The 72,089-nt window shown below is 35.3% G+C and overlaps 1 protein-coding gene across 1 annotated transcript; it reads right to left on the reverse strand.

Annotated features, from left to right (window-relative positions):
- Positions 1-1,014: 1,014 nt before the first annotated feature.
- C2H14orf132 (chromosome 2 C14orf132 homolog) lies at positions 1,015-45,926 on the reverse strand. The gene is made up of 2 exons (XM_074291367.1): positions 45,553-45,926; positions 1,015-2,867 (listed from the first exon to the last, which is right to left on the reverse strand). The coding sequence occupies exons 1-2, from the start codon at positions 45,577-45,579 to the stop codon at positions 2,643-2,645; spliced, it is 252 nt and encodes an 83-aa protein (XP_074147468.1). The 5' UTR covers positions 45,580-45,926; the 3' UTR covers positions 1,015-2,642.
- Between the last annotated feature and the right edge of the window lie 26,163 nt (positions 45,927-72,089).

Consider the following 72,089-nt stretch of genomic DNA (forward strand, 5'->3'; position numbering starts at 1 on the left):
AATGACAGAACCAGTTTTAGTTTGGGACAAGATCCACAAACTATTTTTTAAATTATCTAAAGTCAGGGCTGCATGGGCCTAATGGTTTTGAAGTCCATCTGCTCATCACTTGGGAGGGGCATTTGAACTAGTGATTTATTTTCTCTAGCTGAAGCAGGTGATGTTTTATCAGCCTTTCCAAAAAGTGACATATTAAACCAGTGGAACCACCTGACTTCCAATAGCCTTATCCTAACTCACTTTGGTTAAATGTACTGAAAATTACAGCTTCCTTTTCTCATTAATTGGTCACTGATGATGATAATAATAGCACCTACCTCACAGAACTGCTGTGAGTATCAAGTGAGATACAAATAAAGTTCTTTGTAAATCTTAAAATTTCATATAAATATTAGTTATAATTATTACTATTAGTATTATACAACTACCATCTTTTTTTTTTCTGTCTACTTGAGGAATTAGAAGGAGTTAAATGTGAATTTGAAAATAGTAGGAACATATTGTGGAATTAAATTTCATTGATATCTGTTCCCCAAATCCTAGGGATTCTCAATACCTAGCAGAGACTAAGAAAATAGAAAACCATAATTAAGGGAATGTTGTTGAATTGTCAAGTTATTTTCCAAAGTTTGTAAGTTACATATTGCTTCCTTCTCTCTTTTTTCTTCCTCCTTACCTAATTCCCCTTTCTCCCACCCAGTTTGCACTGCAAGAGACCTTCAGGCCTGATGGAATTCTAGCAGATTGTTCTGCTTGCTCACTGGAAAATCACTTGTAATTTATGTAAATGATAATGTAAATGTGATTCATGTCTTGTATGGGAGTTGAGTTAGATAGGCTCTGCAACTCTTTCCAGCTCTAAGATTCTATGATCTTAGGGGATAGGAAACCAAGCTAATGACAAACATTTACAGAGCCCAAAGAGGTTTCACATAAGACACTGTTTCACCTAGACATTAGCAATTTGTACTCTCTCTCTGGGGCTGCAGAGATCAAGGTTTTTAAAAAAGGAGATTTTTTTTTTTGTCTTTGCATTCAAAGTATCTAGTATAATGCCCAATATATAGGAGATATTTAATATCTAATCAATTAAATGATCTTTGAAAAAAAAGGCTTCAGTAGTCAGGAAAGCTTTTCACTATAGAAATGGACAGTCCCAAAATAATCTTTAAAAAAAATAAGAAAATATTGTCAAATCACAAATCCAGAGAACATTGCACAGCCATAACTGTATAAAGCTGGTGTCCCAACTGGCCTACCAAATCTTCTTTCTTCATACAATATGAGTCATGTTTCAGAGATGTCCATTTGAACATTCACAGTCCTGAATGTCCAACTGTTAGAAAGAGATATAGCCAATTTCCTTTTGGAGTTAATCTGTAGGTACAGTCAGAAGTCAGACTGATAATTTTGTTGTCATAGTTTCTCAGCAGCAATGTCTTAATGGTGTCATTCAGAAATTCCCCTAGATGATGGACTAGGAAAATTAAACTTTCTGTAATAATAATTGCCAGCCCAAAAGGTAGAATACCCACATAGTAGACATATTGTAGCCCCTCCCTACAAGAGAAAGAACTCTTAAATTCTTGGAAAGAGATTCACTTCCCCTTTCATTCTTCATTTCCCATAATAAGGCTGTTGGGGCAGCAACATTTCTATGGAAGGAAAAGGACTCCTTAATTTAAATATCAATCAGAGAAATTCTGCCCTCAACAATTTTTAACCTGCTCTTTTATTCAGGAGTGTCCTTATCAAGCATGATTGCAAAGAGAAGATGGTAATAAAATAAGATGGGCAAAAGTGTATTCAAGATATATCAAATCATATCATGATCATTTTAAACTTTGAAATGTAACCAGTGGGTCTGTCTATTCTTTTATATTTTTAAAACTCATCAAGGATAGTTTCTCTTTTCCTAAAAAAAGAAACTAGATAATAGAAAGACCAGTGACTGAGGAACCAAGAAACCTGGATGCTGGTCTCTGTTTTACTGCTGATTAGCTATGAGACCACAGGCAATACCCATATGAGTTTCACTTTTCTAATTTGGAAAATGAAGAATCTATACCATGGCAAATCTAATGTAATATGTGGTTACAACAATCTCTAAATTTCAGAGGGAGATTATTTCTATAATAAAAATATTAGCACGTGAATCATTGTATAGCTTTAGTTTTCTTGGTTGGCAGATGTCATTTCTTAATTACCTTCTCTTCTGCACCCATAAAAATAATAGAAAATCCAGCTGGAAAGGGTAGGAAAAATAAAAGTTAATTAGTTTTCCCTAGTTTTTCAAATGAACCTTGAAATTCTAGAAGGCATAGTAGTTGTCTGTCAAAACCAAACAATACTCATTTTGATCTCCTGAATTTCTACTATCAGGCTTTGAAAGGATTATGTAAAAAACTGGAGCCTGGTCTTATGTGTTGACTTTCATTTCCAGATCTCGATAAGAACTAAAAGATGAAACAATCAATATCTTGGCACAGCATGGCCTAATTCTATCGATGAGAATAAGGTCAAGAAGCACACATAGTTACTGGCTGTCCATGCCAGCAAGATTCTGCTACACATGACAACCAGCACTCTTTCCATTTAGCAGGGTCAGGACTCATGCTCACCAGATGCTTAATTTGTTTTGCTCAGAAGGTGAAGGCATAGACAACACCCACCACCACAATGTTCCCAATGGTGGCTATTATGGCAATCCATAATAAGATGGCATCATTGGAAGAACGAGGTGGCTCTTCCAGTTGGTTTGGTCCTGAAGTGGCTGTGTGGACATTGGCTGATGAATTAAACAAGGAGTATTCAGTACTGAAGTCTTCATTTGGTGAATCCATAAAAGCCCCTCCCATAACAGGAATCTGTGGAGAAAGATGGGAAGGTGGTCAACAGAGTCTAAACATTCTGAGCAAGTCACTTTTCCTTTGCATGTCTAATCTTATCATCCTAAAATGCTGAGGACACTGGAACATAATTTGGACTTGGGAATTAGAGGTACGGGTTTGAGTCCCATACTTGGCACACATTTATTAGACATATTATGATCACTGGCAAGTTCTTCAATTTTTCTGAGTCTCAATTTCCTTTTCCATAAAATAAAGATAACAATACATGTCATATCCACCCCCCCCACAGGACTATTATGAGGCTCAAATGACATAAATGATGTTCTCTGTACCATTTTAGTTAACTTAAAGCATTGTAGTCAACTGATATTGCATTATCCACCACTTAGAATTTCTATTAAAAAAGCATTTTGGAGTCTAAGAATACTCTTAATATGAGTTATTATCCTTTTATTTAAAAAAGACTCTTTCCTTTATGAAACAAGCATCTTATAGGCATTCACTCCTATGTGGAAAAATGAGATTTTGATTCAGAGTGAACACATGAAGGAGAGTGCAGGAGCTGAATCATGAGAACCAATTGTTAAATTTTCAGTTTGAGCTTCAGAAATCAATAATCCTTATAAACCAGACCATGATTTATTACTTTGTTGATTGTCTAGATTTTCAAAAGTGATGGGGCAAGTGCTAATAAAGCCAATTAAATTTTCCTAGACAGCTGATTGTTAAACACTTAACCAATATACCACTGAACACTGGTACATATTTTTCACTATTAATAACTTTACATTTTGGAGAGCACTGGAATTAAAGAATTGGACACAGTACTAAAGTTGGGCCTTGATAATATTGGGAACAGTAATTCCATGACAGCTTGGTTTAGTCAAAAGCTGTAAGAAAAGCTGTGAACTGTAACTAGGAATCTGAGGTGTGGAGAATGCTGGTATATAATCATTCCTTTTCAAGGAAAATGAAAACTGAACTATGGAAATTTTTAACACAGAAAAGCTGGGAGGCCAGGTAGTTCATAAAGAGCTTAAGAAGAGGTGAATATTCAAATTATTGGAGAAGAAGAGAAATTGGGGAGAAGAGTAATTAGGAGGTTCATTTAGGGTCAAGATGGGATGATGAGAATTTTAAAAGAGAGATGGTATCAGAGGAAGAATTCAAAAATATCAGAGAAGGAGAAGGGAAAGGAGCATGAGAAAAAAGAGATGACATCAAGAGATGTGGTATTTTGACTTAGGCTTAATCATCAATAAAATGAAGATGATGGATTATTACAATTGCAATTGTGATAACTAATATTCATTAACACTTTGAGTTTTGCAAGGTGCTGTACACATATTATCTCATTTGAGCCTTACAATAATCCTGTGAGATAACTGCTATTGTTATCTTCATTTTATAGATGAGAAAACTGAAATGACCTATACAAAGTCACACAGGTAACAGGTTATCTGAGGCAGGATTTGAACTTAGGTTTTAATTCCAGATTCAGTATTACTTATTATGGCACTTACATTTCTCAAAAATAGTTATCTCAAAATAGATATGAACTTCTCAACGTGTTTTAATAGGAGGGAAAGATATAGAAATATTTGGTATGCTTTCCAAAGAGAGTGGAACTCCTGGGCAACCAGAAGTATGAACACCTGGGATATTGAAGGGGATAGTACTGAATATGAAATGTGTCTGCTTCATAATTCTTCCCAGAGTCAACCACACACATGAAATCAATATATTTTAGAGTGGGAAGGAAACTTAGAAGTCATCCCGTCTAATTTCATTTGTGAGATGAAAACACTTCATTGATGTCCCAAAACTCTGTTCTCTAAAAGGTAACATTTATTTTGATAACTTATTTTTTGCTAAGGTATGAGAACTCTGTTTAGTAAGATTAGTGAATAAAATATGGAACTTTGGATTCAGGAAGACCTGAGTTAGAATATTTACTCAAATGCTTACTAATAGTATGACCCTGAGGAAATTACTTAAATATTCAGTCTCAGTTCTCTCATCCAAAAACTTGGGATAATTGTCCCTACTTTATAGATGAACCCTTTATGGAAAGGATTGTTATATAAGCATCAAATGAGGCAATCTATAATAAAGCACTTCACAAACCTTAAAATGCCATATGAATTCTAGTCATTATCATCATCATTATCATCATCATTATCATCATCATCATCATCATCATCATCATCATCATCATCATCATCATCATTATATTTGAGGAGTTGTCATGAGAAAAGAATGATTAGATCAGATATTTTTAGCTTTTTGGGTGTTCTGGACTCCTTTGGTGGTCTGTGAAGTTAATGGGATCATACTCAGAATATTGGTTTAAAGTTCATAAAATAAAAACATGGAATAGAAAGGAAACCAGAGGTTATTAAAACTAAATATCTATTTTCCTCCCAGTCAAATTCATGGATCCATTGAAATCTATCCACATGATTAAGAATCTGTAATGTTAGACTCAGAGTTCCCCAACTATATAAACTTGACATGGAATGAAAAACTTTCTCCCTTTAATTCTATTTATCTAAAGACATCCCTGAATATTTTAAAAAAGATATTCTATATAATCAGTGATGGAATCATAGCAAGCAAAAGGAGGCACCAAAAGAGCTACCTTGCCACAAGCTTTGAGAATTCACAAGTATAGTGTAAATCAGGTTGGGAGAAAGGAGGAAAAAAATAATGCTATTAGGAATAGTTTATGCTTCTGCACTTTAAGGCTTTCAAAGTACTTTCCATGTAACTTTCCATGAACTTTCTGGGCCTTTGAAGTGCATAAAGTATTATTTTATCCATTTGATAAGGAAATCAAGACCTAAAGTAGTTGAGTGATGCGCACAATGGCACATAGTTAGTGCAAAGCTAGGACTAGAACATGGGTTCCCTATCTTATCATTGAGGACTGTTACACCTTCCCCCAAAATACTGATAGGGAGAAGAAAAGAACCTACTATCAAAGAAAGGGCACTGACTTTGGATCTTCCTCCTTCTCTTTTTCCCTCTCCCCAAAAATGTGTATTTGTACTTCTCATCAAAGGCTGACTTTAGGCTCTTCTCCATTTTTTTATGCTTTTTATCCTCTTCTTAAGACTCTCGTCCTCTCATCCTATCACAAAGTCACACATTGACAAATCTCAATATTAGATTACTTCTACTATCTGACTAATTTTATCTTTTGAGTCTTATTGAATGCAGCTAAGAAAAAAACTATAGTAACTGGATCTACTACAAATTTATATTATATAATCTCAAATGCCCACTAACTTCACCAGGGAAATAATTTTACAATTTCCTAATTGATTCAATATCCCATTTATCACAGTAACTATTATAAACCTTTTCATTTCTCCTCATGCCTCTCTAGACATTTTAAAATTTATCCTCCTCAGTAAAACTCCTTGCTTCATAGGTCACCTGAAAAAAATTGAGAGCATTTGCAAAAATCTTCCTCTTTAGTCCTCCTCCTCATATACCATTACTCAGTCATTCCCTCTCATTATCTTCTCCTTCACATTTGCCTGACACAATGAGATAGTACTTTTCTTTACCAAGATGCATCTACATGCATCCCTCATCCAATTTCTTCATTTATTTCCCAGCAGGTTGCTCCTGCTATTATCTCTATGCCCTTTCTATCTTTACCCTTTTCTAATCTACTGTTTTTTTGCTGCCTATAAAAATCCTCATGCTTTTTCTATCTTAAAAAAACCTCACCCGATTCACTAATTTCCCTTACCTATCATCTTGTATCATCCCTCCCCTCCTTGGCTGAACATCTTGAGACAACTGTCTGTGATAGGTGCCTCTACTTCCTCTCTTCCCTGTCATTTCTCAACTCCTTGCAATCCATTTTTTCCCTCATCCTCAAATTCAAACTAATCTCTTAATATTACTAGTAGCTCTTAATAAACAAATCTTGATCAACTTTTCTTAGACTTCCCTATCTGCCTTATTTAATACTCATGATCACTCTCCAGTTCTGGAGATTCTCTCTTCTATGGATTATTGACATTGTTTTCCTGATTCTTACCAATCTGAGTTAGTCTGCTTTTGCTGGAACCTTATACCATGTCATGTCTCATTACTCTCAATGCGCCTTTCTTCTAAGATTATTTCCATCAAATACTGTATCTGTTATATGAATACAGTTTTTTTCATGTTGTCTATCCATGTCCCATTAAAATGTAAATTTCCTGAGGACAGGAGCTATGATTTCTCATTTCTTTAAAAAAATTTAGTAATATTTTATTTTTCCAAATACTTTTGTAGTTTTCAACATTCATTTTTGTAAAACTTTTATGCCAAATTTTTCTCCCTCCCTCCCTTATCTCCCCACTCCCCCCAGCGGTAAGCAATCTGACACAGGTTAAATATGTGCAATTAAACAACACATATCCCTATTTGTCATGTTTTGTGAGAAAAATCAGACCAAAAGGGAAAGATGAGAAAGAAACAAACAAACAAACAAAAAAGGTGAACATGCTCTGCATTAATCCACATTCACTCTCCATATTTCTCCCTCTGGATGGAGATGGTATTTTTCATTCCAAGTCTGTTGAATCATTTGAATGCTTGAATTACTGCATTGTTGAGAAGAACCAAGTCTATCACATTTGATTATCGTATAATTTTGTTTTTTACTTTATACACTGTTCTCTTTATTCTGCTCACTTCACTTAGCCTCAGTTTATCTGTCTTTCCAAGCTTTTCTGAAATCAACCTGCAGATCATTTTTTAGAGAACAATATTTCATTACATTCATATGCCATAATTTATTCAGCAATTCCCCCATTGAGGGGCATCCACCTAATTTTTAGTTACTTGCTACTATAAAAAGAACTGCTACAAATATTTTGCACATGTGGATCTTTTCCCCTTTTATTATCTCTTTAGGATGCAGATCCAATAGAGACACTACTGGATCAAAGGATATTTTGCATTTTTTGATATTCTGAGTATTTAACTCAAAGCCTGGTACAGAGTAAGGGCTTAATAAGTTAAATTAAAGGTTCTTCACCATTCTGGTTGTATTGCTATGAATTTTTTTTAAAAATTTATCAGTATCCCATCCTTCCTAACTTTGGTACTTAGAAGTGAATACAAATATTCAAGATATGATTTGATCAGGATGGAGGGGGATCATTGTGATGTCTTCATGGCTTTTTGGTTGCCACATCACACTTTTGACTCCTAAAAAGAGGTTTCAGGATCTATTTCAAAGTGCTCATTATTTAATGCCTCTCCCTACCTTGTACTTGTGAAGCTAATAATTTGAACCTTGGGAAAAACTTAAATTTATTCTTTATTAGGTTTCATGTTATTACATTTAATCTAATATTCTGGCCAGCTTTAGACCTTTAGCATCTTGAGTCTCTCATCCAGGATTTGGCTCCTTTTTTTTACAAACTCTGCATCATCTGTAAATTTAATAAGACTGCCAGATGCCTTTATCTGAGTTACTGATAATGGTAAAAATAGCATTAGATCTTTCAGGTAATCCCAGTTCAATCAATCTAAAAATATTTATTAGCACTATATGATAAGAACTGTGCTGAGCCTTAGGGATAAAAAGATAAAAACAAAGCATCTTCCCCTCCAAACTAGCAATTTAGTATAGGAGACAACATGTACACATATAAGCATATATAGAATAAATATGTGGAGAATTCTTGTATAGGTCGATCAAATATAATAAAGATGACAATACTGCCTAAACTAATCTATTTATTTAGTGCTATACCAATCAAACTCCCAAGAAAGTATTTTACTGACTTAGAAAAAATAACAACAAAATTCATCTGGAAGAACAAAACAGAACTAATAAAAAAATCAAATGAAAGTGCTCTGGCTGTAACTATATTATAAAGGATTGTCATTAAAACCATTTGGCACTGGCTAAAAAATAAACTAGTTGATTAGTGGAATAGGTTAGGTTCACAGGACAAAATAGTCTATAACTATAGCAATCTAGTCTTTGACAAACCCAAAGACCCCCTGCATTTGGGATAAGAATTCACTATTTGACAAAAATTGCTGGGAAAATTGGAAACTAGTATGGCAGAAACTAGACATTGACTCACATTTAACACCATATACCAAGATAAGTTCAAAATGGGTTCATGATCTAGACATAAAGAATGAGATAATAAATAGATTAGAGAAACAGAAAATAGTCTACCTCTCAGACCTGTGGAGGAGGAAGGAATTTGTGACCAAAGAAGAACTTGAGATCATTACTGATCACAAAATAGATAATTTTGATTATATTAAGTTAAAAAGTTTTTGTATAAGCAAAACTAATGCAAACAAGGTTAGAAAGGAAGCAATAAAGTGGGAAAATATTTTTACATTCAAAGGTTCCAATAAAGGCTTCATTTCCATAATATATAAAGAATTGACTCATATTTATAAGAAATCAAGCCATTCTCCAATTGATAAATTGTCAAAGTATTTGAAAAGACAATTTTCAAATGAAGAAATTGAAACTATTTCCACTCATATGAAAGAGCATTCCAAATCATTATTGATCAGAGAAATGCAAATTAAGACAACTCTGAGATACCACTACACATCTCTCAGATTGGCTAAGATGACAGGAACAAATAATGATGAATGTTGGAGGGAATGTGGGAAAACTGGGACACTGATGCATTGTTGGTGGAACTCTGAATGAATCTAACCATTCTGGAGAACAATTTGGAACTATGCTCAAAAAGTTATCAAACTCTGCATGCCCTTTGATCCAGCAGTGTTACTACTGGGCTTATATCCCAAAGAGATCTTGAAGAAGGGAAAGGGACTCGTATGCACAAAAATATTATGGCAGCCCTTTTTGTAGTGGCCAGAAACTGGAAACTGAGTGGATGCCCATCAATTGTAGAATGGCTGAATAAATTATGGTATATGAATGTTATGGAATATTATTGTTCTATAAGAAATGACCAACAGGATGATTTCAGAGAGACTTGGAGAGACTTACATGAATTGATGCTAAGTGAAATGAATAGAAACAGGAGATCATTATACACAGCAACAACACGATTATACAATGATCAATTTTGATGGATGTGGCTCTCTTCAACAATGAGATGATTCAAACCAGTTCTAACTGTTCAATAATGAAGAGAGTCATCTACACCCAGAGTGAGGACTATGGGAAATAGTCCAAAACAAAGCATTTTAACTCTTTCTTTTATTGTTTGCTTGCATTTTTGTTTTCCTCTCAGGGGTTTTTTTTCTTTCGTCTTCCGATTTTTCTTGTGCAGCAAGATAATTGTATAAATATGTATACATGTATTGATTTTAACACATATTTTAAAATATTTAACATGTATTGGATTAGCTGCCATCTGGGGAGGAGGTAAGGGAAGGAGGGGAAAAGTTGAAACAGAAGGTTTTGCAAGGATCAGTGTTGAAAAATTACCCATGCATATGTTTTGTAAATAAAAAGCTATAATAATAAATAAATAAATTTATGGAGAATTAATGCAAAATAGAGTAGAGAAAACATTAGCATTAACATTGGAGATGAAGAAAAGCTTTATGTAGAAAGTGATCTGTGTCCAGAATGAAGTGAGGGATCCTATGAATTAGAGATGGAAGGAATATTTTCCAGATATGGGGATAGGATGGAGTTAACCTGTTCAGAACAAGGGTATATAGAGGGAAGATGGAGAACCATGTATGAGAAATAAAGAAAAGGCCAGTTTTGGCTGGACTACAGAATATATGACTGAGAATAATTCATAATGATGAAGCTGGAGAAATAGATTGATGCCAGATTGGAAATAAGGAGAGAAGATTAAACAGAGGAGTTTACCTTAGATACTAGAAGAAATAATAGGGAGAAACTAGAATTTACTGAATAGTGGAATTACATGATCATGGCTGCATTTAAAATTTTATTTCTTTTTAGATACTGAGTCTCCTAATCTTAAACTAAAAGTGCAATGGACATTAATGGACCCAAACTTAAAATTAATTGTTAAAGAAACTATAATTTGCTCCTTTTTTTCCTAATATAATATAGTTACAGCCAGAGCACTTTCATACCAGGGATCAACATATTAATGAGAATACAAGATTTACTTTAGCTCTGTTTTAGTTGGTGAATATTCACAATTAGAACTAGGAAAGGAAAATGAAAAAGTGGTCAAATAAGGAGACAGTAGCACTAGAAAAAGCAAGAAATTATATAGGAGAAGAAGACATAAATAGCATCAGTGTTGCCAAAAAAAGTCAAGAAGGATGAAGACTGAAAAAATACCATCGCATTTGACAATTAGGAAATTTTTGGTAAATGAAGAGAGCATTTAGTTGATGAGATGAAAAGCCAGACTCCAAAGACTAAAGATAAATCAGCAGAGAGGGAGTGGAGACAAAACATGTATACACATTTTTTTTCCCCCTATGAATTTGGCCAAGAAAGGGAAAAGAGATATAGGATAATATCTTGAGAGGATATTTACTGAAGGGAAACCTTGGGTATATTTTAGCAATTGTTCAGGTATCTTTTAGTTGTATCCAATTTTTTTATGACATTTTCTTGGCAAAGATACTTGAGTGGCTTGCATTTTCTTCTCCAGTTCATTTTACAGATGAGGAAACTGAAATAAATAGAGTTAAGTGACTTCCCAGTGGTCACACATCTGGTAAATGTTTGAGGGTATATTTGAACTGAGTTTGATGAATCCTTCTGACTCTAGGCCTAGTGCTCTATCCACTGTGCCAGCTAGCTGTCCCTTAAACGAGCTGAGTTGTCAGTAAATAGGAAAACATTGGAGTTGGATATAAGCTAGATATTGGGAAATGACAAAAAAGGCAACCTGTTAGAAATTTTAGGGAAAGAAATTAGATGAGTTACATTGGCAAAAAGAAGAGTCACTTTATTATAAGCAACTGGAGGATAGAGGAGAGGGTATTGAAATGAAGAGGAGAGAAATATGGTAAGTAAACTGAATTTTCTTACTAAAATAAAAAGTGAGGTCTTCATCTGAGACAGAGGGGAAAAGAAGTATGGGAGGGCGGAAAAGAGAAGCAAAAGTTTAGAATAGCTTCTGCATGTAATGGGGTTGGAAATCAGTTAGGGAGGAACAAAAAGATTGTTTTGTTGCACTGAAGACTTAGTTAATATTAGTTCACAAATTTGTAGTATATAATCAGCTCAGTTGTATCAACTGAGTTGTATTTCTCCAGCTCTATTTCGTAATACCTGAAAGAAGATATATAATAGAAATGAAATAGAAATGTTGGGGTTTAGCAAAAGACAGGTAGTGATAACAGGGCAAGTTAGGAAGAGTGTGGACTATATAAGATAGTGTTGTGTTGAACTGGTTATTTATAGAGTTGAGAGGAACAATAAACTGAGAAAATACTGAAAGGAAGAGGGATTAGAATCTGTTTCTCTATCATTCATTTATTGCATTCTGCAAATTTCCACCATTTTGTCCCTTGACATTGAAAAGGATTGGCTCAGAAATTCTTTACCAACGTTGACCTAATAAACATATCTCTTAGAGGTGCCTCAGAATATACTTACATTTATTCAAAGGTACAGTTGAATCCAACCCTAGTCATACACAATATGACCTTCAGTTCAATATTGCCTTGTCACAACAAATCTAATGTTTAATTGTTAGGATAGTCAGATCATATCATGGTTAAGATTCTTCACTGTTTGAAACCCACAGCAAAAATAAGCATATATAAAAAATTAAAAAGTAAAAATAAGCATAAATCACAGAGAATCATTAAGTGGAAAGGTAATTTAGTTCAATCAATACTTTTTTTTTTGAGAAGTAGTGTGGTATAATGGGGGGAATATGGATCTGGAATTGATGAATCTGTCTTCAAATATCCCCTCTTTCATTTTTTTAAATTAAAGCTTTTTATTATATATATATGGATAATTTTTGATATTCACTCCTACAAACTCTAATTCTATTTTCCCCTCCTTTTCCTTCCCCCACCCTCTTCCTTATCAGCAAGTGATCCAATATATGTTAAATGTGCAATTTCTCTACACATATTTCCACAAATATGCTGCATAAGAAAAATCAGATCAAAAAAGAAAAAAAATGAGAAGGAAAACAAAATGGAATCAAACAACAAAAAAGAGTAAAAATACTATGTTATGGAACACATTCAGTTCCCATGTCCTCTCTCTGGTTTATCACAAGACCATTGGAACAGTCTGGAGTCACCTCATTGTAAACAAGTGCCATGTCCAGAATAATTGATCATCGTATAAAATTGCTGTTGTCGTGTGTTACGGAAGCAGTCTGCTAGTGGCTGCTGAGTGTTATGGGAATCATCTGATAGTGGTTTCTGGGAATCTAATTCTGACCAGCAGAATAGATCCCTTCATGTGAAAAGATGATAATGATACAAGGAGACTGAGAGGCAGCATGCATTCTCTGACCTCTCTTCTCTTCTCTCTTGCCTACAATTTATTTCATTCCCAATTCACAAGCAACATCTTTGTCAGTAAAGGCTGACTTGCAATTCCTTCAAGTGTTATGATTCATAGCTTTGGGGGCATACTACTTAACAGAATACTACACTATGACCAAGTAGGATTTAAACCAGGAATGCAGTGCTGATTCAATATTAGGAAAATTATTGGCATAATTTACTATATCAATAACCAAATTAACCAAAATCATATTATTATCTAAACAGATGCAGAAAAAGCATTTGACAAAATCCAACACCCATTCTTATTAAGAACATTGAAGAATATAGGAATAAATGGAGTTTTCCTTAAAATGATCAATAGCATCTATTTAAATCCATCAGTAAGCATCAGATGTAGTGGGGATAAACTAGAACTATTTCCAATAAGATCAGGGATGAAACAAGGTGCTCACTATCACCATTACTATTCAATACTGTATTAGAAATATTAGCTTTGGCAATAAGAGAAGAAAAAGAGATTTAAAAAATTAGAATAGGTAAGGAGGAAAGCAAATTATCATTATTTCCAGATGATATGATGGTATACTTACAGAATCCTAGAGAATCAACTAAAGAATAACTAGAAATAATTTACAACTACACAAAGTTGCAGGATACAAAATAAAATCATATAAATCATCAGAATTTTTATATATTACTAACAAAGTTCAGTAGCAAGAGATATAAAGAGAAAATCCATTTAAAATCATTGTAGATGATATAAAATTTTGGCGAGTCTATCTGCCAAGGCAAAGTCAAGAACTATACAAACACAATTACAAAACACTGTCCACACAAATACAGTCAGAATCAATCTCCTGGAAAAAATATAAAGTGCTCCTGGGTTGGTTATTCTAATATAATAAAAATCTATTTATTCAGTGCTATACCAATCAAACTCCCAAGAAATAACTTTACAGAGCCAGGGTTCTGGCCCATAACAACTCCTGCTTTCTTTTGTTTTAGAACATAAGTAATCACGACCTCCCTGTCTTCTCAAGGAAGTGATCACACCCTTCCTGACTTCTCAGAAAAGGGGGTGAAAACACCAAAAAAGAAGGTGATCACACCCGCCATGATGTATCAGGAAGGGAGATGAAAACACTAAAAGAAATGGGGAATCAAACCAGATTAGTGGATTTCTGAAGGGTCTCACTTGAAATAGGTATACATAAATCCATCAACATGGGAGGTATTATACTACAAACAACATGAGGAATTATACATGTCCATAAGTCCTAGAAATAGTTCAAAACCAATCTATTGTCCATTATTTCATGTGTCAGGGAATTTAATGATTCCTGCGGGATTTGAAGTTTTGTAACAGTCTCATTATCAGCCATGCTCTTTCAGTGTCACATGCTTTTTAGGTCTTCTCCTTTGTTTTGAGATTTTTCTCTTTTTCTGTCTCTCTCAAAGTGATCTCCTCTAAAGGAGCATCTTTGTGTAGTCCCCATATAGTTGGCAGTTGGCAACTATCTGATTCCTTCTCCATCTGTAGAGATACAAGCAAACCCTTTTCCCCAAGCAGTTAACCTATCTAGTCCCTTCCATTCACCACTTTCTGGATCTCTCCATATCACCTGGCAATTACATTGGAACTGCTTGCACTGGACACTGCCCTTCTATAGGGTTAAAACACCTATATTCTCCCCACTTGTAATCCCTTTCTCCCATCTGATTGCTTCTTGGCTGATTGATCATATCAGACTATTGAACTTCTAAAGATTCTCTGGGTGTAAACTTGGCTACCATCATGCCCCACCTGCTTTTTGTTTCAAGTCTTGGAGCTAGGCCTAACCTCTCATTTCCCTGGGTCAGTCTGCATTCTGGAGCCTAATGGAAGCTTCTATTACATTTTGGACATGGGGTTTGAGGTCTTATTCTCTCATTCTGTCCTCTCTATATAGGCCTCTAGGCCTACATTGAGCTATCAGATGTCCTACTTTACCACACTGAAAACATTGATTAGTCTCTCTGGAAGTCCCTTGCCATGAGGGACCCTGTCTTCCCATGATCTGCATCATAGCTTGGGTATGAAAGGCATTTGTGCCCACTGTGGCATAGTGTCTTATGATCTCCTTTAAAGGAGCATCTTTGTTCCCCATATAATTCTTCTACAAACCTTATTAGCATTTCCTTTAGCAAATTGCCTTATTTGCATTTTCTCCAATTATTTGTATGACAACTGTTTGCAGACATCCCACAAAATCAACAAAAGGTTCATTTGCACCTTGCTCTATTTTCGTGAAGTCTTCTCTCTATCTTGTCCTGGGAGGGTGGCCCATACTTTGATAGCAGCAGCAGCAATTTGCTCATATGTTATCAAAGGATAATTAATATGTACTGAAGTATTTGCATACTGACCTTTACCTGTTAGTTGGTCAAAGGTGATTTGTATATTAACTCCAGTTTGCCTATTTCATTGGACTTGTACCTTGCATAGTTAACTATACTCCGAAAGCTACAACAGGTTTTGTCCGGTTCTAAACATGTCCTTGCTATAGATTTCCAATCAATAGGGTTTAAAATTTCATAAGCCAAATTCTCTAATATCATCTTAACATAAGATGATGTAGCCCTATAAAGAGTGCAACCCTTTTTCAAATCCTTGATTTTTTTCCAGATCAAAAGGAGTGTATTTTCTCCTTTGTTGACCTGAAGAATCAAATTCTTCAATTGCAGGGTATGCTTCTATTAAATAAGATATATCTTGTCCTTTTTTAGCTTTAGCTAGTGCTTTTTGTAATCTTGTTATAGGCTGCTTCATAGGTGGTGCTGATTATGTTACTGCCCCCCCATTCTCCCTCCACTCATGAAGAGTTAATTGAGGGGGGATGGTCATGATATGGGGAATGACCTAATGGCTCCTGCTGTTAAGCACCATACTCTTTAATTTCATCAGAATTGTACTTAACTCCATTCTTGTCTAATTCTTCATACTTTTCACCTAGTTTGTCAGTGTCCTCCCCCTCCTGCACTTTCTTCTTTTTCCTTATTCTATAACTTATGTAATTTCCTAAAGCCAATTGTATTAAGTTATATGTATAGGGTGTTTCTTTAGGAATTGAATCAGGACCATTATCATTGTAATATTCACTTAGTTGCTCTCCTACTAATTTCCACTCATATGGAGGTAATTATTTTTCCTTAGAGAACCAAGGAGATATGTATTTTAATATTTCAAAGAGTTCAAAGAAGTTGAAGTTACAATAAAACTTGGTATTTTTTTTTTAATCAGTCTAACTATGCTTTCTACATATTTTCCTTGCAGTGGAAAAGGCTCCTTTCTAAACATTTGTCCCATTTCAGCTGAAACACTACTTTAGCCTTTAACAGTTTCCTTTTTGTCTATTTTTGTACTTACACTAATTTCTGGATCACAGAGACTTTTCCACTGAACTCTGGAATTTTGCTGAATCTAGAATTTCCTTTTTCTAATCCTGCCCACTAAAATACTTCTCTTTCTTTAAGGATTCATTTTAAGGATTCACTTTTTTAGGAAGTCTTTCATGATTATCTCAGCTGAAATTGAATCACTCTTTTAACAAAATTTCTTATAGCACTTATACTGGACTTTTAGAGTCACAGAATTTCAGAGTTGGAAGAAGAGTTGGAGGTCATCTAGGACAACCCATCTAAGAACAAGTATTTCTTCCTGTATTCCTGTATTTTTTATTTTTATTATTTTTTATTTCTATATCCCTCAAGTAAGCCTGAAGATTGCAGTGAACTCACTATCTACCAAGCAAGACCATTTTATTTTAAGACAGTTTTAATTGTTAGGAAGTTTTTTCCTTTCAAGTCTAAATTAGTCTTGTGCAATTTTCATCAATTGATTCTAGTCCTCCATCCTTAAAATATTCTAATTCTGTACCACAGAGTACATATATGGATACACAAGTGTGTACATATTATCTCTCCTATTTTGCAATAATATATAAGCTTATCAAGGGCAGAGATGGTCATTTTCCATTTCTGTATCCCTAGTGCTGGGCATAGAGCCCTAATAAATGCTTATTGAACTGAAATATCTTTCTAAAGTCCTTTCAAGCTCTAAAACCTATCATTTTAGGTAGTTAAGTGGTACAGTGGATAAAGTATCAGACCTGAAATAAGGAAGTCTTGAGTTTACATGTGGCCTTACACAGTTCTTAACTGTGTGTGAACAAGTCATTTGCCCTCTGTATGCCTCAGTTTCCTTTTTTTGATTAAATCTATTTATTTTCAAAATATATTCGTAGATAATTTTCAGCATTCACCTTATTTTATACTTATTTTACTTATACTTATAAGCATACTTATTATATTTGAAAATAAGTATACTTTATATAAGTAGCAATTCTGATCTCAGATAAAGCAAAAGTAAAAAATCACAAATTAAATCCAATGTGGAATAGCTGATTGGTAAATTTTCAGAGTAAGCATTTTTACTCTGGAAATCAGCAAATGCTACAAGGGTTTGATTTCTTGCTTTATTGTTTGTGTAGACTTTAAGAAAATGATGGGAAAATGTTAATAATACAGATTAAACTTGAAAGTGTGTTATATGTACATTTCTTCCTCTTCACTCCTTCATATAGCTGCTTGTTAGACATTTACCAGTACATTGCTGAGTGGGATCATATTAGCCAAAGAGAAGTAGGAGGTGACCAAAATAAGCTGCTCTGTTTACAACAGAAGAAAATCATTGACCTAAGAGTTAAAGATAGATTTTCAAATTTATAAAAAAGCAATGATCATTGCTATTCTTAACTACATTTGAGAATCTAAAGAATCAGGGATAAACTTCCTAAAGCCCTATTTCACAAATGCCATTCCTTGAACTCCCATAAATAGAAAAGAAGTCTTCTAAAGACCAGTCTTCATTCTATTTGATGGCATCTGCCTCCCAAGTATTAATTTCATGTAATATGACCCAAGAGGGGAGCCTACTTGCATCTGATCATGTGGATAGTTAATAGTAAAGTTGGGTCTTGAACCTAGAGCCAATTATTCACTATTCCATACTTTTTCTTTTATACCATGCTAGACACAATTAATCCCTTCATGTAAAATTTTCTGATTAAGTAAATGAGAAGGGAACCAAAACAATTCATCAATTAATTAACAATCCATGTGTACACTTAACAGATGGTTTCTTTCCCCACCCCCCCTCCTCCCTTCTGAACTTACTCTGAGATATCTTGCTAAGAAATGACCTAAATTCTGCCAGCACTTGGTCTTGGGCTATTTCAGGATTAGCTTGTTTTTGTTTTTGTTTGTTTGTTTGTTTTTTTCCTCCCTCCTCTCATACCTCTCTTTCCTAGTCCAGTGTCTTACAAAAAATTTTTTTTTAAACTGGATTTCTTTTTCCTTCTTTCTTTAGCATTTCACATAATATCTTGCACAAAATGGTTGCCTTTTGTAGGTTGATTTTAATAAAATCTTCTTTCCATATTTTTTCTTTACTTTTTTTTATTTAATGACTTTCTTTTTTTCACCCTTTCTCATTTTTCTCCTTAATCCTTTTTTTCCCCTAAAGTAGATTAAAATAATTGATTCAAATTAACACAAAATGGAATTTTCCATTTGTGAAAAAGCAGAAACAGGGCCTAGAACTGTAATTATATTAGTATAGGGAATTACTGAATGAGGAACTTGCTCTACCAATGCAAGGTGTCACTGCAATTTATGATTTTGCTCAGTGGTCATGTAGTCAGTATATGTCAGAAATAGGACTCCAAATAATGTCTTCTGGTTTTGTAGCCTTTCTCTATCGACTTTATCACCATGCCTTTTACTTTGTCAAACATAAAATTTTTCAGAGTGAAACCCTCTTCCCATTTAAAGATTTGAAATCTGGACAATTATAACAATGGTCTAGAGCTAATCACAGATAAATGGAGGCATTTCCACATTACAATCTTACTCAACAACAGACTCCTCTCATTCTGAGGTAGCCTTGGCCATATGTTGCCACAGACAAAGGTTGGAGCGAATGCATTAGAAAGGTTTCCTTTGTGGATTGTTAAAGTTTTAAATGCCAAATACCTTTGCAATATTCTATTTCTGGATGAAAACAACCAGGAATTCTAACATCAAGGAGTCATGTAGATGGAGTCACTAACATAAGCCCTACCTGAGAGAGAGAAAGATGAGGTAGGATTATGGATACATTTCACTTTATTAAAGAATGAATTGATACCCTAAGTTAAATAAAGGGATAACAACTTAGCTTTCAAGGCTCTTCCCTCCACCTTTACTATGGTTGTTGAAAAGCCTAGCTTTTGTTCTATAGCTTCTTCTCAGTGAGTAGTAATTCAGTTGCAGGCTGCCAGGGGATTAGGTGTTATCACAAATTTTGGGAGCATTGGTGCTGACCAGAGAAGTGCATATTTTATCCTTTTAGGAAAGACAGTCCCATGTGATTTTCATTCCCTTTTCCATCTATCACGAACTGTTCTGCAGTAGAGACTTTTACATAAATCATCCCTACACTCCTCTGATATTGTTTACAAGCTTCAAAGAGCTGTTGAAAACTGGCTTAGGAAGCATTTTTTAGTATAATGAATGCCTTTCAAAACAGGAAAAAACCCACTAGTCATTCTATTTGCATTTAGAGGCACTTTGACATGAGATTTGTTGAATACACTCCACAAATGTTCCTTGAATAATGATTTATTTAATACTCTACAATGATGCCTCAGTTCATAACTCCTTTGAAAATAATACTCTCTTTTATAAGTATTTTAGGCTTAAGGACAAAGACCAAGACACTGGTCCTTTTAGTGCTGCTTAAATTTAGAGTTTCTTTAGTGCTTAGCAGCAGCTGAGAAAGAATTATCACAGGCATTTTCTGAGGTACAGGTAATGTGTGTTATGAAAAGAGAATCAAATTTGAAGTCACAGAACCCAAGTTTGAATCTTGGTTTTGACATATGATCTTGAAACAAGTTATTCCCTTCCATGTCCCTCCTAAATCTTAATTTATTTATCTATAAACGTAACTTGCAGTGGAAAAACAGTAGGCTAAAGCTTTGTACTATGAGCACTAAAGTGGTCACTGTACTTTCAGGCCAATGACGCATAGAGATCCAATATCCAAAAAGAAAGCTAACATACAACACCATTTCTCTCATAAGATCATTATAAAGACCAAATGAGCTATTAAAAATTAAAGTTCTTTGTAAACCTTAGGTACAAATAAAAATTAATTATTTTCATTGTTGTTATTGTTATTATAGTGTTTCTATTTGAATCAAAGACCTACCTGAGAGAAAAGTGAGAGCTCATATGGATCATTGTCATATTTGGTTTCCTACATTGACGAACCTTCCTAAAAAAGGCCAGAGAACATTTGAATACTGCAAAGTCTAAGAAGCCACAGGCCTTGTGACCATGATGAGGTGCCTTTGCTGCCTTTGGAAAGAAAGAATGCTCAAGGAGGGATGCCCCCATCCTGATAACCCATCCTTTACCCTGCTATAGTGGCTTTACCTCTGGTAACAAAGATCCTCACAACATAGCATGCTTTTACAATGCATTTTTTTAATGCATAGAATTATTTTTTTATATTTTCAATTAGTCCTTTGGGTCTTTTATTCAACAAATATTGAATAATCATTATATATAAATATTCTCTCCTAGATGTTAAAGGAGACACAAAAAATATTTTTGTTTTTTCTTTATTGTGATAAAAACTTTCAGTTGGCAATCAATGCTTTCAATATAGAGACCAAAGTAAATGAGATATAGTTCTAAGTCTTATCTTGGTTAAGTTGATTCAACTTTTCAAATTTCAGATTCCATTTGAAAAGTGAGGCCCTAAAGCTAGATATCATTTAAGACTCTTTCAAGATATGTTTCTACAATTGGACATTTGCTTCAAGTGCTGATATTCTGTGGTTCTAACTTATATTCTATGATTTCATAATTTGATAATAGATACCAGATAAATTAGTAGGGGGGGCATATATGAATGCAAAATATTTTATGATTGGAAAGTTGCATAAAATATGAGACATCAGTCTCAAAAGAGAGAGATGCCAAGGATTGAACTGAGGGCCTCTTAATAATATTTTGCATTTACACATCATGCTATGGTTATGAAATTATATATCTAATCTGCATTTAAAATTTCATTGAAATCTTACAATTCTGCTGAGGCAAGAGATATCAATATCAATATCACCATTTTACAGATGGGAAAATGGAAACTAAGGGAGGAAAGGCAACAGTGTCACAGAGCCAATAAGTGGAAGAATCAGAACTTAAATCTTGGCCCTTCCACTCAAAGTGCAGGGCTCTTTCAATAGATACACAGTGCTTCAAAATTCTACATCCTTATATTTATTTAAACACAAAATTATGTGCTATCCCACTGGGCTATGACTTTAAGGGATCTAGGATATTAAAAATCCAAAAAGTTGATGTCTAAAATCAATACTTTAATCCTTAAATGTAGGATTACTTAGAAGATACCATCAATTTCCCTCCTTTCTCTTCTCTCTCCCCTTGCTTCCACTACCTTTTTTATCCTTTCCTTCCACTTTCATGTTTTGATGAAGGGAGGGGAATTATTTCATGTATGAAAAACTGATAAAATAAAAGTTTTACTGACACATTGTTATAAGGACTAGATAAAGAACTACTTCAACTTGAGCTATTGCCCTTCCCCCCCCCCCCCCATCTAGTCCAATATTGAGAATGAGGAGGAGCAGGTAAGCTTTTTGCTGTGAAAACAGATTTAACAAGTGAACTTAGCACAGTATCTGCATGTAGCATACATTTAAAAATGCTTATTGATTGACCCACTGATTGATTGACTTTATTGTGCAGAACCTGTTCTGTGAAGATCTGACTGAGCTTGTTTGCATTGCCCAAAAAGCCAACCTGGCGAGTTTTATTACAACTTCTATTTTGCTGTAACAAGATTATGAAAGATGATTTTGTGAGGCAAAAAACTGCATTGTCCAGAAGCCTGACTGGAGAACTTTTATAGTTTTCTTACTTAGGGTAACTGTCACTCTAATAACATAACACATTTTCAACATTCTTTAAAAAGAATTTGTCATTGTTTAATCAGTTCGACTCAATTAGCAGTAGAGAAACCAATTTGTTTAGCAAGAACAGACGAGGACCAAAAGTGAAATAGCTAGAAATGAAATAGCTTTGTTCCTGAAGAAAACAATAATTTTAAGGCCTATAGTCCAGAGCTATGAATTTCCCCAGGCACATATATTTCCTTATTCAAGTGCATTCCTTCATGACATTCATGAATGCGCATGTTTATGAGTGTTTCTACCTTCTTCCATGTACATTGTACTGTGTTCTTTGGTGGAAAAGTGTGACCCAAATGCATGGGTGGGTTATGATGTTAAAATTGTTCTTGCTTTTACCTTATCTTTAAGGACATGTTTTATAGGTAGTAGCTACTAATGTCATGGTAACTGATATTGTGTAAATTGGAAGCTGACTTATAAAAACTCTGGAGCTAGAATGTCTAGTAGAAGTACATAGGGTTGACCCCAGAACTGTGAGAGTGTGATGGACATTTTCTGGGAAGTTCAGACATGATGGTGTGAAGGTAGGTTGAGAAAAGTGAGGGAGCCTAAAGGTATCTTCCTAAGGTAGGGTACCTAACTGTAGTCTCTTAAGTGATAGCTACATGTCATGAAGAAGCTTCATATGAATTACAATATTGATATTGGAGCTTTACTTGAGAATTGAGAAGGTACCACCTCATCTTTTACAACCTTGAAATAATCATTGTGAATAGCCGGTAGCTTATGGGTTATTAATGTGTCAATGGATAGAAATTTCTATTTGAAGAACTACCTGATCAAGCAACACTGATTATGCAAGATCATAGGACCATAATAGATTGAAAAAATTAACCAATTTTCCTCTAGTTTTTAAAATGTTTTTTCTGATTCAAGTACTTTGTAAAGAGTTAAACACTTTTTTCAAAAGGACACATTTTGTGTAGTCTCACTTAATGCTACAAATATTCTGGGAGAGAAGTATCCTTCCAGGTTATGTAGTTGACTAGAGATGAAAAAGGATATGTTCTTCCTGCCTCAGTTTTCCAATTTCTAAAATTAAGACGTTCAACTAGATGATCTCTAAGGTTCATTCTAACTTAAATGTTAAGACTTGAAATTTCTTCCAAATACTATGGTTTTATAGGGAACATTTTCAGGAAAATTCAATAGAACTTAGCAACCGACTGTACATGAAGAGCAAAGATGGGATAAGTTACAGATGACAGGGAAAATTGGTGCTACAACTTAGAATCAAATTTTTAAAAAGCAATAAAACTAAGAACTGGTTTAATGAAAAAACCAAGAAAATACATAAACCTTTGGTTAATTTGATTAGAAAAAATAAAGAAGAAAACTAAATTACCAATGTAAAAAATGAAAAGAGGGAACTTACTACTAATGGAGAGGAAATTAAGCAATAATTAGGAGCTATTTTGCTCAGTTGTATGCCAATAAATCTCATTATCTTACTAAAATTGATTAATATTTATAAAAATATAGGTTAACAGAGTTTGAAATAAATTACTTAAACGGTCTCAATTTCTAAAAAGAAATTAAACAATCCAAATGAATTCTACCAAACATTTAAAGAACAATTAATTCCAATACAATATAAACTACCTTAAAATAGGTGAAAAAGAAGTCCTATAACATTTCTTTGATGACACAGATACGGTGCTTAACTAAGAAGGGTCAAAACAGAGAAAAAAATTATGGGCCAATTTCCTTAATGAATATTCATGCAAAAATTTTAAATAAAACCTTGACAAAGAGATTACAGCAAACTATGACCAGGATAATACACTATAACCAAAAAGGATTTATATCAGGAATACAGGACTGGTTCAATATCAGGAAAACTATTAGTATAATTGACTATATCAATAAGTAAACTAATAGAAACCATATGATTATATCAGTAGATACAGAAAAAACACTTTAGTTAAGGACTATGCCTAAGTGAAGAAACAGGTCAATTCTCCACAGAGCCTCCACAGCTGTGGATTATAATATCTGAAGGAGTTGTAAAGCAGCCTTTATTGACATAGGTGTTGCTTGTGGACTGGGAATGAAATAAATTGGAGGCAGAGGGAAGAAGAGAGAGGTCAAATAATGCAACTGCCTCTCAGTAGGGAGATCAGAGAACAGCAATTGCTTCTCAGTCTCCTTGTATCATTATCATCTGCTCACATTCTACAGGTCTGAGTTAGACCTCCAGTAGCCACTGGCAGGTGGCTCCTATATTACAACATATGGACCCCACATTGGGCACCAAAATGTAATATCTGGGCTAACTTTTTGGAGGATCTCTGGATGGGCCTTGGTCTTTAGGTAGAGAAGTGATGAAGGAAGGGGAGTCACCACGAGGCTGGTCAAAGATGGAGTTTAGAGTCTGGGGTCTGCAGTCTGAAGTCTTCTCTGTCTGTGGCTGAGACTTTCCATTCCCAGTACTCTCAGCCCTTAAATACTTCAGTACAATTACTTCACTACAGCAACTGAACATGTGCCAACTGTAGAACCATTACATTATAGTATATGAATGTAATGGAATATTATTGTTCTATAAGAAACAATCAGCAGGCTGATTTCAGAAAGGCCTGGAGAGACTTAACATGAACTCATGCTATCTGAAATGAATAGAACCAAGAGAACATTGTACATAGCAAGTTTATGTGATGATCAACTGTGATGGATTTGGTTCTTTTCAACAGTGAGGTGATTCAGACAAATTCCAATAGACTTATGATGGAGAAACCACCTGCATCCAGAAAGAGGAATGTAGGAACTGAATATGCATTACAGCTTAGTATTTTTACCTTTTTGTTTTTTGTTTGCTTTTTTTCTCTTTCTTTTTTTCCTTTTTGATCTGATTTTTTTTGTGTGTGTGTGTGTGCAGCATGGCAAATGTGGAAATATGTATAGAAGAATTGCACATGTTTAATCTATATTGGATTACTTTCTATCTAGGAGAGGGGAAGAAAGTGAAGAGAAAAATTTGGAACACAGGGTTTTGTAGGGGTGAATGTTGAAAACTATATTTATATATATATTTAAAAATAAAAAGCTATTAGTAAAAAAGAAAGAAAACACAAATCTCCAGGGCCAATTGGATTTCCGAATGAATTCTACCAAACATTTAAAGATCAATTAACTCCAGTGCTACATAAGCTATTTTGAGAAATAGCTGAAGAAGGAATCCTACCAAATCCCTTTTATGACACAGAAATGGTGTTGGTACCTAAACCAGGAAGGACCAAAATAGAGAAAAAAATTACAAACCAATTTCCCTAATGGATATTGATGCAAAAATCTTAAATAAAATATTAGCGAAGAAATTACAGCAATTTATCACCAAGATAATACACTATAATCAAGTATGATTTATATGAAGAATGCAGGGTTGATTCAACATCAGGAAAACTATTAGTGTAATTGATTATATCAATAACAAAGCTACAAAAATTATATAATTATCCCAATAGATACAGGAAAACATTTGACAAAATGACACTCATTCCTAATTAAAAATTCTAGAGAAGATAGAAATAAATGGAGTTTTCTTTAAAATGAGAAGTTGCTAAAACCATGAGCAAGTATCATGTAATGGAGACAAACTAGAACTATTCCCAGTAAGATCAGGGGTGATCAAGGATATCCATTATCATCACTATCATTCAATAATGTAATGGAAATATTAGCTTTGATTTCAAGTATGTTTCTTGTTATTAAAAGTTAAGATTAAACACCTTCAGACTCATGAATAAACATAGCATCACCCACTTGACAGGCAGAGAAGTGATGGATTTACTGCAGATTGAAACATTTTTTGGCATGGTGTGGGGGAGGAGACTAGGTTAATGTAGGAATTTGTTTTGCATAACCATACATTCTGTAATCAGCTTTATATTTCTTGCTTTTTCAATAAAATTATTTTTTAAAATCAGAGAAACAAAAAAGAAATTTTAGCTTTAGTAATAAGAAAATAAAAAGAAATTAAAAGAATTAAAGTAATGGAGAAACAAAATCACTTTTTTTGTAGATGAAATGATGGTATATTTAGAGAATCCTACAGAATAAACTAAAAACTACTAGAAGCAATAAACAACTTTAAAAAATTTGCAGGATATAAAATAAATCAAAATAAATCATTGACATCTCTGTATGTTAGCAACAAAGTCCAGCAGCAATAGATAGAGAGATCTCATTTAAAATAATGTAGAAAATATTGGGAGTCTACATGCCAAGACAAAGCCAATAATTATATAAATTCAATTATAAAATGCTTTTCACACAAATAAAAAATAAGATCTGAACAACTGGAAAAATACCAATTATTTACAAGTACACTGAGTTAACATAATAAAAATGAAAATTCTACCTAAATTAATTTACTTCTTCAGCACCATACCAATCAAATTTCCAAAAACTTGCTTTATAGAGCTAGAATAAATAATTACTAAATTTATCTGGAAGAACAAAAGGTGGATTATGAAAAAATGCAAAGAAAGGTGGTCTAGCCATACCAGACCTAAAACTATATTATAAAGTGGCAGTCATCACTGGATGGATAAGAAATAGAGTGGTAGATCTGTACAATAGGTTAGTTATACAAGACACAATAGTCAATGACTATAGCAATCTGATATTTGATAAACCTCAAAACTCCAGATTCTGGGAAAAGAACTCACTATTTCACAAAAATTGCTGGGGAGATTGGAAAACAGTATGACAGAAATTGGGCATTGACTAATATCTAATACCTATAAGATCAAAATGGGCTCATGACATAAAAGGTAATACTATAAACAAATTAGTAGATCAAGGGATAATCTACCTGTCAGATCTGTGGAGAAGGAGGAAAATTTTGGTCAAAGAAGAATGGAGAACATTATGAAATGCAAACTTGATAATTTTTATTACATTAAATTAAAATTTTTTTGCCCAAACAAAACTAATGCAGCCAAGATTAGAAGAGAAGCAAAAAGCTGGGGGAAAATTTTATATCCAAGGGTTCTAATAAAGGCCTAATTTCTAAAATCTATAGAGAACTGACTCAAATTTAAAAGAATGCAAGTCATTCCTCAATTGATAAATGATCAAGGATATAAACAGACAATTTTTAGATGAAGAAATTGAAGCCATTTCTAGTCATATGAAAAAATGCCCTAAATCACTACTGATTAAAGAAATATAAATTAAGACAAGTTCTGAGGTACCACTTCACACCTTTCAGATTGGCTAAGATGACAGGAAAGATAATGATAAATGGAGGGGATGTGGGAAAACTGGGATATGAAGACATTCTTTGTGGAGTTGTGAAATGATCTAACTATTCTGAAGAATAATTTGGAACTATGCCTAAAGGACTGTCAAACTGTGCATATCTTTTGATCCAACAGTGTCACTGTTGAGTCTGAATATCAAAGAGATCATAAAAGAGAGGAAAGGACCCACATATGCAAATATATTTACAGCAGCTCTTTTTGTCATGGAAAGCAATTGAAAACTGAATAGATGCCCATCAGTTGGGGAATGGCTGGATAAGTTATGGCATATGAATGTAATGGAATATTATTGCTCTATAAGAACAGTCTGATATCAGAAAAGCTGATGAACTGAATGAAGTGAGTAGAACCAGGAAAACATTATACATGGTAACAACAAAATTATGTGATGATAAACTGTGGTGGACTTGGATCTTCCAAAAAAAAATATAGTGATTCAATGTAATTCTAATAGACTTGGAATCAAAAAAAGCCATCTGCATCCAAAGAGAAAACTATGGAGACTAAAAGTGTATTGAGATATAGGATGTTCACCTTTTTTTGTTTATTTGCTTTTTTTTTTTGACATGATTTTTCCCTTTTGTTCTGATTTTTTTCACAACAAGACAAATAAGAAAATATATTTTAAAAGGATTGCACGTAATTAACTTATTTCAGATTGCTTGATGTTTTGAGGATGGGGGAGATAAGGAAGGGAAGAAAAAAAATTTGAAACGCAAAATCATAAAAATGTTGAAATGAATGTTGAAAACTATTTTATATGTTATTTGAAAAAAATATTATTGAGAAAATAAAAGCAAATTTAAGACAAGCAAATTGAAAAGTTGAATTGGTTCTGTTTTGTGAATTTGAGATGACAGAAACAAAAACAGAGGATCAAGGCTTGGAAATTGAGTAATAGCCAGCCACATTTTACATAAAGCAGAAGGGAAGAGGCACAAATTCAACTTATTTGAATGAATATTTCTTAAGCACAAATAAAATGGAATGTGGTGCAGTATACAGAAAGTCAATTTACAAAGTCAGTATCCCAGAGTTCAAGTCTTACCTCACAATGATTCAAATGATTCAAAAGATATAGAATAGGACAAATGGAAATTTTATTCTGGATCTGCTTCTCTTGAAAAGGCACACTTTGACAACTGGGGTGGAAAAGACATGAACCACCTAGGTAAGCAACCACTTCATCCAGAGAAAATTTGAGCATAATATGAAATGTATCTTAGATTTAGGAAAAGTAGATTTTATTGGTTCAAGGGAAAGATAGTTCCCATGAACTAAAATACTAATGTGAAAGTCAACACGAGAATGACTAGAGATGCTCAAGAATAAAGTTTAAAAGACACAAAGGGAAACAATTCCAATGAGAAAAAATGAAATTTGTTGAGGGAAGAATATTGAGGTTACACAAGTCACAGACAGCTACCTTAAATTTTCTTCCCCGCCCCCCCCCACCCCCCCCCGAGGCTGGGGTTAAGTGACTTGCCCAAGGTCACACAGTTGGAAGTGTTAAGTGTCTGAGACCAGATTTGAACTCAGGTCCTCCTGAATTTAGGGCTGGTGCTCTATCCACTGCACCACCTAGCTGCCTCTTACCTTAAATTTTTAAAAAGGAAGATGTAAGCAAGACAAGTAAAAAGAAGATGACTATAAGATTGTGATATTAACCTATAAAAAGTGTTATAATCCTGAAGTTAAGAAAGATTAAAGAAATGTTAGATCATGGGGTGTGGTTGGATTATTAAAATTTCAGTAGGATGGCTCATATCCCAAAGAAATCTTAAAGAAAGGAAAGGGACCTGTATGTGCAAGAATGTTTGTGGCAGCCCTCTTTGTGGTGGCCAGAAACTGGAAATTGAATGGATGCCCATCAGTTGGAGAATGGCAATAACTTGTGGTATATGAATATTATGGAATATTATTGTTCTATAAGAAATGATCAACAGGATGATTTCAGAAAGGCCTGGAGAGACATGAACTGATGCAAAGTGAAATGAGCAGAACCAGGAGATCATTGTATATTTCAACAACAATACTATATGATGATCAATTCTGATGGATGTGGCCATTTTCAAAAATGAGATGAGCCAAATCAGTTCCAATAGAGCAGTAATGAACTGAACCAGCTACACCCAGCAAAAAAACTCTGGGAGATGACTATGAACCACTACCTAGAATTCCCAATCCCTTTGTTTTTGTCTACCTGTATTTTGGATTTCCTTCACAGGCTAATTGTACGCTATTTCAAAGTCTGATTCTTTTTGGACAGCAAAACAACTGTTTGGACATGTATACATATATTGTATTTAATTTATACTCTAACATATTTAACATGTATTGGTCAACCTGCCATCTGGGGGGGAGGAAGGAGGGGAAAAATTAGAACAAAAGGTTTGGCAATTGTCAATGTTGTAAAATTACCCATGCATATATCTGGTAAATAAAAACTATTAATAAAAAAATAAAAAATAAAATTTCAGTAGGAGCATTTATGCCTCAAAAATATAATTGTTACAAATTAAGACTTGATTTATTGCTTTGTTGCCTACTGAGGCATAAGATGATGTCAATAATTCAAATTAAATTCGAGTGTTACATAGGAATTTTCACTTCCCTTACAGAGAACCCCATTGATAATTATTTACAACTACATTTCTAGAAAGGACCTTTGCTTGGGCTATATAACAACTGGCAACTGAGAGAAGTTCCAAATAGAAATTCCAATAGAAATTCTACTAGGAAGCCAAATTCCTATTCTGTTTTGTCTTTTCTGCAAGGGAAAGTTACCTCTACACTAGACATGGCAGAGTAAAGAAAAATAACAGAGAATTGATACACAAGGTAAATAAAGAGATAAAGATCATTGATCTACGCTTGAATATAAATCATCTGGACTGGATGAGCCACATACCCAAAGAACTGGTTATATCATTACTAAGCCACAATCCATTATATTTGAAAGATCATGGAAAATGGAAGGCTACTGCAAGACTGGAGTAGGACAAATGTCTCAAAATAGGGAAAAAAATAAATACTGCAAATTATACACAAGTGAACTTTGAGTTCTAGGAAAATTTCAGAATAGATCATTAAAGAAATTGCAAATTTTTAGGTAAGAAAGCATTGGTTATAAAGAACCAACATAACTTCATGAGAAATAGCTTCTGCCACAGCTTTGAAAATTATAGATTAATTATATTATATGCTTAATAAGGAATACCTACAGTTTAACAAATAATTCTTTTTGTTGATTCTGTAATGCATATACTATATACACCCATTGTGTTTAATATTTAAATTCAGAATAGAAAATAAAAAAATAAAAGATTATACCAAACTAACTGAGAAGAATGCTATGGATATAGTTTCCTTAAACTTTAATGAAGCTTTTGTAAAATATTTTGTCATTCTTATGGAGAAAATGGAGAAATATGAAAAAGATAATAATATAATTAGATGAATTCATAAGTGGTCAAATGGCAGGACTCAAAGGATAATTTTTAAGTTGTTCAGTATCAATGTGTAAAGATATTCACCAGTGAATTCCTTGATGTTGGGCTGCTGAGCATTATCATAAATGCCTTGGATAAAGACATTGATGATATGTTCATCAAATTTGCAGATAACAGAAAAGTGGGAAGGACCATTTGTTCATTAGGAGTCATGATTCAGAAAAAATCCTTCCAATATAGAGCTGTGATTTATAACCTAGGGTCCATGAACTTTAAATATATATATGTATGTATATTAAATTAAAGATTACATACATGTATATGCATGTGTATATATATATATGTATTCTATATACATCTCAATATAAGCAGCTAAGTAGTTCAGTGGATAGAGCACTGTGCTTCAAATAAAAAATATTCATTTTTATGAGTTCAAATTAATCTAATAAAATTAGACAGTTACCTGTGTGATTATGGGCAAGTGACTTACCCTGTTTGCTTCAATTTTTTCATTGGAAAAGGAAAAAGGAAATGGCAAACCACTCAAGTATTTGCCATGAAAACTCCAAATAGGGTCATGAAGGGTCAGATATGACTGAAAAGTGATTCAACTAATATCATAATTGCTTTTTTTGGTAATTAACATTTTATTTTATGCATTTGAAAAAAATAATTTTAGAAAGTTGCTCACAGGCTTTACCAACTACAAAAAGAGAGAACTTCTAGAATAATGGCTGAATCTATGAAGATGAAATTTAATAGGGATAAATATAAAATTTCTTTCATCTTTTCTACTTTTCTTTTATTGTCAAGAGAAGTACCAGTCTTCTAGTAATATAGGTTCAAAATCTTAATATCTTCTTCGAGTCCTTATGTAGTCATTCTACATTTATTTTGTTTGTTAAATTTTCTTATTTCTGTCTTCACAAACCTCATGTAAATGAACTCTTCTCTACACTTACACAGGCCTTACTTTTGTATAGGACTATAATGCCTCTCTTCTAGACTCATTCAACAGTTTTGTAATTGGCCTCTCCATTTGAAATCTCTCTCTAATCCAACCCATCCTCTATTCATCTGCCAAAATGATTTTCCTAAAATGTAGGGCTTACATATCAGCCTTTTCATATTTTATATCTCCTGCTCAGGGGTCTGGTAGAGAATTTTAAATCTAACTTTAGAATTCTGTGATATGGAATTTCAGGAAATATATCAAAATCCAAATGATAATGACCCAGGGCTATAATTTGCTTTCCATTACCTTTAATAGATCTGGACATTTCTTATTAAGAGGGATGCATGGCATAGCTCTCAAAATGAACTCCAGAAAACATCTACAAAGGATAACACATGAAAGGATGAACAAAAAATCTAAAGAGAACTCATGTTTGGCATCTTCACTCAGCTCAGATCTATTCAAAGAGAAGCACACAAGCACTAGGAAAGGAACCCTACCAGCACCTTCATAGGTAGGGAAGGCACATATCTGTTAGCACATAGTCGTGATGCTCCAGGTGCACCTGAACCCTCCTTACACAGGGACAAGCAGACCTTCCAACGAAGAAGCTTCAGGGTAGTCCCTCCGCATTTGAAGATTCTGACCCTGGACATGTTGCAAGGAATGCTCAGAATGCCCTGTGAACATCAAAAAGTAAAAGAACTTTGCTCTGTAATGCTAAAAAGATCCATGAAGGCTGCCGCAGTTTGAAACTGGTTAATTGGGGGGGTTGGGGAAGGTAGTGAGAAAGCTACCAGCATTATGAGTATAGATGTCTCAAGGAAATTGGAAACTAGACCCAGGAAACTGATTTCAAGGCCTTTTAAAAAATGTAGACCTTGATACAAAATTCCAAATAAGAAATTGTTTATATGAATAAATAGAAAAAGACACTGAACACCATAGAAAGTATACTTTTCAAGATGCCCAAGAAATAAACCCAGAACAATATTACAATAAATTAAAAAAGCAAAGTATCAGAGAGAAATATAATTTGACCACAAGGACTATAAGAGAACCTGTAAGAGGTGCAGCTAGATGACACAGTAGATAAAGCACTCCTGAAGTCAGGAGAACCTAACTTCAAATCTGACCTCAGACACTTAGCACTACTTGTTGTGTGACCCCAGTCAAGTCACTTGCATGCCTTGCAAAAGTATAAAAACAAACAAGAGAACCTGTAAGAAACGAAGCAAAAAATAAGTAAAATTATAAGTGAAATAAAAGCCTTGTTGGAAAGAATAAGAAGGAGAACAGAAGTGGAATACTTATCCAAGTATCAAATTCCAAGGAAATTAATTGAACTAAATAAATATATGATTCCATGAGATAATAAAAAAATATTAGAGCAAAATCAAAAAGACTGAAAAAGTAGATGAAAATGTTAGCTATATGCTATGAAAATAACTGACCTAGCAAAAAGAACAAGGAACGATAATTCAGTAATCTTATACATATTCTATATGTATCTATTTTGCATTCTCTTTACCTTTATTCCTTATACATATATATGCATTTGTCTTTTTTTTAGAATGTAAACTCCTTGAGATTAGGGATTGTTTCCCCAACAACTAGCACATTGCAAGCACTGAACAAATGCTTATTTACTGATTGAATTAGAAATAGAAATGTTAACTACAGTAACAGGACAAGAAAAAAGAAATTGATGTAATAAACATAAATGAAGAGAAAATATATCACTTTGCTGATGATATATATGATGCGCTTCGTGGAGAATCCTATTCATTCAAATTTTAGTTTATAACATCAGTAAAATAGCAATTATATATTGCTTTGCAATTATAAAGTGTTTTATATAAACAAAACTACATGAATTATCAACTTTTTGTATATTGCACACAAACCCAGCACAAAGACAAAAATTCCAAAGAAACTATAGCATTGTAAATTCTCAAAGTACAGTCTTGGTACCCTTAAGACCCCAATTTGACCCAAAGTCATAACTATTTTCACTAAAATATTTTAACTTCTAATATGGTAAATATCAATAGATATAAGCCATATAAACAAAAACTCTTTGGGGGGCTAATGCTTTTTAAAATATAGCTTTTTATTTTTCCAAATACATGCAAAGTTTTCAACATTCATATTTGCAAAACTTTGTGTTCCAAATTTTTCTCCCTCCCTCTTCCTTCTCCCCTAGACAGTAAACATTCTAATATAGATTAGCATGTACAATTCTTCTAAACATAATTCCATATTCATTGTGCTGTGCAAGAAAAATCAGATCAAAAGGGGAAAAACATGAAAAAAAAAGAAAAAAAGCAAGCAAGAAAACAACAAAAAACGTGAAAATACTATGTTTTAATCCATGTTCAATCTCCATAGATCTCTCTCTGGATGTGAATGGCTCTTTCCAGCACAAGTTTATTAAAATTGCCTTGAATCACTTCATTGTTGAAAAGCCTACAAAGACTTATATGAACTGGTGCTAAGTGAAGTGAGTTGAACTAAGAGACTTGAGACCAAAACTATTATGGAACACACACACACACACACACACACACACACACACACACACATGGACTAGAATATATGAATACAGATTCTAAATACTCTTTATACTAAATACTATACTTTATACTAAATACTAAATACTCAGGCTTAAATAATTAGGTAAACTAATTGTTCATGGTTAAACTATGCCAATATAATTAAAAATATTATTAATTTACTTATTGAATGTCAAAACTAACAAAGTCACTTTGTTAAAGTAGAACAATAATAAAATTCATTCAGAGGAACAAAAAAAATCAATAATCTCAAAGAAAACAGTAATAAAAAGTGGAATGGAAGTTGATTTAATTTTAAGCAGATCTCAAGTAAACTACCTATAATTAATCATAAAAATTATTTGACATTAGTTTAAAAATTAAGAAATAGATTGGGTACACTTTAAAGAAGCAAAAGAATGTAGTAAAATATTATTCAATAAAGCCCAAAGACCTCAACTATTGGGCAAAGACTCAGTAGCCCCTTGCCTCCCCCCCCCAATAAGAAGAAAACTGGATATTAATCTGGAAGAAATGAAATTAAGATCAATATTTCACCTTATATATAACAATAAGTTCCAAGTGGATATATGAAGTAGATCTAAAAAGTCATCTCACAAACAAAATAGAGGCTACAAAATAGCTATGGATAAAACTTGACCAAACAAACGGTTGAAATAAACATTGAAGACAAAAATGACATTAAATGGAAAATTTTCTCCACAAATAAAATCAGTGTACTTGGAATTAGAAGAAAAACATTTAACTGTGAAAAAATCTTTGCAGCAAATTTCTCTGATAAAGAATCAATATTTATGTTTTATAAAGCACTGATTCAAATGTATAAGAATGGCTACTACTATTTCCTACTAGATAAATGGATATGAAATAGACATGGGAAATCCAAATGATTACCAACCATGTAAAAATATGCTCCAAATCATTTATAATTTTTAAAGGTACAAATTAAAACCACTCACTTTCTATTTTTCACCTATCATATTGGCAAAGCTGATTGAAAAGGAAAATGACAGTTGGAGAGATTATGGGAAAATTGATGTGCTAATGAACTTTTTGGTGGAGCTGTGAATTTCTCTAGCCATTTTGGAAAGCAACTAGGTATTTTGAAACTCTTTGAAAAGGAGCAAAGAGAGAGAGGAAGATTCAAATATAGTTATAGCAGCTCTTTTTTTTTTTTCTAATTGTAAAGAATTGGGAAGAAAAGGCAGTGGACTAGGAAATGGATGAACAATCATGGTATATAAATGTAATGAAATGAAATGAGAATGAAATATTCTTGTACCATAAGAAATGAAGAAAGTAATGTTTTGAGAGAAATCTGATATATGAATTGTAGCAGAGTGAAATAAGCAGAGCCAGAACACTTTATACAGTGGAAATAACAGTTGAAAGGAAAAAAAAACAACTTGAGAAATAACTTCGATAAATTAAATGGCTACCTCACAATTTCCAAGGATTCATAATGAAGAATGTAACTTATTCCTAATAAAAGTGAAGAAGAAATATCTATTTGTACCAATCAAGTGTGTGACATCTTTTTGCTTGACTATGCTTATTAGTTACAAAGATTGTGTTTTTCTTTTTTTGATTTGGAGTGAGTAACTAATTCATAATGTTGCTGAAAAAAAAAGAAAAGAAAAGCAAGAAAAGATGGTCACCAAAGCATTTTCTTAATTTACAGAAGAGAACAGAAGGATGCTCAGAGGGAAATATGGAAACAGAACTGCTTTGAAAGAAATATTGAAGTTATTTTACCCTTAAAAAACAAGCTGTTGGCAATAGAAGTGTGTAGTTTCATGTATAATTTGTTCTACTTTATGTATTAAAATGTTCTTTTTCTATCATTTGTTAAATTTAGAACATAGGTGACACTTACAAATGATATAATTAAGAAAACTTTTAGCTCTTAATAGGAGACTTTCCAAATATCTGAGTAATTAATTTGTGTAAAATTCAACAAGTATTTATTAAATGCTTCCATGTATACTAGGTGTAATATTTTTTGGGAGCCAGCTCTACTTTGCCTTCAAAAACTCAGTTGTTACATTTTTAGAGTAAGGATTTACACCTCAACAGTCAGCATTCATTACAAATGGGGGCTTGACCTATTGTTCTATTAAGAAAATGCTAATAATTCATGTTAAACTCAAAATTGTGTAGACATTTTTCCCATTTAAAAAATATTTACCAGTGTACTTTGTACTGCTCTATAAACATTGATTAAGTTCAGCAGCAGTACAATAGAAGGCTTAGGAAATGAAATCATTATCAGACTGCAAATCTGATGACTGAAGAATAATGATAATAGTAATAACAGCAATGGGTACTTATATTTGCAAAGCTCTTTTTATCTCACTTGAGCTTCATAACACACCTGAATAAGACTCAATCCTTGTCCATATGGAGACTAAAATCCATTAGAAAGCAATTCTTGGATGATACTAAAGCTACTAATATTAAGCTAATTAATGAAATTGCATTTTTCTTCATTTGCATTATATGGTTAAGTCTGTATGCTACTTAGCAGTAATGACTGTGTCTAATACTTTCATAATTTTAAATCACAGACTAAGCAGAAGATAAGTGTTCAGTAAGTATTTGTCTATTAGTTGATTTCATATGACTCCTTTTTTTTTTTTCAAATTAAAATGAACAATTTTGCATAAGGTTTTGAAAATCAACTCTAAGGGGAGAAGTTAGGTAGCACAGTGGATAGAGCACTAGCCCTGAAGTCAGGAGGACTTGAGTTTGAATATGACCTCAGACACTTAATACTTCCCAGCTCTGTGACCCTGGGCAAGTCACTTAACCTCAATTGCCTCATCCAAAGAGGAAGGAAGGAAGGAAGGAAAGAAAGAAGGAAGGAACAAAGGAAAAAAGGAAGGAAGAAAATCAGCTCTAAGGCTGTTTGGATAAACTCACCATCAAGGGAGGGACTGTGGTGGGTGTGCATACATTTACTAAATTTTAATTGAATGCCAACATATTTAAATATTTTAAAGTGCAGAAATATATGTTACTGGTTTAAAAAATGTTTTAAAAAGACGAGTATGCAAATGATTATTCTTGCTAAATAATATTATTGCCTAAACAAAAACATTCTGTTTGGCAATCAGCCCAGCTTCTGGGGAGAGGCAATGATGGGAGTTCTGCTGATCCAATCTCCTAAACTGGCAGCTCATCCTGGAAAGGAGAGGACAACTGCATGACTTTACGTTTAAGATTTTAGAATGATTCCATAACCAATTCATAAAAATGTCACAGAATCAAAAGAGATATCAGAAATAATCTATATCAATATTTCATTTGTATGCAGAAACTCATGTTCAGAGTGAAGAAATAACTTGTCCATCTTGACACAGCAATTATCTTAGTGACAGAGCTGGGATTTGAACTCCAGGTCTCTTTACATCTGTTATCTGGAATATGAATTATATTTATTCTGTTTGACCTCAAAGGGCAGAATTAGGAAGAATAAATTAAGGGATAGATTTCATATCTATTAAAGAATAAATTTCTAACCAGAACTATCCAGAAGGGAAGTAGTATTCCATTAAAAGGTTATAAGTTCTCCCTATCAGTTGAGTTCTTCTATAGTTTTCATAGATACCCTGCCCTTTTTTCAAATCTGATCATGTCACTCCTAAAAGAAACCTTTCTCACTCCTACTTAATTTTATTGGATGGATGGAAATAAGAGATTATTCTCAATTTATCCTTGTACATATCTTGTTTATATGTAGTGGTAAATTGTCTCTCCTATAAGGTCCATAAGGACACAGTTTTTGTTTGTTTTTCTTTGTATTTCCTTCATTGAATATGGTATGTAGCACATAGTAAGTGATTTAAAAATTGATTAATTGCCCTACTCAATGAACTTCAGAAGCCTTTGTTTCTTTTAGGGTTTTTAAATGTCCTTCACATCATGTTCTCAACCTATCTCTTCAGGCTGAGACTGATCCTTTACATAGATGGTCTTCCATATATGGAATATATTCCTTCCCCACCACTGCAGCAGTATTTTAAAAATCCAACACAAATCTGTAATCTATAAAAGAATTTTCCTGATTCCCACCCCTACCCAAAGTATTAGCTCACTCCCTTTTTTGAAATTATTTTTGAGCTATCATTATTTTTTTAAAATTAGGTTGTATCTAAACAATGCTAAAGACATGACTAATTGTGAAAAATTGGTTGAGATGTTTCATTATTATATCCAAACTTATAACTTAAAACTAGTTTGACCCAGTAATTAGGAGAAAGTTTGCAATATTTTTTCTTTGTGTTAACAAATAATCCCATAATAACGAAATTATCATTTTTGCATGCCCTTGTGTTTCTGATTTATAACCGGTACTCATGCTTAGTATACAAAAAAGAAATAACTTTTTGTACATTTGATGCTTACTCATCTATGGATGTTAAATTTACTCCAATAGATTATGAATCCCTAGAAGACTGGGAACATTTAATTTCCATTTAAATAAATGTTTATCTTGTTGTATTAGCAGCAGCTCAAACTAATTGTTCTATTGAATAGCTTTATGTTTTTATTTTTCATCTGGAATATATTTTACAAAAATATTTTTGGGAAACAAGCAGACCTAACAGGGTGACTTATGAAAATAGGCTTCTTATACTATTTGTGGGATATGTTGGGAGTTGTAAATGATTTAAATGAGATTAAATGAGATTTAAATGTAAATGTTTGGCATATAGGAAAGAAAAGGCTTCTAATTTTCTGTAACAAAAATTATTATTGTTTACCATTTCTATCCACTCATTTAATACTACATTAAATAGCTACTATATCAAAGGTTCTATGTTCTAACATGAGGAGTAACAAGGATAAATGACTTCAGTCTCTGACATAAGGAAGTTTTGAGATTAGTAGTGGTGATAATACAGGAACAAAAAATGCCTATACCTGCATAATGTTATATTCACAGGATGAAAAGTACAAAGAAAATATTGTAAAGGTATCTAAAGAAGGAAAAGACTAGTCCTTTTTCCTCTCTGACTATCTCTTCTTTAGCTGGACCAACCAAATTGTTACACAAGGGACTATGTTCTGGAGAAACTTTGCTTTGAAGCTTTGATGTCTTAATTTGAGGACTGTTTCCTGATCCCCTATTTCAGGAAAGCTCCAACCATGTTTCGTTTTGCTATTTTCTATCCTTTTCTGTCATTTCTTCCATAGCTATTCCAACTTCTTTGCTAATTACTTGTATCTTTCTTCATCCTCTCCTCTCTTCAATTCTTTAAGTATGATCAAAATCAACTCTACCTTATGTCAATTTGTTCTCTTATTATCCCACTCATTGTTCTGTAACTTTCCACATCAAAGTTCTCCCTCTCTAGCTAGTACTCCTTAAATTGTATACGTTTTTTCTTCCATTGGAATGTTGGGAAGGCAGAAAGTTTTTTTTATTATTATTTTTTGGTAACTCAAGTACTTACCATAATATTTGGTACATATTAAGCTCTAAATAAGTTTATTCATTTGTTTATTTCTGGATCAGGAATAGAAAGGAATAATGGAAAGTTTCCTGGAAGGGGTAGTATCTTAGTTGAGTCTTACAGTATGGTTAAGTTTATATAGGTAGTGGTAAAAATGAGGACATTTCTAGAAAAAGAACATAACATAAGCATATTAAGGAAGCAAAGATGGGATCCTATTTAGCAGATTTTATATAATTTGCAGAAAAAAGGAAAAGTTGGGTTATGAGACCAGTCTTTTGGAATAGGATAATAGATGTATCCTGCTGAGAGCACATTTAACAGCATTATAAGTCATAACACAACCAATGAAGAGAAGGGAAACAAAGAAAACATCAAGAAGAATCACAGAACTATAGAAGGTTATAGGTAGAATAACCTTAGGATCATAAAACCACTGAAAATCAGATCTGCTGAAATTCATGTACTCTGTCTTTGCTCCTGCAAAAGGAAAATTGAACAATCACCTGTGGATTAGTAATACACTCTTGATTCCCCAGACAAAGAAAGACATTTTTTCCTAGCCACCACTCCCCAAAGTTATTTGTCCCCTTTACTAGAATTCAAACATGTTGAAGATGAGCTTTTGTATGTGTTTCTGCAGCATATTGCACAATACTTGGTGCATAGTAAATGTTTAATAAAAGCATTTTCATTCATCCATTTATTATTCAGCTAATCTAAAACCTCTCAACTTGAAGAAAATGAGCCCCAGAGTGATAAATGACTTACCCAATGTGGCTCTGCTCTCAAGGGGCTTAACACTGCTGATGAGGCAGAGTGTATATTCACAAACTTCTTATAACCAATCTAAGAAACTTGCTATTTTCTTCTCCCTATTTATTCTGTTATCCAAAATAGTTCCCCAGCTCTCATGTCTTTTATCCTGTTTCCAGCATTATGTTAAAGTAGAAATTAAGTGATCACTTGTTAATAGAGGAAATTATTATTATTATTATTATTTTTACTCAAGTATAATCCTGTAGTTAACTAAATCATATAGAAAGTAAAAACTTGACTGCAAGAAGGCTATGAAAGGCCTCGATTGTGGACAAAATTGGATTTCTTGACAGGATTAGATTTTGTTAAACAATATTTATTAAATTATTTTTCTTGGATGATTATTCAACTAGGATGCAGGCTATCAAAGGTGGGAAACTCAAACCATTGTCTGCCTCTCAACTTTATGCTCCACTAATAATATTTTAGAAGTGGAAGGGACCTCTCATTTTATACATGAGGAAACTACAGAATGATGGAACATGATGGCCTTTGAGCCAGGAGAGCTGTATTCCAAACTTGCCTCTAATATTTACTATGTGACCCTGGATAAGTCCTCTTATCTACAATATAGGGATACTCATACTTGTTTTACCTATCTCATGATCCTGTTAAGTTATTATTTTAGCTTATGATTTCACTTTATTCCAGGAGAAAGACTAAAAAATTTGAAGCAATTTGTAAATATTTATTATGTAAAATCAAAACATCATTAAAACTTAAAAAAAAGAAAAGAAAAGAAAACATGCATCATGATACAGAGGGAAGAGCATAGGAGTAGGAGTCAGAAAACCTCAATTCTAGTCCTTTTTGTGTCAATTAAATAGCTATGAAACCTTGGGACAATCACTCTTTTCAAGCCTTCACTCTTCTTGTCTGTAAAATGGAAAAATGATTCCTTCCTTGCCTCTCTTCCAGGGTTGTTTGTATAAGGGGCAAATGAGATGATGCATGTGAAAGAGGTTTAGAATTGCTGTGCAATGCTTTTGTTTGGATTTCATATCCCAATCTTTACAAAGAAAATAATAATTTATTTAGCTTCTCTCTATTCCTCTCTGCCTATCCAACTCCAACTCCTTGTTCTCCCAGTTTCAGACCCAGGTTGTCCATGAATCCTCTCCTCATCACCTAGGGCTGCCACTTGTATTGAGCAATAAAGAGCTCATGAGATTTTTTTTTTTTTTTTAACCTCTTGTCTCCATATCTTTGCACAGGTTTCTCCTCATGTCTGAAAAAAATTTCAGAATCACCTACACCTCTTAGAATCCCATCTCCTTCAAAGCTGTGCCATTTCTTATATGAGACTTTTCTTGCTTCTTCACTAGTACCAACCTTCCCTTTCCTGCAAAAATTATATTTTTCTTTGTCTATATCTTGAATCTATTCATAAATGTAAATGTTGTCTCTTCCCACTAGGATGTAAATTTCTGGAGGGAAATTATTTCATTTTTGTCTTTATATCCTCAAAACTTAGCACAGTGTCAACCCAGAGCAGATGCTTAATAAATATTTATTTATTGATTGAAGGCAGAAACCTAATCTGATACTTCTCTAAGACTCCCTTAAGACCCAACACAATGCCAACCTATGAAACCTCATTTTTCCAAGTTTTGAATTGATATACAGTTTCATTGTGGGTTATGATGTCAACATGTGTTATGAAAACAAGTTTATTTTGTAAAGTTGCCATAGCAACTTCCATTTTGCTATTGCCATCCTCAAGGGTTTTGGTAATCAATTTATCTTGTTACCAAGGAAATATCAGATGTTTAAGATATGATAGACACTAAAGAGGGAAAAAGAGGCACTAATTGTCTTTCTTCTCCATGAGAAAATACACTAAAGATTTTACAGTGAAAAAATAGCTTACTACTTTTAGAATTATTGCCTTTTAGAATCAGGAAATTTAGGAAATAAGAGCTAAGAATTTAAATAGGTCAACAAACTGTTCTTTAGAGCAACTAGGAAGATGAAATCCTTGCAAAAGAATTGGGATTTCTTTGAAGGTTTCAGACCTCTAGGGAAGACGGCAAACTCTAGGATGCTCTATTTGACTTATTAATCATTTAATGCAACTAGTCTTTATTTTTTTTTCAGAGAAAATCAAAAGTAATTAAGTGAAAATTTTTCCATATTTGCGTTAACCAACTTCATTTAAAGAACGACAACTTTAAAAATTGCTTAACATTCCAAGTGGAACAGGTCATTGATTCTAAGCACTTGTGGGATATTAAGGAAGTCTCTTCATTTCAATAAAAAAGACATAATCATACATGATTTTGGTGGGGAAAAACACTAGATTTAGACCTACATTTGCATCCTGATCCTGATACTTATTGTCAATATGACTTTGTGTAAATCATTTCCACTCTTTGGACCTCAGTTTCCTTATTAGTAAAATGGGGATAATGATTGCACTTAGCCCTCAGGTTTGTTATGAGGATAAAATGAAATATTTGTAGAGTACTTTGCAATCCTTAAAGCTCTACATAAATGAGAATCACTATCATTATTATTATTGAAGGATGGGATCATCTCCAAGGAAAAACAATCTAGAGGAATATAGGCAGGCTCATCGCTAGAGAATTGACCACAAAGTGATTTTTTTGGCCAAAGCATCCATCAAAGATCATCTACCAAGCTCCTTTGTTAGGAAAGGAAGTGCTCATATAGAGAAATCATTAATTGTTAGAATCATTTTAAGTTCTTATTTTGAAAATGGCACTGAGGAACATGAAGACAAAGAAATGTTCATCATGATCTCTGTCTTCAAAATTCTTCTAATATTATGTAGAAGAATATTGTATGATATTGCTCATTAGATTAAAATACTTATCAAATGCCTATCATGCTCAGAGCATTATTTGAGGAAAGCATCTTGTAGAAAAGGCATCATGATTTCCCCAATATTACTAATTTCTAAGATTAGATGAAAGAAAAGAAGCCTCTCGCCAGTTAGGCCAATTTTCAGAATCTTGTTAAAAGGGGAAAAATTGTTTTTCCTTCCTGCTCATAATAAGCATATGATCTGATTTCCCTGCTGCCCTGGTTAAATACATTCATCTTTCAAACAACAAAGGTAGTTGTAAGGGTGGGGCTGGAATTCATTCTCACTTTGGATTATTCTAAAAGAATCAGTGTCTCTTTAAAGACACCATGCAAGTGCACTTTAGACCATGAAGACTGATGAAGCAACATGCACAGAGCACTAAAGGCATGCCCCTCTGAAACAAAACTGGAGGCCCTTAACTCCAGGAGACTGGGGGAGTAGAGATGGCTGCTAGCTAGTGATATTTGCAACAGAGACTTTTACCATTTTGATTGTATATGTTCACCCAGGTCTTCTATTATTATACATGCTTTCTTGAAATGGAAATTTATTGTTACATATTTTGAATCCTTCCTGATATTCTACTAGGTACATAATGCTGTTTTTAAAAATTTCTCTCTTTTTCTCTCTCTTTTTTTTTTTCTATTTTGTTTTTTCTTCAATTGTACTTAGTTCTAAATAAATATTTCTTGAAAAGTTCACCCAGGAAAAAAAAAAGTTCATCAAGAGACCAAGGCCATACTAGATACCTGAAAACCCTATCTACTTATTCAGAGAAAAGGAGCGCTACAAGAGCAGGTGCCCATGTATCTCAGCAATTTTTGACAATTCTTTCTATCTTACTATTACCATATTACCTTGCAAGTATAGTTTGTTTGGGTTATGCTGGACGTTCATATCCACTTCATCCTTGTCATAACCTTGTGGATCAGGGCAGACATTATTATTATTCACGTTTGGCAGATGGGGAAAGTGAAAAATGATCCCTGACCCTAGGAAATGAAAAGAGCATGGAGAAATGGAGATCTAAGTGAATGAACCCTGCCTTTAACTCAGGAGTTCTTAAATTCAGATCCATGAACTTAAAATAATAATAATAACTGCATTTTAACACATTTGGCTTCTCTTGTAATCCTATATATTCTATTTTACACATTTAAGACCTCAAGAAGGGGCCCATAAACTTCTAGGACACAAAAAGATTTGAGCCCTTGCTTTAAGACCCACCCTTTTCTCTAGTCCAGAACTTAAGCTTGTTCCCTAATTGAAGATTCCAGGTGGGTGCAGAGTCTCTTCCTCTTTTTCCCCCCTCGGGGGGCGCCGAGAGGAAGGTTACGCGCAGTGGAGGCCCGATGGTCACACCCAGGTGCCACAATAGTCAGTGCCTGACTACTCTCACAGGTTCGAATCCCTCAGCTCTGACTTCCTCACTCTCCAGCTCTGGCCTGTCTTCTGGTGTGAGCGAGAGAGAACAAAGAAAAGGAAGGCATAAAGGTCCTCCACAGAGGCACCTCCGCTTGCGTTTGACAGTCTCAATCCCAGCTCGCTGGCCAGGGGAGTTACTATTGAGGGGATAAACTAGACAGGCGTGGGGTTGGATAAGGGTGTTTTGTTTTGCTCTGGTATTTTTTGAAAAGCTTTGCTAGCCATCAGGTCGGGGTGGAGGGGAAGGAAGACAGGAAGAAGGGGGAACCCCACGCCAAAACTGGGGGTCCTCTAAATGCTGCGAAAACAGGAGGGGAGGGACGGCGGTGAAAGGGGGCTCCGGGGTCTGCGTGGATGTTCCACCTTCGGGGAGCGAAAAGGGTCCCGTTACCTGGGCTGCCATAAATGAAAGGTCCATGCTGTTGCTTCTGCTTGTATGGCTGCGGTGGTCGCTGTTCTCTCCGCCCGGCCGCTGCCTTCACAGCTACCTTCCCTGCTGTTGCTGCTGCTCCTGTCACTTGCTGCTGCTGCAGTTCCAGCAACTGGAGTCTGGAGGTGCGGAGTAGGAGGCGCTGGCTAACTCGGCTCTTGCCCCGAGTGATGATTTTTTCTCACCGGTCCCCACAGCTCGGTGAGGCTGGCCCGGGAGTCCCGTGCGCCTCCGTACTCTGGGCAGCGAGACTGCTGGTCGTCTGGCAGAGCTGAGGCTGAGGGGACCCTTGGAGAAAGCGGACTGGCTCCCGCCCCACCACGTGATCGCCTCCTATAGAGCTTTTCACTTGCAGCCTCTGGCTTGGCCCTGGCCAAAAGGAGAACTCAGCCCAGCCCGGCCTTTCTGATACTCTTCGGGATCTTCCAGATGCCCTGTGCACGGCTCTCCACGCCCGACGGCAATGCCAACTGTTTCTAGCTCCAGATCAGAAATCCAAACAGGTTTTAACATAAAAGAGACTATAGTTTACGGTGAAAGAACATGAACTCCTCCTTGTAGAGGAGAAACATTAAGGGTCTTGACAGTCTGACTCCAAATTGCCTTTCTGTTTTCTTTCACTTTCCTACCTGCCCACTTACAAAATCCAGTCTTCCACATTTTAGAAAGGAGCTTTTTTCCTTCCCCGTTCTTATGTAACACTTTGTTCATACTTCTCTTATGCACTTGAGTTCCATTTTGCCTCCTCCTATTAAAATGCAAACTACTTGAAACCAGAAACCATCTTTCCTTGGCTTCTTATTTTATCCTCAACCTCAGCGCAGTGCTTGGTACATATTCATATTTATTAATGCTTAACAAGTGCTTTTTAAATTCATTCATAAAGGGCTTCCCATGTTCTAAGCACCTAGGTGAATAGAGTCACGAAGACCTAAGTTCAAATCCAGCTTTGGATCTATTTATGCTATTTGTGATTCTGGGCAAATTGCTTAATTTTTTTGCCTCAGTTTCCTCAACTGTAAAATGGGGATTCTGGAAAAGGAACCGGCAAATCACTCCAATATCTTTGCCAAAAAAACTCCATAAGAATAGTCAAATGGGGCAAAGCAATTTAACAGCGACAAATGTCCAGGATATATCAGAAGGGCTGGGGAAGATACAATGATCATGGTAGTTCCAGTCCTCATGAAACAAACATACATCTGCAAGTAACATTGCAAAATGGAACTCAAGTGCATAAGAGAAGTCTTCCTGTTTCAATCAAACGAGACTACACGCCATTACTGGAACTCAATTGAAACTTGTCCCCCAAATTCAAACATGATATGGAAGACATATATGATATTTAGAATCAGAACACTTATCATGAGTGGGTATTTCCTATGTTTTGCTGTGACATCTTCAAGCACTTAAATTATTCTATTCTCTAAGACTCTTTCTTTCAAAATTTGCTTTGTGATACTTTATATATGATGTTTCCTTACATCTTTCAGATTAAAAGTGATTTTCCTTCTTTCAGGTTTCCACATTGCTTTGCTTGTACTTCTATGGTCCTATTCACATTTTGCCATATATTAATAATTGTGTTAAGATGAATTTTCTCCTCAACTTATTTCTTATTTGTTTTGTGGTTCGATTTATGTAGTTCTGAGAGAGCAAGGTTGAGATCAGGATGGCTACTCCTGCTTCTTTTACTTCACCTGAAGCATAACAGATTCTGCTCCAGCCTTTTACCTTCACTCCATCTGTATCACTCTGCTTTAAATGTGTTTCTTGTAGATAACATATTGTAGGCTTCTGGATTTTAATCTACTTTGCTATCTGCTTCCATTTTCCATTCCATTCCCATTCACAGTTAAAATGATTAATTCTGTATTTCCTGTCATCTTCTTTACCCCATATTTTGCTTTTTTCTTTTCTTTTCCCCTTTCCCTCCTCCCCAGTATTTTGCTTCTGACCACCACTTGCCTCAAGCAGCTCTCCCCCTTTATAACTCTTCCCTCTTTCTTATATCTTTCCCCTATCTGTTTTCCCTTCTATTACCTTCCTCCTTTCCTTTTCCTTTTTCCATCCCACTTCCCTATAAAGTGAAACAAATTTCTCTGTGAAACCAAATATGTTTAATCTCTCTTTGAGCCAAATCTGATGAATTTGTTCATCTCCCTCCATTTTCCCCTCAATTATAATAGGTTTTCTTTGCCTCTTCATGAGATGTAATTTCCTTCATTTTATCTCCACTTTCCCCTTTTTCAGTACAATCTTCTGCTTACCTCTAGTTTCTTTTTTATATTATCACAATAAAATCAAATTATACCTACACTCTCTCTGTATACCCATAACAGACATATAGTTCTCAAGAGTTCTTTTCTCTTTACTTTTTTATGTTTCTCTTGAGTTCTATATTTGGAGATCAAGTTTTTTGTTCAGCTCTGGTCTTTTCATCAGAAATAAATGAAATTCACCTATTTCATTGAAAGTCCATCTTCTTTCCTGAAAGAAAACACTCAGTTTAGCATGGTAGTTTATTCTTGGCTGCATTTCAAATTCCTTTGCTTTTCAGAATATCAAGTTGCAAGCCCTTCCACCCTTTAAGGTGAAAGCTGCTAGGTCCTGGGTGATTCTTATTGTGGCTCCTCGGTATTTTACCTTCTCAAGCTAGGACATCAGGGCAGTTTTCTTTGATGATTTCCTGAAAGATATCTAGGTTGTTTTTTTCATCATAGTTTTGAGGAAGTCCAATAATCCTTAGATTGTCTCTCCTAGATCTATTTTCCAGGTCAGTTGTTTTCCCAAGTATTTTACATTTTCTTCTATTTTTTCTTTTTTTTTTTTTTTGGTTTTGCTTGAGTGATTCTTGATGTTTCATTGAGTCACTCATTTCCATTTGTTCAGTTATGATTTGTAATGAATTATTTTCTTCATTTGCCAAAAAAGGTAAAAAAATAACTAAAAAATAGTTCTTTTTGTATTTGGCCAATTGAATTTTTAAATGAGTTGTTATGTTCTATGGATTTTCCCCCCCATTTCACAAATTCTGTTTTTTTTCTGGGAGTTTTTTCTTTTTCCATTTCCATTTTCCAATAGTCAAACCTATTTTGTAAGGAGTCATATGATTTTTCTATTTCTTCAGATAATTTATGTATTTCTTTTTCCAAACCCTCTTGCAAAGTTCTCATCCTCCCATTTTTGTCGTATCTCTCTTTTAAGATCTTTTAAAATTTCTTCCAAGATAGCCATGTGAGATGGGGATCAATTTATATCACCCTTTGGGGCTTCATCTAGAGAGGATCTGCTTTTAGTGACCTCAGGGTTTGAAACCTGTTCTCTTTCTGTCTGTGATCAGAGTTCTTTTTGCTTTTTTGCTCATTTTTTCCCCTGAGGCAATTGGGGTTAAGTGACTTGTTCAGGGTCACACAGCTAAAAAGTGCTAAGTGTCTGAGACTAGATTTGAACTCAGGTCCTCTTGACTTCAGGGCTGATGCTCTATCTATGGCACCACCTAGTTGCCCCCTTTTTGCTCATTTAAAAAAATGAGATCTGTTTTTTAGGGCAAGAGAGAGATTGTCCAAGCTTCCTCTACAAGCATTAGTGGTTGTGCTGGGTTAGGGTTGCCTGACTTCCATTGTTGGGTGGGCATGACTAGGTCCCTTGAAATTTTGGCATGTGGGGGTTCATTATTTGCCTTTTGTATTTGTGTTGGATTTCTTATAACTAGACTGCTGATCTACTGGTTTGCACCTAGAGCAGTGTTGGCTACAACACTGCTGTAGATTCCTCCTGGTGAGCAGATCCCACACCACCTTGGGACTGTGTGCTGCCTACACTCATGTCTGTGCTTATCTTGCTTGTGTTTGGCCCTCCTTCCTCCATGCAGTTGAAACAGACCTTTTCTGGAGGTCTTTGAAATTATCTTTTGCGGGCAATTTGTTACACTCCCAATATTCATGGGTTCTATCACTGCAAAATTAATTCAGAGACTGGATTTGCAGTTAATGTAAATGTTGTGGGGAGACTCAGAAAAAAATGTGTCTCCTCTCCTCCACTGACTCTGCTCCTCTGAGCCTGGTTTCTTAAATATCAAATTTATAAGCATACAAGTCATTCCCCAATTAATAAATGCTCAAAGGATATGAACAGTTTTCAGACAATGAAATCAAAGGTATCTATAGGCTTATAAAAATGCTCTAAATTGCTGTTGGTTAGAATAATGAATAATGAATTAGAATAAATAATTTTGGGATATCACTTCAGATTAGTTAATATTACAGAAAAGAAAAAATTATGAGTATTGGAGAGGATGTGAAAAAGTTGGGGTACAAATGCACTTCTGATGGAATTGTAAACTGATCCAACTATTCTGAAGAGCAATTTAGAATTATGGCCAAAGAGCTACGAAACTTGTGCATCCCCTTTGATCCAGTATTACCACTGCTAGGTCTATATCCCAAAGATATAAAAAAAGGAAAAAAACCTTATTTGTACAAAAGATATTTATAGCAGTTCTTTTTTGAAGTAGCAAAGAAATGAAAACTGAAGGTAAGCCCATCAATTGGAGAATGGCTAAATGTGTGGTACAGTTTGCAACAAAATGGAGAGAGATATCTAAAGGTAGAAACCAAAAGGATTTATTTTACTATCTCAAGAAAGGGAAACACCCTGAGATACAGAGCAAGTACAATGTCCCAGAAAGACCACCCTGAATTTCAGAAGTTTAAAAAGTTATAGTGCCCCACTCCTCTTGACCCCTTATCAGGATCTCAAGAGTTTACAATTTCATGCAGAAATCTAAAATATAAGGTTAGGCAAATATTTATTATGAAGGACTGTTTCTCGCCAAATCAGCAAGATGTCTTCAGGTGCCTACCTGTAGTTAGAATTTTCTATATTACTTTCTTCTCTTTGATCACAGATGAGATTCAGTAATTTTCCAGCACTATATTCTGAAGGGTCTTCACTCTACATCATTCATTAAACAAGTTGTGTTATATGAATGTGATGGAAAATTATTATGCTATAAGAAATGGCAAGGAGGATGATTTCAGAAAAATTTAGCAATATTTACATGAACTGATGGAGAATGAAGTGAGCAGAACCAGGAGAATGTTATACACAGTAATGACAATATTGTGGGATGAAGAATTGTGAATGATTTAGATATCCTCAGCAAACTGAAGATCTAAGACAGTCCCAAAGAACTAATGATGAAGCATTCTTTCCACTTTGAGAGAAAGAAATGATATTGTTTGAATATAGGTTGAATCATGTTATTTTGACTTTTTTTCATTCTTTTTCTTTTATTTGAGTCTTTATTTGACTAGAGATCAATTAAATTCTTCTGAAAACTGTCAATATAATTTAACCATTTATCAATTATGGAATGACAAATTCTTCTAAATTTGACACAATTCTCTAAATATTTAAGAAATCCTCTTAATCAGAGAAAATTTTCTACTTCCTTTCTAAGATTGGTAGTTGCAATGTAGGAAAGTGAACATTTTGAACCTTTCCTTTATTGAAGATGTTATAGCTAAAAAAAATTTGTATTATTTATATGTCATTCCATAAGTAATGCTTGTGAAAGTTTAAGTTGTTAACTAAGTTATTTGTGATTATTGTCATAATGCAAAAACCTAAAAGAGGTTATTGATTACTGTGAGTAAAAAGGAAGCTATGAAGTGAAAGCCCTATCTGGATTAGTTCTTTCCATTCAGAACAGTACACCTTGGGCAGGAAGAGGCACCAGGCTCAGCACTTTCTCTGGGGTATCTTTTGATTTCCCTGATTTCCAGCTTCCTGGAAATCATTTCTGTGGGCAAGGTCTCCAATTTTATAAAGTTCCCAAACAGTAAAACTTACTGTGTGAAAATATACAAGGTTGTGTATCATATATACAAGTGATTTTTAATGACTGGACATTACACCAGAATGAGATTATACTTGGCCTTCATTGGTATTTTAAAATATTTCATTTGTATTTGAATGTCTTACATACATCAATTTATTGTAACTCTTTAGCTTGTTGTTAAGAGTGTTTATGTCAGATACAGAGTTTAGATAATGATGGAAATAGCATGGGATATTTATATAAATTCTTTGAAGTTTAAAATATGAACCCTTGACTTGATATTTCTTTTTAAAAATGTATTTAATTAATTTCTTCATCCATTAATCTTCTTTTTCCCAGTTAGATGTTATGAAAATTTTAGCATTCATTTTTATAAGATTTTGAATTCCAAATTTTACATTCTCCTTTCTTCCCCATAGAACTTATAAAGATAATAGGCAGTTTAATATAGCTTATACATGCACTACCATGTAGCACACTGTAATATGATTTTCGTCTAAAGGCTGGAGCATTCTTTCCTGACAGGAGAGCAGGACAATGAAGTTATACCCCAAGCAGCCAAACGGGAGAACTTAGCTGGCCTAGACTGCTTGCCATGCCAATGATCCTTGGCCAGTGAACTCAGGGCAACTTTGGAGGGGGCTGTAGGCGCCAGAAAGTCTTGAAGCAGCCTTTGTCAGCTGAGGGCCACCTTGAGCAGAAACAGCTGACTCCAGACGTGGCTCAGGCCCATTGAGCCATAATGTGCACCCTCTAATCCAGCTTTGGGTCTCTTGCCATGGCCATGCTTATCTCAGTGGTTCAAGATCACAGTGCCCCACTTTCAGGAACTCTACACATCCTGGGGCCTCAATATCCATCCATCTTCTTGCCCATTCACTCTTGGGAGGAAGTTCTTGCCCATTTTCCTTGATCTGAGAAGTGGAGAAGCCACATCCCTGCTTTGCCTACTTGTGCTGTATTAGCCTTGGATTGACTTTTCGGGCTGATCCGGTTTGGACCTGCTTCTTCCCATCAGGATCCCTCTGGATTTTGACACTGTCAGTGCCCTACCTCTTTTGGTCTGGAGCTGTTCCAGAGGGCTGCTGCCAAGGTGGACCCTGGCTTGGGTGGGATCTCAAGGTTGAGAAGAGGAGGAAGGCAAACGAGTCAGGTCCTGAAGATCTCTTAGCCCACTTAGTTGAGACTTGACTAGAAAAGTGATGAGAAACATCCCCGACTAGCCTTAGAATGCCTTCCCACCTTCCAAGGACAATGGCCATCCTGGGATGCCCCTGGGAAAGAAGGGAAATATGAATGGAAGGGAAATGGGAGGCTTGTTTCACCTTTCGTTTTGAGACATCCATCTTATCAGGTACAAAAAGAAGCCCTTGATACCTCACCATAGAAGACATTATCCAAATGAGATATTGTGTCTTGGAACAGATGTCTCTTCTCTTGATGAGAAGGAGGAAGGTTGGACCTTGGCTTCTTGACATTTGCAGGAGGCCTTCTAAGGGATGCCACAAAGAGAGCATTGGGGCTGCAGTCTGAAAGCCAAAGTCCTTCTTCCTGGCCCTGAGACTCTGACAGGGCACGTTGGGTAGTTGTGTTTTGCCTCGACTGGAGAAAGGGCTTTTTCCAAAAGCAGTAAGAAGATGCCATCTTGGGGGCAGCTAGGTGGAGCACCATCCCTGAAGTCATGAGACCTGAGTTCAAATCTGGTCTCAGACACTTAACACTTCCTGAGCAAGTCACTTACCCCCAGCCTCAGGAAAAAAAAAAAAAAGAAAGAAAAAGAAAAAAAAAAGATGCCATTATGAGAGACGTTGAGGATTCAGCGTGGAGGCAGAAATCCCAGTTTGGACATTGTTCTTTGAATTGGCTAGCAATCACCACGTGACAATTGCCTAATGGACATTGCCAGAGATTATGAAGTATTAACTATATGTGCCCCAAGTGCTAGAGCATCCCAGAGTATTAGTCAAAAGAGCTGCAACAAGAAGTAGACAGAAAAAAAAATCCTAGTGGGTGATCATAAACTTGCTTTATCAGAACTAGGTAAATCAAACCATAATATAAATAGGAAAGAAGTTAAGGAGGTCAGTCCAAATGGAGACAAGTTCGGTAGGATAGCCCTTTACAGAAAACTGAATGGAGACAGAAAGGAACGCACTTTGTGTCTGGAGGTACACGAACTGACACAAAAAGAGACCGTGTAATAGGCAATCCAAATCTCACCATTCAATGCAGAAAGGTGGAAAGAGTAAATGCATCTCGTTGAGATCACGAGGCAATCCAAACTGTACGTAAATCAGAGACCCAGAATTCACTGGAAACAAAATAATCTAACACTCAAGAACGAGTGGGTGAAAGAAGAAATCATAGACACAATGGATAGTTTCATCCAAGAAAAGGACAATCATTGGGAGGCAGCTGAGAAACAGTTCTTAGGAGAAGTTTCATATCTCCAGAGGCTTCCTGGCAAATAACAGAGAAAGAGGTCAACAAATTGGGCATAAAAGGCCAAAAGCCAGAAAAAGAACAATGAATAAGAGTCCAAAAAGGAATTCCAAATTGGAAATTCCCTAAGATCAAAGGGGAGCTGAACAAGATTGACAGTAATCTGACTAAGCAACCAACCAACAAAAACTGTTGACCACTAAATCAAAGTCCAAGTTGGTGCTATGACCAGCTCTGGGCCATGTATAAACCTTGAGTAAATTTGATTAGAAACTAGAAATGAAAAGGATGAATTTTCCTCTAACGAAGAGGAAATTATAGCACTACTTGAGAGCTACAATTGCCCAAATGTACACCAATATATCTGATCATGGAAAGGGCATGAATGTGTGTTTAGAAAAATAAAGGTGGCCCACAGTAAGTGAAGAGGAAATAGATGCTATAAAGAGTCCCATTTGAGGAAAAGACTTTGAAGGAAGTATTCATCAACTCCCTAAGAAGAAATGTCCAGGGCCAGCTGTATTTACGGGAACTCTACTCAGCACGTAAAGAATGACTAATTCCAATCTTAGGCAGCCTTGGGGGAAATAGGGGAAGCAGGAGTCCTGCCACATTCCTTTCATGGCAGAGTTATGGCGCTGATACCTAAACCAGGTCAATTGAAAAGAGAGAAAGAATAGGAGAGATCAATTGCCGTAAGTCGTCCAAAGCTACCCAAATCTTCAACAAAATATTGTCAAAGAGATGGAATGTCCCGGATCCATGAGATCGGGTGTATGTCTTCCTTCTGCCGTCCCACTCTGATGAATTCATATTGATTGAGAAACACAAAGAGAGAGGGAAGGGAGGAGAAAGGCGGAGAGAGAGAGAGGAAGGGATGGAGGGAGTGAGGGAAGTGGCAAAAGTGGGAGGAAGTGAGGGAAAGTCCAGCCCTTGTCCCTAGGTTGTTGGAAGACTGAAGGCCGAGCAAGGGAAAGGAAAGGGGATTTTGGTCAGGTGGGGGAGGTGCACTTGATGTGTTGGACAGAGGCAGCCTGAGTAAATATAAGAAGAGAGGACGTGGGGGGAAAGGCGTTCGTTTGGCAGCTGGCCACAGGCCCTCGTGGAAGCGAGCTGCCACTGGCCTCCTGGCCTTAGAGGCTGCGGTCCATTGAGCCTGGTAGTGTTCTGTCGGTGCTCTGAGAGATTCCTGGCACTTTTACTGAATCGGAGGGCGATCGAGAGAGCGGGGCACTCCCCGTGCCCTCTGCCAGAGACATCTCCTAGAGAGGCCAGCGTCTGGCAGGCAGGTCTCAGGAGAGACCTCGCAGGCGTCAGAAGCTTTCGGGGCTCACCCAATCTGTCGCTGGGCCAGCCTGACGAGGACTTTGGAATGTAGAGGCGCCTCTCACTCGTCCAGCCGCGTCACTGGGTACTCAGGTTGCCATGCCTGTGGCCAAGAAGGCTAGAGGAAGCAGCGCCGCCGTGCGAAGCCGCCACTCCCAGGGCCCCCGTGGGACAGCCGAGCTGAGATCCAGCCCACATGTAGCTGTGCTGCCGACACCTCCCAGGGCGCGGATCCTGGCAGTTCTTTTTTTTTTTTTTTTTTTTTAATTTTATAATTATACATTTTTTGACAGTATATATGCATGAGTAATAATTTTTTTTATAACGTTATCCCTTGTATTCATTTTTCCAAATTATCCCCTCCCTCCCTCTACTTCCTCCCCTAGATGACAGGCAATCTCATACATTTTACATGTGTTACAATATAACCTAGATACAATATATGTGTGTAAATCCCATTTTCTTGTTGCACATTAAGTATTAGATTCTGAAGGTATAAGTAACCTGGGTAGATACACAGTAGTGCTAATAATTTACATTCACTTCCCAGTGTTCCTTCTCTGGATGTAGTTGTTTCTGTGCATCATTGATCAACTGGAAGTGAATTGGATCTTTATGTTGAAGATTTCCACTTCCATCAGAATACATCCTCATACAGTATTGTTGTTGAAATGTACAGCGATCTTCTGGTTCTGCTCATTTCACTCAGCATCAGTTGATGTAAGTCTCTCCAGGCCTCTCTGTATTCCTCCTGCTGGTCATTTCTTACAGAGCAATAATATTTCATAACCTTCATATACCATAATTTACCCAACCATTCTCCAATTGATGGACATCCATTCATCTTCCAGTTTCTACCTGGCACTTCTTTCCTGGCTTATCCTTCCAAGCCGAAAGTCTCCTCCGCAGCCAGGCACGACAATCCTTTGCTTAACTGCAGCATGGGCACCGCTTGCTCTGGAAAACTGAAAGCCATCCTCTACAACCATTCCCTCTGGCTCACATTTCATCATCAGCAGAATGAAATGAGGCTCTCCAAGCCAGGTCGGCCACGTGCTCCTTCCCGGATTACCAAATTCAGGGCATGGATCCCCACGCCCCTTACCGCGTCTTCGTAGACATCCTGCCCACTGATCAACATCACTGGCGCTATGAGAATGCCCAATGGGCTCCGTATCAAGGCGAAGAGAACAACAAGCCTGGCAACCAGTTCTATCTGCACCCACACTCACCCAACACAGGCGCCCACGGGATGAAGTGAGAGGTAGCCTTTAAAAGCTCAAGCTCACTAAGACGGAGCCCACTGCCAAGAATGCCAGACACACGATCTCGCTCCAGTCTCTCCACATATACCGGCCCAGGCTTCACATTGAAGAATTCTGTGACGGAGACCAGGAAACTCTGGCTGCCTCCTCCTCCACCCACATCTTCACCTTCCCAGGAACCGAGTTCATTGCCGTTCATTGACTTCTTATGCTAGGGCCTTTCAAAAAGACTCCCTTTCGAAAAGAGGCTTGAACGTGGGTCTGCCACTTGGACAAGCAGGTGCCAGCACCTCCGCTGAAGCAGCTTTGGACCCGCCCGCCAACAGCCATTGCTCCAAGAGGGCACTAGACAAGACCAGGACCAGGGAATCTCTCCCCAGCGGTGAGCTCCAGGCCCCCCAGCCACTCTTGGCCCAGGCCACCGCCGTAGCCCCAAGTTTTCTGCCCTCCACTTCTGCAGGCACAACGCCTTAAGAAGACAGACAAGCTGCTACGGTGTCAGGAATGGAGGAGCCCATGTCCCTGCCCCAAACCTCCCCGCGGGACTATGGACTGTCTCCAGTGTGGGCTCTCAAAATGAGCAGCAAGACAGATTTGGAAGTTGCAGCAGAGAAGGAAAGAGCTCTGAAGAAGAGGCGTCTGGCTCCTTGTACTTCAGGAAGTCACCCCATGTCCTCAGAGAGGGCCAATCCAGAACCACAGGACAAACCGTTTCCAGCTGTAGAAGCCAGCGCCAACACCTCCCCAGAAGCAGCTTTTGAGGACTCTGGCAATCTGCTGATAACAAAAGAGGCCAATGTGCAGGAGGGGATGCCCGTTACCTGCTATGCCATGCAGCAGCCCCAGCCACCCTTGCTGATGTCTTTGACTGCACTCCCAGCAGCAGCCACAGCAATGGCCTGGAAACCTTGCAATTTATGGCCCTGAACCCCAGCTTGCAGACCTCCTCTTCTCCACTTGCGGTGGCTTATGAACTCAGTCAAGAGGGTCTGCTCACCCTATTGGAGACACCCTCATTCCCGTCAGAAACCTCCCAGGGCACCAATGGGGATTGCCGCCAATCTGTACCTCCACTCCCTGTGCCTGGAGCCCCAGAAGAGCCAAGTATTCAAGAGCAAATCTGGCCCCATCTGACCCAGACAGAATCAGAAGATTCAGCACTGGCTGAAGGAGCTCCGAAGAAGAGACATTTATCTCCTTGTGCTTCAGGCAGGCAGGCAATGTGCTCAGGGTGGGACAGTGGAGAAGCACAGGACCAGTGTCTTACAGCTGTAGCCTCCAGCCCCTACACCTTCTCAGAAGTGGCTTCTGACAACTCTGCCAACCTGCTGGGTGTCCAAGAGGCTACTGCCCCGGACAGCAGGAGCGGGATCCCTGTTCTCTGGAATACCACCCAGCAGCCCCAGCCCCCCTTGCACTCTCTCTTTCTCTCCACTCCCAGCAGCAGCAACATCAGTAGCCTGCCAAGCTTGGAAGTTGTGGCCATGGGACCCTGCACTTCTCCACTTGCTATGCCTTATGAGCCCAGGCATGAGGAGGCTCTGTTCTCCCTAATGGAGGCATCCAGCTGCCTCTCAGAAACCTCCCAGGGGACCAGTAGCTACTGTCTCTGCTGTGTGCCCTCCAAGCCAATGCATCCAGTCCCTGGAGCCCAAGAAGGCCAAAGTCTTCAATGGGAAATCTGTATCTCTCTAACTGAGACAGTCTCCGGAGATTCACCCCTGGCTTCAAGAACTTTGGAGAAGACACATTTCTCTCCCAAGGACTACCCTTCTTTCCTCAGTCCAGATTTCCACTGGGATTTCCTCTTCTAATAAGGAAGAGCAGCCCCTTGGAGACCTATGACATCTAGAAACACACACAAGCCCACACAAGCACATGCTGCCATGCACCCACCCTTCCATGCACCCATGGTCAAAGACACATCCACTCACACTCACCCACTCACAGAGACAAGGAGACAGACATCCAGACTGATATCAATTGGCAGTGAGCAAAGGAGGACTCTCTAGTACAAGGGATCAGGAAGAGTGTGGAGTGCTGACTCCATGAAATGGACAAGAGAATTGATGGGCAAATTTCAATCCACTTTGCCTTATGATTTTCTGCCTAGAGGAGAGGATCATCTTGGGGGAAAAAAATCTCTTTTCTCCTGATGGTTCTGCTTATCAATGCAAGGCCATGGTCTGGTGCATATGAGGCCCACAGTGCCTTTCCTTGGTGATTCCTTAGAACGGAGATTTCTTTTTTGTTTTTGAGAAAGGTTTTTAATTTTCAAAAGCCAGGAATGAACAATTTTTCCACTTGAACCCTTGCAAAACATTGCATTTCAATTTCCTCCCTTTCCCCCCACTCCCTGCATAGATGGCAAGTTATGCAATATATTCAGTATATTGTTAAATGGATGTTAAATCCAATATCTGCCCACATATGGATTAAATCATCTTATTGCCCAAGACAAATCAAATCAAAATGAAAAAAATTGAGAAAGGAAATAAAATGCCAGTAAGCAACCACAAAAAGAATGGAAGTGCTATGCTGTGGGTCACAGGATCCACACTCAGTTCCCACAGTTCCCTCTCTGGGTATAGCTGGCTCTCTTCATCCCAAGATCACTGGAACTGGCCTGAGCCATCCTGTTGTTGCAAAGAGCCCCAACAATCAGAATCAATCACTGTATAAACTTTTTGTTGCCGTGCACAACAATCTCCTGGTTCTGCTCATTTCCCTTAGCATCCCTTTATGAATGTCTCTCCATCACCCTGCTGATTGTTTCTTAGAGAACGATCATATTCCTTAACATTCATATATCCTCACTCATTCAGCCATTGTCCAGCAGAGGGGTATCCACTCAGTTTCCAGCTTTGTGGCACTACAAAATGGGCTGCTACGAACATTTTTGCACATGTGGGTCCATTTCCCTCTTTTCCATGTAAGCCCAGGAGAAACGCTGCTGGATTAAATGGCATGCCTATTTGGATAGGCATACCCTTTGGGCATAGTTCCAAATGAGTCTCCAGAATACTTGGATCACTTCACGACTCCCCCAATGATGCCCAATATTTGTCCTTATCTTTGCCTATCATGTTAGGCAATCTGAGAGGTCTGTAGTGCTGCCTCAGAGTCGTCTGACTTTGCATTTTTCTGATCAATTGCAATTTAGAGCACCTTTTTGTATGACTAGAAAGGGTTGTAATTTCTTCATCTGCAAATTGTTCATATCTTTTGACCACTGACCAACGGGAGAATGGCTTGAACTCTTATCAATTTGAGTCAATTCTCTCGATGCTTTAGAAAGGAGTCCTTCATCAGAACCTTTGAACATTAAAAAAAAATGTTTCCCCGGTTTATTGCTTCCCTCTTAATCATGTCTGCATTTGTTCAATTGGTACAACCATTTTTAATTGAATGTAATCAAAGTTATCTATTTTTTGTTGAGTAATGAATTCCAATTCTTTTTTGGCCACAAATTCCTTTCTTCTCCATGGCTCTGAGAGGGAAACAATCCTTTGTTTCTCCAATTTGTTTCTAATATCACTCTTTATCTTTAAATCATGAACCCTTTTCGACCTTATCTTGGTAGACGGTGTTAGGAGTAGGTCACTGCCTAGTTTCTGCCATACTCATTTCCAATTTTGCCAGTTGTTTTGGTCCAATTGTCCCAAAGTCACTTTTGATCCTTCAAACTTGTGTCCTTGCATCTTTCCAACAAAAAAAGAAAAAAAAAACCTGTGGACAAGACCAGATTTGAGAAAATGGAATATTCATAAATGTTATTAATAATACAAAGTATGATAAAATATTTTTTGATGGAGAATTAAAATACTTGTGTCAAAATCTTGTTAAAATAGAAAACAACTGAATACTCATATATACCTCATATTAATAATTATTCCTACATCAGATTCTAGCTTTTATTATTTTATGTATTATATTAATACAATAGGATTAGAGAACAACAGCTATGATTTTGAAGAAACATCATTCAGATTTTGGATAGCTAGATTCCATTCCCTACTCTTGTATCAGCTTGCTGTGTGACTTTGGTCAATCCATTTCACTCTCTGCTTCCTTATCTCAAAATGAGGATATTTGATTAGATTCCTATGATCTTCAGAATTTCTGACATTTTATGTTGTATAATTAGAGCTACATAATCTTACAGCTAGTTGCTTCCTTAGCATATCAGAGATGTAAGGAAACTCAGGCCGAAAGAATACCAGAGATAGATGACACCTTTAAATTAGGGAATTATAAAATCTCAGATCTGAAAAAGATCTAAGAAATCATTTTGGTCATTGATCCCTACAAAATCTGAAATCTAAGAATAACAAATTTGTAGTTGTATGTTTCATTGAATACAATCCTAATTTTAGTGGGTTTTTTTTTTTCTGGTCTCTGTGGTGAGTTAAAGCTTCTGCTGATTCTTATCTATATCAATAAAAAAACTAAACTACACTTGCATTTTCTATGGTTAAGAACCGAGTGGTTTTTTTTTCCCCCAGGAACTTTCTGCAAACTGCACTGAGTTAGAAGTAATTGCTACCTCTATTTTTCACAATAATATTTACTTAAACACTTTCAACATAGGAAGGGAAAAATGTGAAAATAGTAAACTCTGAGATCTTAAAAATATGACAATTATTATAAAAATAACTTATAAAACAGTATAGAAACATTGCTTTATTCCTGAATATTCTACACATATGTCTTTTATGTTATGAGATGTGCCATGACAGTGGTTAGATTTCTATTTCCTTTTGCTTGAAACCATATTTTTTAGAAAATGAACATTGTCATTTAAAAAAAATATTTTAAAATAAGCATTTGAAGTTGGCTATTTTAAGATTCTAAGAGAGCATTTTAACATCAGTGTACATTGCTTAATTTGCATTGCAGGATACTTTTACAGTCATTTAATTTCTGTTTTGAAACAACCTTGAGACTTTGGAAATATAGTTATTATTATTCTAATTTTACAGAGCAGGAGAGACATAGAAAATTGAACTATTGTTAACTATATATCCTAAATTATGGACTTAATATATTTGATTTTTTAAAAAGTAAATTTAAAATATTCATATATTTAATAACCTGAGCTACTTCTTAACTCAACTAGGTTCCCAGCTAAATCAAACCTATCCTATAAGTGATTTGTATACTCCTACTAATATACTCCTTCTCCTACTTTTATAGCTCCTGAGTGCCTAATAGTAGGCTGCTCATTAACAATGAACTAATAGATTTGAATTAGCTTTGAGCAAAGGAATTTACTCAAATGGTATAGCAGAAACAATAATTATAAAATATTCCTCTCCAAATAAGTCTAGGGTACTACTTCCCATAAATACATACAAAATTCATATGTTAATAGCCCAATGGCACAAAATTATAGTATATTAGTGATTAGATATACATGTGCAGTTTATAAGATTATTGTTACCCATGTGGGTGGGAGTAGTTTCCTTTTATTGGCTGCCAGTGTCTTTAAAACTGGTGAGACTGAGCTATTCATGCATTATTTTCTGCTGTTTTCCTTTTGGCGACTTATCTCTTGTATCCTATTTTACCATTGAAAAGTTATAATAAATTGAAGCAGTGAGAAGAATTTCCTTTACCCTACACCTCTTTTACCCTGCTTCTAAGAAAGGAGCCTGGTAAATACATATTTCTATTTTGTATCATTTATCCTCCTCAATTTCAGTTGTGGAAGTGATCATGGGTCAGGATTTCAAGTCATGGACATGTTGGAGCCAGGATTACAGGTGAGACTGTCTTTTCATCTGTAGACCATTCGGAATTAGTAAATTGTTTTAACCTAGTTGCCTGAGATTCAGCTTTTCATGTGTACAGCTACAGCTTTGGTAACCTGGCAAAGAAGGAGACACAGGGATAACATTTAGGCTCAGAGAATGTCTTATTTTTTATGAATAAATGCTCAGTTAGCATTTGTATACCATTAATAAAACCTACATGTAGCTTGACACACATTTTGTCTATATTCCTTAAAATCTCTAGTCTATAATATATCTATATTAACTATATATTATAGACTAAAGATTTTAAGATTATATTATATATGTATAACTAATACATATATAATATAATATAATATAATATAATATAATATAATATAATATAAATCTCCCCCTCTGCACTGCCCATACTTTCCTTCTAGAAAAGCCAAATATTTAATATTAGCATGAACAAGACATAACAGTTTATATTTGCACAGCATTTTACAGTTTACAAAATGTTTTTGTTACAAATAAATTATTGAGCCCCATTTTAGAGGAGGATGTAATTGAATTTAGTGCTTTGCCCCAGTCTCCAAAGCAAATAAGTGATGGAGTCTAAGATCTAGTTCTTCTGACTCATGACCCACTGTGATTTAATTCCTTTATAATAAATATTTGTTAGGCACTTCTTATATACTTGTTATTTCTATTAATAAAGTGAAAGTCTGACACTAGTTCTGCTCTTAAGAGCTTACAATGTAATTGTAAGATTACAAGATATATATATAAAGAAATAATGGAATAAGTTACAAGGAGTGATTTGGGTAAATGTCATGAGAAATTTGAACAGGGAAATATTATTTGATAGTACCTTTTAGAAAAAAAATTAATAACATTTTATTTTTTCTGATTACAAATAAAGATAGTTTTCAATATACATTTTTATAAGATTCTGATCTCCAAATTTTCCTCCCTCACTCCTTTATTCCCCTCTCCCCAAGAGAGCAAGTATTCTGAAATAGGTTATACATGTACAATCATATTAAACATATTCCCTTAGTAGTCATATGGTGAAAGAAGACTCAGAAAAAGAGAAAACCAGGAGAAAGGAAAAAAAATGGAAAGAAAATAGTAGGCTTCAGTTTGCATTGAGACAACATAATTCTTTCTGAGTATTGTCAGCATTCTTTCTTAGAACTATCTTGGATCATTACAGTTTTGAGTAGAGATGAGTCTGTCATAATTGATCATCATACATGACTGCTGTTGCTGTGTACAGTGTTCTTCTGATTCTGCTTACTTCATTTAGAATCAGGTCACACATGTCTCCCCAGGTTTTTCTAAAATCCACCTATTCATCATTTCTTATAGAACAATAGTAATCTATTATATTCATATGCCACAATTTGTTCAGCCATACCTTAAATGATGGACATCCTCTAATTTTTAATTATTTGCCACAACAAAAAGAGCTACTATTAATATTGTGCATGGTTCCTTCTCCCTTTTAATGATATTTTTTGGGATGCAGACCCAGTAGTGGCATTGCTGGATCAAAGTATATGCACAGTTTTATAGCCTTTTGGATATGGTTTCAAATTACTCTCCAGAATGGTTGGATAAGTTCATAACTTTACCTACAGTGCATTGCATTAGTGTCCCAGTGTTCCCACATCACCTCCAGCATTTATTATTTTTTCTGTCATCTTAGTCAATCTGATAGGTGTAAGGTGGTACCTTGGAGTTGTTGTAATTTGTATTTCTCTCTTTTTAAAATAGCTTTTTTTTTTTGACAGAACATATGCATGGGTAATTTTTCAACATAGGCGCTTGCAATCACTTCTGTTCCAACTTTTCCCTTCTTTCCATCCATCCCCTCCCCTAGATGACAGGCAGTCTCATACATGTTAAACATGTTAAAGTATATCTTAAATACAATATATGTGTACATATTTATACAGTTCTCTTGTTGCACAAGAAAAATCAGATTTAGAAAGATAAAAAATAACCTGGGAAGAAAAACAAAAAATGCAAGCAGTCCACACTCATGTCCTAGTGTTCTTTCACTGGGTATAGCTAGTTTTGTCCATCATTGATCAATTGGAACTGAATTGTATTCTTTAATTGCCAAAGATAGCCACTTCCACCAGAATTGATCCTCATATAGTATTGTTGTTGAAGTGTATAATGATCTCCTGGTTCTGCTCATTTCTTTCAGTTCATGTAAGTCTCTCCAAGCCTCTTTGTATTCAATCTGTTGGTCATTTATTACAGAACAATAATATTTCATAACATTCATATACCCTAATTTACTCAGCCATTCTCTATTTGATGGGCATCCATTCATTTTCCAATTTCTAGCTACTACAAAAAGGGCTGCCACAAACATTTTTGCACATACAGGTCCCTTTCCCTTCTTTAAAATCTCTTTGGGATATAAGCCCAATATTAACACTGCTGGATCAAAGGGTATACACAGTTTGATAACTTTTTGAATATAGTTCCAAATTGCTCTCCCAAATGGATGGATCTGTTCACAACTCACCCACAATGTATCAGTGTCCCAGTTTTCCCACATCCCCTCCAACATTATATCTTTTCCTGTCATGTTAGCCAATCTGACAGGTGTGTTTTGGTATCTCAGAGTTGTCTTAATTTGCATTTCTCTGATCAATAGTGATTTAAAGCATCTTTTCATATGACTAGAAATAGTTTTAATTTCTTCATCTGATAATTGTTTGTCTATATCCTTTGACCATTAATCAACTGGAGAATGGCTTGATTTCTTATAAATTAAAATCAATTCTCTATATATTTTGGAAATGAGGCCTTTATCAGAACCTTTAATTGTAAAAATGTTTTCCCAATTTATTGCTTCCCTTTAATCTTGTCTAATTTGCATTTCTCTAATCAATAGTGTTTTAGAACATTATTTCATATTATTATAGATAACTAATTTTTTTCACTTGAAAACTGCATGTTCATATCCTTTGGCCATTTATCAATTGGGCAATGACTCATATTTTTGTATATTTGATTCAGTTCTCTAAATATTTTAGAAATGAGGTCTTTACTGAAACACTGTAAAATTCCTACCCACCCCACTCCCAGCTTTGTACTTTCCTTCTAATAATGGTTGTCTTTGTTTTGTTTGTGCAAAAACTTAAAATTTAAAGTAAACAAAATTATCCTTTTTGTATTTTGTAATGTTCTCTTTCTCTTGTTTGATCATGAATTCTTTCTTTGTACTTAGATCTGACAAGTAAACTATTCCTTGTTCTCTTAATTTACTTAAGGTATCACCCTTTAGGTTTAAATCACGTACTCATTTTATTCTCATTTTGGAATAGGATATGAAATGCTGGTTTATACTATTTTCCAATTTTCCCAGCAGTTTTTGTCAAATAGTGAGTTCTTATCCCAGAAGCTTAACTCTTTAGTTTTTTTTTAAACAGTAGATTACTAGAATTATTTACTACTGTGTCTTGCATGACTAATTTCACTGATCTGCCACTTTAATTCTTAGCCAGTATTAAATGGTTTTGGTGATTTCTTATAATATAGTTTTTGATCTAGCACAGCTAGATCACTTTTCTCTGAGTTTTTTCATTATTTCCTTTGTTCCAGGTTAATAAAGAATTTCAAAGTTAAATTGCTGGTGTAGCCTATAGATGGAATTGACCATCTATAACAAATTATAGGGAAGATCAGCACAAGTAGCAAATACACCAGAAGGTTATCATGTACAGTATCTGAATGGGGAGAGCCTCCCATATTTCAAAATGGAAATGTATTTCCCTTTGAGGAGACACCACAGGGAGCACATACTCCCTTTTCTGGGGCTTGGTTCAATTTTGCATCAAGGACTTCTTTCTACTCTATGTTTAGAATCCATACTGTTTAAACACACATGTATATAAACACACACATTTTATATATATATATATATGTATATATATATATATATATATATATATATATATATATATGTATGCATGTGCATGTATCCCACCCCCACATATATATGTTATTAAACTTTCCTTATAAACTCTTCTAATTTTGACAACTTTGCTTAGGAGTAAAATTTATATGTGCCTCTTTTCCTTCTGATTTCTGAATAGAGTTGGTGTCTATTCTTCTTTTCCAGAGATCTTAAAACTTTTTTCATAATTTGACATTAAAACCACAAAATTTAGAAAGATAGTTCAATTCTTCATCATTAAAATAATTATCTTAATTTCAAAATAAACATTAAGCATAATTTTGGTGTAGTGCATTTATTTGAAATCTAGCCTTGATGTTAGCCATGACTTTTCAAAGGGATTTACATCAGATTAGTTTCCTGACCATTAAAGGATCAGCTTATTGGATGCTGATTCTGACTTCTTGTGGGCTCAAATAATCTTTAAGTTTCTTAATTTCCCACATCAATAACTACTGAAAATTTTCTAACAATGTTAAGTCTGTACAGGGCAGGAACTCTGAAAAGGTATGCTTAAGGCTCAGTATGATTGATTTAATGCTACAACAAGATGTTAATGGTATCTAGTTTACATATACTTAGTGCTTAGCATGGTGATGTAATAGTTCTACAATTGATGAGACAATGGTATCTAGTTTACATATACTTAGTACTTAGCATGGTGATGTAATAGTTCTACAATTGATGTAATTGTAATAGAGTATTTAAACTGAGGACAAAATTAGCCATAGACATTCCATCTTTGATCACCCTCGTGGTGGCTCTCCTGTATTCTGCATTTCCCCACTAAGAAGACCAAGACCAAGGTCCCCCAGAGAGCTAACCCGGCCCCAGACAAAGGAGATTTGATTCAGTTCTCTAAATATTTTAGAAATGAGGCTTTTACTGAAACACTGTATAGTGATTGTGAAGAAAATAATAAAGACTTTGGATCTTATTCTTGACTATTCTTATGGTAATTATTCTGCTGAAATCAAGGCTGGTTTTAAGACCTCCAGAAAACTAACCAGAACATTACATTTTTGCCCCCTAACATGGATGTAAGGATTTTATACTCAGCAGTTCGACTGAAACAATCGTGAGTTCAGTGGAGAAGTTCCTGTGACCCAGAAATAAGGTGAGTACAAAAATAGACAAACAGGAAACTTTGGTAAGGGCTAAACTGGTGTTTCAGCTGAAATGGACAAATGCATAAAAAAGTGCTTCCCCACCCCATATGGAGAGAAACACATGAACTGATGCTAAGTGAAATGAGCAGATCTAGGAGATCATTATACACTTCAGCAACAATACTACATGATGATCAATTCTGATGGATGTGGCTCTCTTCAACACTGAAAGGATCCAAATCAGATTTGTAATGAACAGAACCAACTACACCCGGAGAAAGAATACTGGGAAATGAGTAGGGACTACCACATAACATTTCCACTCTTTCTGTTAATGTTTGCTTGCATTTTTGTTTTTTTCTTCTCAGGTTATTTTTACCTTCTTTCTAAATCTGATCTTTCTGGTGTAACAAGATAACTGTGTAAATATGTACACATATATTGTATTTAACGTATACTTTAACATATTTAACATATATGGGACTACTTGCCATCTAGGGGAGGGGTTGGGGGAAGGAGGGGAAAAGTTAGAGCAGAAGGTTTTGCAAAGGTCAGTGTTGAAAAATTACCCAAGCATATGTTTTGTATATAAAAAGCTATAATAAAAATCAAATTGAATATTAAAAAAACAAATGAAAAAAAAGAAGCAAGTGATATGGAAAAAAAAAAACAACAAAGTTTCCTCTTGGTCTTTTTCAGTTTCACCAGATATCCCATCAGTTCTTGGCCAGAGGAAAGAAAACTTTTCCTCTGTTTCTAATTCCTCTTTATTCATGGTAGGTATTTGTAGATTCCCAAGTGAACAGATCAGTGACTATCTGTAAGTATACCTCTATACTCCTTCCCACATGAAGGTTAGATAGTGGCAATAAGATGAATGATGTTTTGATTTCTAGATCCATGTTCCCTCACCCATGCCACATCTTTCTTCCAAAATAAAGAAAGCATACAATGGGATTGAATGATTGCCATAGGTCATGCTAGTCAGGAAGGGAATCCAACATTTCCTCCATTCTGTCTTATTTGGTTGTGTCATCTTAAGGTGGTCTCCATTATATGAAAACTTCTTGAACTTTGTTTCTCTGAGAGAGTCCTCCATAGCAACATTGATCTTTGCTGGAGTAGGTGATGAATGTATTTTTTCAAATGGAGGCTCTGATTTCAACCTCAAAAGTTATACGTTAATATGTCTAGAAAAAAGTCCTTGGTGGGTCTAAATCTTATATATCTATTTTCTGAAAGCATAAAGTTTGACCACTAGATGGCTCTGAAGGGTAAGGAATTCATACCAAATATTAAGTTCCTATTTCACCTGTTTTCATCTCTTTTCTCAAGAGATGTTCCATTTTTATTTTTATGGAGTAACATGAATCTCTTTGGCCATTCCAGAAGGAGAAATCAGAGTAATACTAATACTTTACTTTTCCATGGTAAGTACTTTGTAATTTACACAGTACAGTTTACACTTTCATAAACATTCTCACCTAGTTTCAACAGAACTGTGAAGCAGTCAAGGAAAGGCTTTTTAATGGTATATGACAGACGACAAAATTGAGGCTCATACAAGCAAAGAGAACAGCTTCATACAATTGAAATGTAGGAGAAATGGGATTGTACACAGGCTCACTGACTTCTAGTTTAGTATTGAGTCTTAGAAAAACCTGATCTACTGATCCATTCCTTTTTCTAAAACGACAATGGTTATGAGAGTCAAGATTTTGTCCTACAGGGACCCAAGTTTAAACACAGAGACATGGGTTGTTTCTTTTCTTTTCTTGTAATTTTTGTTCTCAGCATCCAGCATAATGTTGTGTACATAGCAGGTGCTCTATAAATGTATTTTGATCTGAATTACACTTTCACATATTAATTTAAAAAGAGAATAAGAAAGGAAAATGATAAATGTGGAGGGACTATAGGAAGATCTCACTAATGAATTATTGGTAGAACTATCGATTAGTCCAGCCATTCTGAAAGGCAACTTGGAGCTTTGCTAGCATGGTCACTAAATGGTGCAGATATTTTCATTCAGCTATGTTTACTAACCATACAACCCAAGATGATTTTTTAAAAGAGGGAAAAGACTTAAATATACAAAAATATAGTAGTTGTTTACAACTGGAAACTAAGTTCCCACCTATTGAAAAACAACTAAACAAGATATGGTGCTGCTAACCCTTTTTCAGGTACATTTTATCATTAGTTCCTTTGAAGTCTTCTTCCAAATGAATTTTAGTATTATTTTTTCTAACTTAGATTTTTTTTTGCAATTTAATTGGGATGGCATTGAATATATAAATATACAAAAATATACAAAGTTATCAATTTTATTATACTGGCCCTGCCTGCACAAGTGTAATTATTTAAATGTTATTTTATTTGCATAAAGGAGTTTTGGACAATTTTGATCAAATCATTCTTATGTTTGTTTTGGCAGGTATACTATCAGATATTTTATACTGTCTAAAGTTATTTTGAATAAGGCATTTCTTGCTATCTCTTTTTGTACGCTTTCATTAGTGACATATGATTTATGTCGGTTTTCTTTATAACCACCTATTGTTTTCTTTTCATTTTTTCTTGTAAATTTTATACTTAAATACTCAATGAGAAAACAAAATAAAAAAAACATTGCCATGTACACAACAGAACATAAGAAAGAATTCAGTATAAAATAATGAATTTCCATTTTAAGAAACTTTATATAATAATTATTACTCTGTTTTTAGAGCTGCCCAATTTTTCTTTGCTTTCGTGTTGGTTTTCTTTTGTTCAGTGTTGTTGACTTTTTTACTTTATTTTTTCTTTTCCTTCCCCTCCTACCCTAAAGAAAGCTAGAATTAAACATGGATATACATAGAAAAACATGTATGTGTGTATACATGTGTGTGTGTTAAGATTATACATTTTATAGACAGTTTTATAAACAGTAAATGGCTATGCACAGACACACACATATACAAAGACACATAAAAAATAGACATATTTATATACATATACACTCATATATATATATATACATATATATAAATGTAAGATAGTACTATGATTATTTCCTATCATCTGTTTTTCTGAAGATGGATAGCATTTTCCTTCATGACTCCAGGTCATTCCATATTTTTCTAAATCAACCAGCCATCATTTTCTACTCTATAACAACATTTTTTTTTATGGATTGAAAAATATCTTTCTTCATAGGATCTTTGAGATTAATTTGGATATTTATTCTTTTCTAAATTACTTGGTTGCTTGAAATTGTTCTTAAACTGATATTGCTGTTATTCTTGGTTCTACTCATTTTGTTCTTCATTATTTTGTGATGGTCTCTCCATGCTTTTATAAAATCACTGAGCTCATCATTTTTTATAGCAGAGTAATATTCCATCATTACCAATTTGCTTAACTATTCTTGAAATAATTACTAGTTCTTGGCCACCACAAAGAAAGCTGATGTAAATATTTTGGAACATCAAAGGATATGAACAGACAATTCTCAGATGAAGAAATTGAAACTATTTCTAGCCATATGAAAAGATGCTCCAAGTTATTATTAATCAGAGAAATGCAAATTAAAACAACTCTGAGATACCACTAGACACCTGTCAGATTGGCTAAAATGACAGGGAAAAACAATGCAGAATGTTGGAATGGTGGAACTGTGAATACAGTCATTCTGAAGAGCAATTTGGAACTATGCTCTAAGAGTTATCAAACTTTGATCCAGCAGCGTTACTACTGGGCTTATATTACAAAGAGATTTTAAAGAAGGGAAAGGGACCTATATGTGCAAGAATGTTTGTGGCAGCCCTCTTTGCAGTGGCCAGAAACTGGAAACTAAGTGGATGCCCATCAATTGGAGAATGGCTGAATAAATTGTGGTCTATGAATATTATGGAATATTATTGTTCTGTAAGAAATGACCAACAGGATGATTTCAGAAAGGCCTGGAGAGACTTACATGAAGTGATGCTGAGTGAAACAAGCAGGACCAAGAGATCATTATATACTTCAACAACAATACTATATAATGATCAATTCTGATGGATATTGCTATCTTCAATAATGAGATGAACCAAATCAATTCCAATAGAGCAGTAATGAACTGAATCAGCTACACCAAGCGAAAGAACTCTGGGAGATGACTATGAACCACTACATAGAATTCCCAATTCCTCTAATTTTTGTCTGCCTGCATTTTTTTATTTCCTTCACAAGCTAATTGTACACTATTTCAAAGTCCGATTCTTTTTGTACAGCAAAATAACTGTTTGGACATGTATACATATATTGTATTTAATTTATACTTTAACATATTTAACATGTATTGGTCAACCTGCCATGGGGGGGGGAAGGAGGGGAAAATTGGAACAAAATGTTTTGCAATTGTCAATGTTGTAAAATTACTCATGCATATATCTGGTAAATACAAACTATAATTAATTTTAAAAAATAAAAAAAAGGATTTTTACAAGGTGCTAATTCAGTGGGATTGATGAGATAATGGTTATCTAGCTTAGCATGATGATTAATAGTTCCTAAATTCAGTATGATTGATTTAATCTTATAACAAATAATGGTTTCCTAGTGATATAATGATTAGTTTATACTCAAAATAGAGCATACAAAGCTGCAACAAACTCAGCTAGAGTCAGAGCCAGAGACAGACTTAGAAGGGCTCGGAGAGAGACTCAGAAGGGCCAGACACGGACTCAGAAGGGCCATACACAGATTCAGAAGGGACACAGAGCTAGATTCCTTCATTTCATCTTATAGCACCATGGTGGCTGGCCT

The sequence above is a fragment of the Sminthopsis crassicaudata genome, chromosome 2 (genome assembly GCF_048593235.1).
Source record: "Sminthopsis crassicaudata isolate SCR6 chromosome 2, ASM4859323v1, whole genome shotgun sequence".
Classification (NCBI taxonomy): domain Eukaryota; kingdom Metazoa; phylum Chordata; class Mammalia; order Dasyuromorphia; family Dasyuridae; genus Sminthopsis; species Sminthopsis crassicaudata.

Bases quoted from the DNA above. Each gene is read 5' to 3' on its own strand.
- C2H14orf132 (XM_074291367.1), bottom strand. From the start codon at position 45,579: ATGGACCTTTCATTTATGGCAGCCCAG. The intron at 2,868-45,552 runs GTAACGGGACCC...CTTTCTCCACAG, and splicing joins TTTCATTTATGGCAGCCCAG to ATTCCTGTTATGGGAGGGGC.